Raw genomic sequence first — 72,089 nt, forward strand, 5'->3', positions numbered from 1 at the left:
TGACAAGAAAATTATGCAAATTTGCCCAAGAAATCAAGCTTGCTTTAAGACGGGTGTCCAACCTTGGTAACTAAGATGTGTGGACTTTAACTCCCATAATTCCCCAGTCAGACAAATTATTCTCCAAAGCACCAGAGGGCAGGGCAAGAAACTGACTAGAAACTAAGAGAAGCAACCTGAAACTAAGGAGAAACTTCTTAACAGTGAGGACAATTAACCAGTGGAACAGCTTGCCTTCAGAAAACGGGTGCTCCCATCACTGGAGGTTTTTAAGGAGAGACCAGTCACTTATCTGAAATGGTATCGGTTCTGCTTGAGCAGGGGGCTGGACTAAAAGACCTCCAAGGTCCCTTCCAGTTTTATTCTATTCTAAGGGTTATTCTAAGACAAAGGAAGCATCCCCCTTGCCTAAAGACCGGGGGCGGGGGGGGGAGATGAAATAAACCTTCAACTGCTGCTTGTAACTCATTTTCCTTCATGATTCAAAGTTTTTAAAACTTTTGTAAACTTTGAATTATAAAAGGGTGATAAAAGAGAGGCAGTTAACAGTGCCTAGGGATTTCTGCGCTCAACGTGCCTATTTCTTCCTACAACTCTGACCGATACACCTGCTTTACCCGCTAGTAACATGAAGAGGGAGGGCAGCAAAGCCAGAGGAATTGACCATTTAACTTGCACTTAATCAGGACGGCGTCATTGTCGGAGATAATGAAAAATAGAGAAAGAATGTGGACTGGCAAAAGGACTATAAATTTCATTGTCTCTTCCAACCTGAGGATTGGGTGGAGGGAATCTTGACCCAGTAAAGCAGGGGTGGGAAACTATGCACCTTTTATGACTTCTGGACTTCAATTCCCAGAATTCCTGAGCCAGCAATGCTGCTCAGGAATCCTGGGAGTTGAAGTCCACAAAGTAATAAGTCGTTCCCCCATCTCTGCAGTGCAAAGAAATCAAAGACACAACACGTTCTTACGCAGCGAGTTGAGACGGTTCAAGTTCTGATGCTAGCCAATAGTTGCAACCCGTGTCGGTTACGTGAACACATAATCATACTACTATGCTCTGCGGTGCAATTCCAGGAGTCGACTCGCTGTGGGACTGTATTGACTTTGCAGTTCCTCCGTTGTTAATTTTATAAACGTAACGAATGGTCTCACGGTCGGTACACAGAACGTATTTTTCCTGTAATGGTGCTCCCCGATCTCTGAGCCGTTTCTCCCTACACCAGGGCTAGGCAACCTTAGCTCTTTTATGACTCGTGGACTTCAACTCCCAGAATTCCTGAGCCAGCATGGCTGGCTCAGGAATTCTGGGAGTTGAAGTCCACGAGTCATAAAAGAGCCAAGGTTGCCTACCCCTGCCTTAGACCTTTCCAACCCCCCCCAAAAAAGAAAGGAAAGCGGAAGTTGGGCATAGAGTTTGTGACACTGCCCAGAGCGCCGCTTTTTTCGGGTTTCCACTTCCGGTTGGTGGTTATTCTACAAACGACGGAAGCTAGGAAGACGCGGCTGGAGAGGGGGGCTTCCAGGTAATCGTGTTACCCTTCTTTCCGTTGGATTCTGTCCTTTTTGTCTCCTAAAGTTTACAAAGAAAACACAGTTATTTCACCTTTTTACATTTTCATTATATAAAGGGTGGATTGGGATATTTGAAAAACAGCCCCGGCCCTTGAGGACTGCCTTGTATTCCCAAGACTTTCGGAACTACAACTCCCTTAAATCCCATCGCGAGTTGTAGTTCAGTGGAGGCAAAATGCCTATCATGCTTCTATCAATGTTTTATTTTTTTTTAATTTTAATTCCATTTATATCCCGCCCTTCTCCAAAGACTCAGGGCGGCTTACAAGCTTAGCAGTAGCCTTCATTCTATGTATATGCCTGCTTATTAGGGCTTTCACACACACCCCAAGCGGCATTATTACAAAGTCAGCTTATTGCCCCCAACAATCTGGGTCCTCATTTTGCCTACCTCGGAAGGATGGAAGGCTGAGTCAACCTTGAGCCTGGTGGGACTCGAACCTGCACTAATTGCAGGCAGCTGGTGTTACTTAAGGAGGCATCAGCCCACCAAGGCTCTTGTGTCTGTACTGGAAGATGTTATTTCAGATTAATACCTCTTCATGTGCTTAAAATTTTGGAAACCTGAAAGGTGGGAATGCTGAAATTGGCCCTTGAATCTTGATTGTCTGAATCCTCGTGGATTTAAATAAGGAGCTGATATATACCTTAACTTTGTCTTTGGCTGAAAAGTACTCTGAAAATAATAATGTAAACATCCATGAAAGTAAAGGCTAACATTTTATGATTTAAGCTAACTTCTGAAACTTTAAGATACTCCTAGAATTCCCCAGCCAGCATCTGTGATTTTGCTTTTAATTCATTTGAACACCTGTAGATATCAAAATCATAAATTGTAAGCTGATTTTGTTAGCAGAAATTAAGACTTTTTTGAGCAAATGAATTTGTTACTTAGGCTAGATTACTTACAGTAATACAGAATACCTATGTTAAATTGATGTGATAAATTGAAGTAGAATGTTTACATATAGATGGAAATTATATAAATAATTAAATGAGCATTCTTTCTCAGTATTCTGGAATGGCTTCCTTTGGATGGAAGAGAAAGATTGGTGAGAAAGTATCTAAGGTAACATCCCAGCAATTTGAAGCCCAAGCTGCTGATGAACAGGACCTGGTTGATAATAATGAAGTTGATTGGCTTCAAGATGCCAAAAGGAAAAAGGGGCTTCTTCTGGAAGACTGTGTAGCCCAAAGCAAACATCTGAAGGATGAAGGTGCAATTTTAGCTGAAAATGGAAGGTATGGATTTTTTTCTCTCTAGATCTTTATATCCTGTTCCATATTAGATAGTTGTTTATGTTAACCCTTTGTTTTATTTAAAACAGTTCCATTATAAAACACAGTTTATGTATCACAGTGATAGGGTTCAGGATTCATACAACTTACTAATTCACATGAGAGAAATTCTGTTATGGTTTAATGCAATTATGAAGATAGTCATTGTCTTCTAACACTAAGTTGTAGTTTTACCATTTTAATCACCAGTCATAGTTAGGAAACAATCATGTCTTTTCTTTTTCATTACTAACACTATACAGTTTCAGTAGTAACTTTGGTGAGTATTTTTAAGTTAAGTGAATAATTGTATTTGTTAAGTTAGTAACATGGTTGTTAAGCGAATCTGGCTTCCTCGTTGACTTTGCTTGTCAGAAGCAAAAGCTGACCACAGGACATTGCAAATTTCATAAAATTGAACCAGTTGCCAAGCATCTGAATTTTGATCATATGACCATAGGAATGCTGCAATGGTTGCAAGTGTGAAAAATGGTCATAAGTCACTTTTTTTCAATGCCGTTGTAACTTTGAACGGTCAACTGTTGTAAGTCATGGGCTACCTATATTGATGTATCGTTTTAATGATGGCCTCTTATAGAAATGGAAAAGCTCAGATTTTCCAGATACTGCTTTTTTTACTACTGGCTTGCCACACCATTGGCCTTGTTCAAGTGGTTGAACTTGTTTCACTCTGGATCAGGTGTATCCAACCTTCATGCAGCACTGGACAGTCCACCCCTACATTTGTAAAATTTTAACATTATGATTTATATACATTAATTATATATTTTATATGCAGCTCAAGAAAATTCTTCTTCACTCAGTGCAGCCCAGGCAACCAAAAAGTTTGAACATCCATGTTATAGATGTCCCTTTCTTTTATTATAATCAGAGGCTTTGTAAAATCTCTGTTTTGATTTGCTGTGCCAGTTACATTTAAACAAATAGATGAAAATATAATTAACTGAACTAATTTAGTTACCATATTAAATATAAAGTCAGAGTTGTTTTATGTATTACATGAGACACATTTGACTTTCCTTCTACCTCAAAGGAATCACGGTGAATCACAACTCTAATAATTGTTTGTGAGCCACTTAATACTCCATACTTTAATATTAAATATATACATTGGAAGCATCTCATAGGATTTAAATTAAGTGGCCTTCTATCAAAAATGGACTGTTCAAATCTGATCTCTGTGCAAGTGTATTTATTTGGTGGGCTTGATATAAAGTAAGGTAAATATTCTCTTAAATTTGACTGGATCTGATAATTATATATGTCTGCGTAATTTCTTTGTAAACATAGAAATGGTTCGCCAGTGGCTTTTTCTGGGATATTTTTTTAAAGTTTCCAGTTTCCAGCTGTCCTGGTGATCGCCTACCCAAGGTTGAATCGTAATGTGCAAATGCAGAATATTAACCCGGAATTTAGAGCCTTCCAAAGATTATAATGTAACTAGCCACTAGATGGCAGTAGCACCTACTTTCATGCAGCATTTTTAAGAAATAAGTTCCTTTTGTGAAGTGTGTACAATTTTATATTCATCATATTACTCCTGCCAAATGTTGTTCTACATTTTCTATAGAAAAATTCAATTTATTCTGTGCTTTGTGACCAAGCACTTCTTGATTCAAACATCACATAAGAGTTTGCTTCATTTCTTACCCCTCCCCCCCCAAAAAAGCGCAAATCATTATGCTATGTCAAGGGTGATGGGCTTCTTTTCAGGTCTTAAGAACTGAACTAACCACTCTAATTGCTGGCTTTTCAAAGAATGTTCTGGATCAGGAAAGCCAATTGGAAGGAGCTTCCTAAAAGGACATCCTCTAATTAGGAGGAGGGGCAGTCTAGTGGATCCCAAATGTTTCAGTAACCCCTCTTATCCCTACCATCATGCCCAAGGACACAGATTCTGGGAGTTGTAGCTTGAACCAACTAAGGGCACCATGTTTTCTCCAATTCTAAAATGTGCTGCATCCAAAATGCTATGGCATTTTTAAATGTCCCTTTTGAGGTGATGAATGCTTTGATTAAACCATTCTATGTAGAACAGCTGACCTGGCATATTTCAGAAGAATTGCCCCAATATTTAGATCAGTCATCACTGTGAAATGCTAAAAAGAAGGTTTTTTTTAGTAATCTTTAAAGCTCATTTCATATTTTGCTTGCCCCGTGAAATGTCTTTCAATTCTTACCTGTATAACTTTGGAAGCATAATTTTTTGACACAGTCCTCATTTAGGAAGGTATGTAAGCCTAGTTTTGAGGTTCTTTTTGTAGGATTTTTGTAATTTTCTATGTGGTTAAATGCTTTTCGTATCAGCGTATAAAATATGTTCTTATTTTAACAAAGTTAGAATTTTTCAAAGCCCATCTTATCAAACTTTGGAAATGTTTCCTGCAGGAGTTTGAGTATGCAACCTCTGTCAGATAGAGCAACTTCCATTTCAGTTTTGTGGTGTTGTGGATGAAAGCTGGACATTCAAGAATAAGACTGTCTGCCCCTGTAGCAAAATGAGGTGAGAATTACTGGATAGAATTGTGAAAGGGTTGAATATATTGAACCATCTAACATTGTAGCTGGAAGAATACCATTTTTGAATGCATCTCCATATTTAGAAGAAAATAGTACTTTACATATACAAAAATGAGCAACTGGTGAGACAGGTCATACATAGGTGAACACATTGCGTTTTGTATTGGTTCTCTAGTTGCAGGGAGTTGTCAGCAATATTCAGAAACAGTTTCATCTATTCTGTTACCTCATTATTTTAGTCAGTTTCTTGTATAAACCAGATCTTGGTTAATATCCCACTGAAAGATTAATTATAGCTATGTTTTGAAATAATAACCCAACACTGTAGAGTTTCTGGTTTATTGATGAGAAACATACTTACAGAAATGTACCATTATGCTTGAATTTGAGTTTGAAGCTGTACTAGTCTTGCACTGCAATGAATTAAACTGAGTTTGAAGCTGGTTTTCTCCTCTCTGATTCGTTAGAAGGAAAATAAATAGGATCTGGATTCAGACATAACAGGAGTTTCCCCCCCCCAATCCATTAGTTTCTACCTAGTTCTGTTACTTTTACTGGAAGAAAGAAATGGATGGATAAATCTTATATTAGCAAGTGCAGGTTTATTGTTGCTGAGCAATGGGCCAACATTCTCAAAAATCGGACTTGTTCAGTTGAATGAAATGTTTGAATTATGTCTAGACAGAGCAATGAAACTGAACTTATGAATCGCCTGCTAATGTTGAGTTGGGAATGGAGCAACTGAGGTTCGCATTCAGCTATGAAATCCAATAGATGAGCTTGTTTAACCATCATCTCTCAGTCAATATTGTATGGCAATAGGGGAAAAAATGAAGTGATCTTAAATACGGCCTTCAGTTCCTCGAGGAAATATGCATGTAGTAAAGTAAATATAAATGATGTATGAAGGTGTAAGTAAAGGTAAACTCTGCAGGGTTTTTTGCTAATGCAGGTAGTCCTCGACTTATGAGCACAATTGAGCCCAGAATTTATGTTGCCAAGTGAGAAGTTAAGTGAGTTTTGTCCCATTTAACGACTTTTCTTGCCACGTTTATAATAATATAATGATGATGATGATGATGATGATGATGACGACCTATAAAGCCCTAAATGGCTTGGGTCCGGGATATTTGAGGGAACACCTGCTGCCGGCATCAAGTTCCCTTTGTCCTGTGCGCTCCCACAGGGAGGGCCTTCTCAGGGTGCCGCCAGTAAAAGACTGCCGGCGGATAACACCCAGGGGGAGGGCCTTCTCTGTGGGTGCGCCTGGCCTTTGGAACCAGCTGCCCGTGGAGCTTAGGACTGCCCCTCACCTTTGCTCATTTCGTCGGGACCTGAAGACCTGGCTCTTCGAGCTTTCCGGCCCAGGCTGAGAGTTTTAATTGGGGTTTTTATTTCTATTTCAGGGACTGAGTTTAATCATTTTTAATTGTTTGTTTTAATTTTTGTATTGATGTTTTAAACACCTGTAAACCGCCCTGAGTCCTACGGGAAAAGGGCGGTATATAAATCAAATCAAATCAAATCAAATGATGGAAGTGACCTTGGAGGTCATCCAGTCCAACCCCCTACTCAGGTAGGAAACCCTATACCATATCACACAAATGGCTGTCCAGTCTCTTCTTAAAAACTTCCACTGTTGGAGCATCCACAGCTTCCGGAGGCATGTTGTTCCCCTGATTAATTGTTCTCACTGTCAAGGAAATTTCTCCTTAGTTCTAGGTTGCTTCTCTCTTTGGTTAATTTCCATCCGTTGCTTCTTGTCCTGCCTTGAGGTGCTTTGCCGAATAGCTTGACTCCCTCTTTTGGGGGGCAGCCCCTGAGATATTGGAACACTGCTATCATGTCACCCCTTGTCCTTCCCATCATTAAACTAGACATACTCAATTCCAGCAACCGTTCCTTATATATTCTTATTCTTATTTGTTAAGTGAATCACTGCAGTTGTTAAATTAGTCACATGGTTGTTAAGTGAATCTGGCTTCCCCATTGCCTTTGCTTGTCAGAAGGTTGCAAAAGATGGTCACATGACCCATGGAGACTGTAGCCGTCATAAATATGAACCAGTTGCCAAGCATCTGAATGTAAATCATGTAACCGTGGAGATGCTGCAATGGTTGTAAGTGTAAAAAAATGGTCTTGAGTCACATTTTTCAGTGCTGTTGTAACTTTGAATGGTCATTAAATGAACTGTTGTCAGTCGAGGACTACCTCTATATACTTTAGGTAAATAGCTTTATAAGCACACTGGACATTTTCCTCTTGCAATAAAAGAAGAAACCTTTTGCAGGCTCATTGGGTATTTTTCCTTCTTTGCTCTCATACTTTTAAAAATAATCTCTCCCCTCATTCTTGTCACTTGTTGGCACTTAAGCAGAGTTTAAGTTCTAGAATATTGATAGTTTTAAACGCCGTAATTACTTTGCTTCCTGCTTCTTTACTGCTTTTCTGATTTAAGAGGAAGTTATGATGAGGAAGAAGGCTCCTAGGATTGCTTAAATCAGCTGATGTCTGGCCCAGTGACAATATAAAGAAAATAATCACACTTTTTGCTGATAAGGGCATACAGTTATGCAAATTTGGAAATACACTTTCTAAAGCTTTATATGACTAACAAAATATAATACATTTTTAATCTCTGTATAAACTTGATAGAGTTGAATAGCACTGTATTGTTTCCAGGATTCTTCATTTTGAAATGTGGCAAATGTTGACAGAGGAGAAAGTTGCCAAGGGTTGCTTAATCAGTCAAGGACGTTGGCACTTGTTGTATCAATGCAATGTGAGGAAGTGATATTTTTAATGAACCTAATCTCAGGGGACATAAAATAGCTGTTTTATAGCATGTAATATTGCCGTGCATCAACATCAGAAATGATGAAGATATGGCATGGATCTTTAAGGATAAATATTTGCTCATGACGGCATTGCAGGGACTGAGATTTCTCTGGGTCAAACCAAACATCGATCAGCTTCTTCATATGCTGTAGCCACATTTAACTTTAGAAGAAACACCAACTGTTATTTAAGAAAGTCCTCTGCAATGTCTAGCCACACTGTCTCTTGGTTAATGGTCTCCTTTCTCTTTTGGAATGACTAAAGATCCCACGGAAACTTAGTACATATAGTCCTCGTCTTACAACAGTTCATTTAGTGACCCTTCAAAGTTACAACGGCACTGGAAAAAGTGACTTATGACCGTTTTTCACACTTACAACTGTTGCAGCATCTCCAGGGCCTTGTGGTCAAAATTCAGATGTTTCACAACTGACTCATATTTATGACGGATGCAGTGTCCCTTCTGACAAGTAAAGTCAATGGGGAAGCCAGATTAACTTAACAACTATGTCCCTAACTTAATGTCTGCAGTGATTCACTTAACAACTGTGGCAAAAAGGTCGTAAAATGGGGCAAAACTCACTTAACAAGTGTCACTCAGCAACAGAAATTTTGAGCTCAATTGTAGTCATAAGTCAAGGACTACCTGCATATGTGCTTTGGAAGGTTGTTCCTGAATCTTGCATTTCTGACAGTGAACAAAACAATGTAGGAAAGCAGAAGCAGGAAACGTATAACATCTGTTAGATTGCTGTATCCACATAATGCATACCATACAGTCATTAGTAGGAAGTCTCTGTTAAAACGTTGGTGTTAGATTGGCAGAGGCTGCAGTATACTATTTTTTTAGGAAAATCAGGGTTTGGGTTTTATGTGCATCATTATTGTTATGATTCATCTCAGTCAGCCAGATGTTCAGATTGGATTTGGCATTTTTGTCTGCTTATCGAGTCCTTCCCAAAAACCTGGACTAGGCAGATGTGGATGTTTGATGGTGTTACAGCTATTGTGGCAGGATGTAAGCTCTTCCAAATAAAGCTGCCTTTTGTAATTGACTAATGGTGACTATGTCAATTCCAATGGTGTTCAAGTGGTCCTCCTGCCTTTATTTTGTACAACTCAAAACAAAGAATATAATGCTGTTGCCTTCTAGTTTCCCAACCACAACAATTTTATGAAGTGGGTTGGGCTGAGTGATTGGCCTAAAGGCACTGAGCTGGCTTTCATGCATAAGGTAGTCCTATAACTCATGGTCTACTACTACAACAAATTTGCCTAAAAGTTTTTGAAATTAAGAACAGTTACCTCTCAGAAAACTTGATTGTTCAGTAAATCAGCCATAAGTGAACAGATCTTGGCTGTTTCAGTTCTAATTGTTCAAAGCTGAAGTTGTAATGAACTGATGTGGAAGATCCCCAAACCATTCCTCCAGTCACAGAATAATAAAAAGCACAAATGCAACCATTGTGTCAAAGAGGCAACAGAATTCTTTTGCAATGTTACTGGTTATATAGTGAGGGATGTACATAGTGAGGTAAGAGACAAATCTTTTCAGCATGATATGACAGTTTTGTATTACTGATCTTTGAAAAGTGTCCCCCAACACACTTTTTAAAACTCTTGAAAATCGGACTGAGCTCTCTTCAGATAAAATTAAAATGAGAACATCTTATTGCATAGTAGCCGCACATTGACCTGATTAGCAAAATGATACTCAACGATTCAGCCTGCAAGAAATGAGATATGTAAGAACTTGTTTGTGGCTGAGATAAAATTGAAAGAAATGCGTGTTGGTGCTTACGGCAACTGTAGGATTTTCTACAACTGCAGATAAACTCAGAGTAATTGTTAGTGTGTCTGCCAATATTGCAAATAAAGGTGTTCAGCCTTCTTTTTTTTAAATAAAAGTTTTATTAATTTTTAAGAGTTACAGTCTTTAGTGCTTAGCAAACAACATGTTTGGCTTCAAATATTTAACATTAACTTCTTTCACAGAAATCTGTTCAGTACTACACAATCCAGTATTTTTCCCCTGATCCAACTGTCTTCTCCATATTTTTTCCATTTTCCCCTCATTACAGAGTTACTATTTTTGGTACTGTTAATTAATTGATTGATTGATTGATTGATTGGACTTATATGCCGCCCTATCTCCCGAAGGACTCAGGGCAGCTAACAACAATAAAAACAACAATACAAAAGTTAAAAAAGAAGTAAACAGCCCCAAAATAAATTAGCTAAACAATTAAAAATTAAAACAATTTTAAAACCCGTCGTCAATCCAGGTCAGCTTGATGAAAAAGGAGTGTTTTGAGGCCGCGGCGGAAGGACCAGAGATCCAGGGCCATCTGGAGCTCAAGGGGGAGTTGGTTCCACAGGGCTGGCACTCCCACAGAGAAGGCCCTCCCCCTGGGGGTCGCCAGCCGACATTGTCTAGCCGACGGCACCCTGAGGAGGCCCTCTCTGTGTGAGCGCACCGGGCGATGGGAAGTCGTCCCCGGCAGCAGACGGTCCTGCAAATATCCCAGGCCTAAGCCATGTAGGGCTTTAAAGGTAAGTACCAGCACCTTAAATCTCACCCGGAAGACAACCGGTAACCAATGCAGCTCACGCAGGAGGGGTGTAGTATGGGAGTATCGGGATGCTCCCATCACTACCCGCACGGCCGCATTCTGCACCAGCTGGAGCCTCTGGGAGGTCTTCAAGGGCAGCCGCATGTAGAGAGCATTGCAGTAATCTATCCGAGAGGTAACGAGTGCCTGAGTGACCGTATGTAGGGCATCTCGGTCCATATAGGGGCGGAACTGACGCACCAGGCGAACCTGGGCAAATGCCCCCCTGGCCACGACTCCAGTATGATCTTCAAAACTGAGTTGTGAATCCAGGAGGACGCCTAAGTTGCGTGCCCTATCAACGGGAGGTAACACCTCTCCTCCCATAACCAAAGATGGATGTATATGTAATGTGTACAGAATTAAATATAAGCATCTTATTCATATTTTGCTAATATATTAATAACAATAATATCAATTCATAAATCAATAATGTCAATTTCTTGTTTTTTGTACTCTTGTTAAGGTTTGATTTCCCATCAGTATTTGAAATATCTTTGTCAGTTATGATTTTCTCAATATTACATTTATATAGCTAAAAGTTTTGTTCATATCAATACTCTTATCTTCATATTTCCCATGTCAAAAAATGCTTTCTTAGTTCTAAATCATATCTTTCATTATAAAAGTCTAATTATATCTATCATCCATTCTTTTAATCTTATTCAAACAAGTATTTAAACATATAATGCCCCCTCTAAAAGGTCAAATCCTCTGTTTTTTAAATCTGATTCTCGCTTTCTTTTTTTTGCCAAGTAGCTTTCCAAGCCAGGGCAATTAGATCGCCCAGGAATTTTCTTCCTATTTTTGTAAACGTTGCTTGGCATGAGGAAGACAATTTAGGTAGGGTATTTTTTTTTGGGGGGGGGTATTCCATCCATTTATATTCCTTGAACAACTCCCAGTTCCTTTCTCCCTCCATTTCTCTTTTAATTCCATTTCCCAAGTTGTGATACTTCCCCTAATAGCTCTATATTCCATTTTTAAAAATCATCTTCCTTGCCATCAGACATACTTTGCAGACCTAACAGGTAAAAGTTCTTTTGCATTTTCATTGTTATAGCTAAGTTTTACAGTATTTTGTTTGTATATAGTCGTTTATATTTCTCTTCTTTTATCTCTTCCATCTCTAAATCCATTTCCTCTGTTTCATCTTCTGATTTCTGGTTTATTTGTTCATACTTTGCAGTTATTATCTGGGAACTTTCTAGTTGTAAATTTAATTTGGAGATTTGCTCATTTATATTGCCTAAATTTTTTTTAGTGTCATTATGATTTCTTTTTATGTCCTTTTTGCATTCAACAATTGTTTGGTGAAATAGTTGTGGCATAGAATATTTTTCTTTCTGAAAGGTGTTTGTTTTTTCTTGAGGCATCATTCTTGGAGATCCTCTAGTATCACCAGTCTCAGTAAGAGTAGATCAAAGTTTCCTCTGGTTTTCTGGTCTATATGAAAGCAATATTTTATAGTGATCCTTTGTCTCAAGTATCCAAAAACTGTCAATTAATCAACGTTGTAATCCATAATGTTCAAAGTGTTCAAAATGTTCACTCTATCTGAAAACAGCTCAAAAGTTTCATCCAGGTGTAGTCCAAGGTGATTTGTTTCTTTCCCACTAGCTCTTGAAGTTAAAAGTCCAAGCTCAGTATTTATAATCCAAGAAGGTCGGGGTGATAAGTATGCCAAAATATTTTCCTTTATTGCCAGCTGTTCTGCCAAGCTAGGAATCATCAAGCAGCCAGGAAGCAAATTATAGTGCAATACACAAATCCACCACTAGATGTCATTCAAAGTCCATTTTCCACTCTTAAAACAAAGGATTGATTTCTTATATTTTGCCTCACTGTTTTTTTTTCAAAGAGAAAATCTTAACAGTTATCTCAGTTCTCAAATTTATCAAAACTGTAGTTTTATGTTACTTCTACTTCAATGTTATATGTTTCTATGCTCCATAAAATTAAAATGCCACTTCCATTTACATTTGGAGGTTTTTAGCTTCTTGGGAGTCTTTCCCAGGAAATTCAGTGGTAAAATAATAAAGAAAGGATCGATATTCTCACCCAGTTCCAAATATGCTGTTTACGATATATTAATTAGTGTTTTTTTCTTCTTTGGTTGTCAGAAGCTAGTGGCCAGCCACAGGAGTGTAGCTGGTCTTTCCCCTGCCAGTTTGGAGTGCTTTCCTTGGATCGAACGGAAAGACCACCATCTCTCCGTGATCAACAAGGCACCCTTCGTTTTTAAAAAAATTAGTTTTCCAATATTACAATAATATCTTTAAAAAGCAACGTGGTGTCTGGGTTACAATAGTTCCATTTCAGACAAATACATATTATTACAAATCTCCAAATTGTTGTAACCAATACTTCCTCTCTCTTTTTTCCTTTAATACATACTATCTCTTATCTAAATTAACATACTTCTCATTGCTATCCATCAGTCATTTAATAGTTTTCTTATATTTATCAATACTTTAGTATATTTTATATTTTAACATTCCATCTTTAAAACATCAAATACCTTATATATTTTTCTAGCTTTAATTTTACATTGATATTAAAATTAAATGTTTAAAATTTCTCATTTTCATATTGCTAAATAACCTCCTTTTCCTTTACACAATTTTCTCCAATACCTAGTAATGTAATACACTTCTTATTTATCTCATTTCCATATCAATATTAGTAGTACAATATTAGAATAGTAGTCATTAGAATACCAATTACAAGGAGGAGAAAGAGGAGGAGGACAATATAATATTCTTGTTTCTCATTTATAGTTTCCACATATTAAAAATTAACCAGAATTTCTTCCGTTTCAACATTTAATACATCCTCTCATGTCACTAAATACAAGTATACTAGTTACATTCTATCATTTTTAATATATATACATCTTAATCCATATCATTTAAGGAACTCAATATTTCAATGTTAGTATTCATACATCCGTGTTTTATTTTTATTTTTTTAATTAGTATTTTTATCTACTCATCAAAACAATCTCTCGTAATCCAAGCACAATCCTGTCTATTTTGGTATTATCTATTTCAGGCCTCTTAAGAATGTCCATATTTCTTCAATATTATTCTTGCTTTCTTCCTTTGCTATGTCATTTTTCGCTTCTGTGCCTCAGGATCATCAAAGCATTCTTGTGTTGTTGTTGAAGTGGCCCTCCAGTCTCCACTTTTGAAGGATTGAGGTGTCTGTTAATAGCACCAAATCTTCTCATTATTTTCACCTCTTAATATAATTGTCCTGGTCTGAATAGATTTTTTTCCACCTTTTTCCATTATAATCTTCAAAAGTCTGTGTTTGTTGAATATTTAATTCTTCGGCCAATGTATTTGATTGTTCAATTTCTTTTGTTAAGTTCTGTTCCAGTAAAATATTAGTTGTAGTCACAGTTTGAGTTTGTTTCTTCGAGATGCTTTCTAGTTCTTTTCCAAAAGCTCTTATTTCATTGCCAGATGAAGGAACTGATAAGTTTGGTAAGATATTTCCCAGATAGCATAGATTTGTTTTGGAAATTCTTCCATAGTGAAGTTTCACATCTGGTGTTCAAGGTTAATCTTATCTTGTTTTTCTTAAATATTTTCTTGATTTTTTTTTAAATAGAAAGTCAGATTGCAATTTCAGGTTTAACCACTGGGTGTCCCCCAAGTACTTTGAAAATTCTTTTCTTTTAGTCCGTTTCTTTTTTCAACTTTTTTTTAAAAAAATACCCTTGGGCTTGCTCACCGCTTATTTGAAGGGAGGGTTGAATTCCCCCCTCCCTCTCCACAGAGGGGAAGATACTTAGCAGCTTATTTAGGTGAAAAGAAGAAGATTAAAGTATAAGAGAAGAATATCTTCCACGCTGCTTTAATGTTGCCTGATGCTAAGTTTGACCGGCTGTCTGCAGCCTAGTAACTGGCCATATTACTATGGCCAGTCTTTCATCTGCCGGTACGAAGGGAATGCAGGCACTAATGGGGGGGGTTGCGGCTCCCCTGCGTTTCTGCAAAAGCCCCTTCTATCTGGTTGCCCCTCCAAGGTGACTCTTCGGCCCTTTTAGGACCCCTCAGCAGTTGCGAAACTGGACGTGGAAGATGAAAGCCGTCCTCCAGACGTCTAGGTCGGCTGACTTGGCAAACCATCTCTCTGTGATCAACAAGGCACCCCTCCTTTTCATCGCCTCTTCGGGGTGACTTTAGGGCCTCCAGCAGGGTGAAATCAGGTGTGGAAGGCAGAGCCCTGCCTTCCTACGTCCTGTCTTACTGCATCGCAAGGCTACTTTGTGTGCTCACACCTTAGTCCACCTTCTCCCATCTATTCCCCCTAGATAGGTTTCAAGTATTCCTAGGAAGCATTTTCTGCAAGATGGGGATGATGGGAGTTGTGGCTCAGTAGACTTCAAGAAACTGCCTTACTGGAGGGAAGATCAGTCAGGGCTCCACAAAACACTCTTTCATTCTTCCATTATTGTGTGGAAGGAATTAGGGCCAAGGAAGGACATTGCTACAGATTGCAGCTGGCTTTGAAACTACATCAGTATCTTTTCAAACTTGGCAACTTTAAGATGTATGAACACAGTGGAAATCTTTTGAAGTTGTTTTCTGAAATCCTGGGTCCCCCAGTAAGTTAGCCTGCTAATCCGATCATTCATACCAGCATCACTATGCCATATGGAGTATTTGGTGGTGTATTCTTAACAGGTTTAGATGCATTGTGAGAGGTTTTTCTTTTTAATCCCATTTATATCCCGCCCTTCTCCGAAGACTCAGGGCGGCTTACAATCTAAGAAGCACAAATCAATGTGCTTAGCAATAGCCTTCATTCTATGTATATGCCTGCTTATTAGGGCTTTTGCCGCCCTCCCACGGCATTTTTACAAAGTCACCTACCTCGGAAGGATGGAAGGCTGAGTCAACCTTGAGCCTGGTGGGACTCGATCCTGCACTAATTTCAGGCAGCTGGTGTTACTTAAGGAGGCATTAGCCCACTGCTTCACCAAGGCTAATGAGTGGTTTTATTTATTTTTTATTTCCAATAAAATGGCTTTAATGAAAAGCTCTTTTCCTGAAAGGAAACAATGACATGGGTTCCCCCCCCCTTAGAAATGAAAATGGAGAAAGGAAGAAGCCTGTTGTTTCTCAAATATCTAGTCTATTACTGGTGCAGTCTTGAGGGAAGGAGCTTTCAGGAGGTTGGGGGTGGTCTGTATGTCAGCTAAATGTTCTCTCTCTGATTTTATTTTTATAAGTATGTTGGAAAGGTTTTTTTAGAAGGCTTCATATATATATATATATATATATATATATATATATATATATATATATATATATATATATATATATATATATACTATTTTAATGTGTTCATGGCATTTTTACTGCACTGCTTTGTGAAATAGTGTGTCTGTGTGGCCTCTTCTTCTAAAGTGTTTGAAATGGCTGATTCTTTAAATGTGGGCTAAATAGGTCACTCACACATATTTATAATCTCATAAAATTCAGACATCCTAAATGCAATCTCTAAAGATACCTTTTTTTCTTCAGTTTACACAAGCATGTAAAAAAAAGAAAGATTAGGAATGCATATTTTAACTTAAGGAAAAATGTCACAAACATTCTGCAAACTTTATCTGAGAAAAAATACTCAGTTGCCTTGGAGCTATAAAAGAATACCCAAATATATACATTTTTGGGAAGTTTCTGCTTTTATAACTCAGGAAGATAATTTATGGCAGCTGAGAGACTGCTTCAAAATTTATTATGGAAGTGTTATGGAAATTTAAATATCCGTAGTAATGTAATTGGTCATCTGAGTTTTAAGTTTTATTCAAATATATATTTATTCATTCATTTGATTTGTATGCTACCTATCTCAGCAAGTGAGTCTGGGCAGTGACAATCTTAAAATGAATTAAAAACAATTCCCATTAGACATCTAAAAATGAAGACACACAGTAATGGCTGCTAGCACAACCAGGTGGTGGCACTCTTTATGCAGTCTGGGCCCCAGGCTGAGCCACACAACCAGGTTTTCAGGGCCTACACGAGACTAGCATCCTCATCTCCAGATAGAGAATGTTTCATAGGATAGATGCTAGAGCAGAAAAGGCACACTAATGAAACCCAGAACATGCCCTTCCTGCCAAACTAGATAACTGAGGAAAGTCAGTTCTTTGAATAACTGTTCTCAAACCATGAAGGATTTTAAAGGTGACAACCAACTTGAATTGTGCCCAGAAGTATCATGCAGCTCACAAAGTAGTTGTTATTACATGTGCTGAATAAGACGCATCCTTTACTACCTGTCCAGCTGTACTTGGCACCAGTTGAAACTTCAGAATACTCTTCAAGAACAGCCCTATGTAGAGTGCATTACAGTAGTTCAAATAATCTCCCCACTTATGCCAGGTAAGACAGAGCTGAAACAGCACCCAGGCATAAGCATAAGCCCCAATCCATCTTCCAACTGGGGTGTGGGGAAGGAAAAACTCTAAATTCCACTGTCAAAACCCTACTAAAAATCAACCTCCAGCCCAGACTGAACAGAAGATTACAGTCTGGAAATCCATTGCAAATTGCCTGAAAGGTCAGGAAGCGAGATCAAAACCCGCAGTGCCAGGGCAAAATGGCAAGCCAAGTGCCTCTTGCAACTGCTCTGGGATCCACTTAAGGGAGGTAAGATGTCTACTGCTGTCACCTGCCAGACATAAGGTTAAAGAAAGGCAAGATGGCTATGCTCCTCTAGGCATCTTGTCTAGGCTGTAGGATGCTGGTTGGTTCTCCCGCAGAACCACCAGCGTAGACTCCTACTGGGCCTTGATGGCAATACTCAAATACATCAGCCCTTCAGACATTGAACGCTGGCGAGAATTCAATCATATTCCTGAGATGGTGAAGAAGAAGCTTGCAATAAGCTGTTTGCCATTATCACCCCCAAAAGGGAGACCTCCTTTGGCTCCACCAACCTAATAGCTGAGTAGTGGCATTTGCAAAGATCTGATCACGAAATGCCCAGCTCAGCTAGACTCTCAGAGGACATTAATTGTACATAGAAATGTAAAATTCTGATTTAAAAGACTGAAATAGCCATTTTCTAAGCCTTGTAATTTTAGATAGAAATTTTAGATAGAAATGTAAAATTTTTGTGTAAAATTACATGGATTAGAAAATGGCCATTTGCAGTCTTTTAAATGGTGCCTGCGATTAAAGTTTTTATATGGGTGTGGATGTGTGTATGGAATGACTTAAATCAAGAACAAAGCACAGGGCACATATTCAGTATGAGCAAACAATAGATACAGGTTGCAAGAAGGCAGACAGATTAACGTGAAAGACAACCAGACCAGAACAATAAGAAAAAAAATTAAACCATTACTCTAATTGGCAGATAATATGGAAACAGCAAGTCCTATCTTTTTGGTGGAAGTAGCATAACTTTCTTCCTACTAATTTTGATCTTTGTTCACATCCAGTACTTCTTTATCCATTCAGATTTTTAATGAACACACTGTTCACATTTAAAGTTTTAAAATTAAACTGGCTTCTAAAGCCTTTTTAGACATCTAATTTTCTAGACTAGTTTGTTAGTAAAGGTGGTAATTGTATCTTATTCACAAGGAAATTTTATTCTTTTCTGCTCTTTTTTATGTAAGGAAAAAGCCAATTCATGTGCTTTCTATACCATGCTCATGTTGCTTTCTTACAAAACAAGTTGAAGCATTTAAGCCTCGCTTCCCTTGATGTTACCAGCAAAGCAGCAGTCTCAATCCAGTCCATATTTAAGATAAGCAGGCTATTTCCATAAATGGTAATGATTACATAGCTTCATAATGTCAACTCCTAACCACATAGGTAGACATTCTGTAGGAAGATTTGTTCTAATCTGGTCCTTGAAGTTCCATAAATGGTGGCTTTCGATTTAAAGGACGTGCTGTTCAGCTTGATGAGTAATAGAAAAGAGGACTATTTGCTTTGTAATAATTGTGACTAACACTTGGCTCAAATCACACAAGATAATCCAAGTGTCTAGCATCTGTTTTAAACTAAGTGCCCTACCTTAATGTACATCAGAGATCCTTCACCCATTTGGGTGCTTTGCTGGAGTGCATAAATGCAAAACACCCAGATGAAAAATGTACAGAAGGACTGAGAACAAACTACGATTTCCCAGCATTACACGCAGCAATACAGTATCAGCCGGAACTCCTACATGTTCTGGCAGCCTGAAGACCGTGTCTATGTGTCCACAACTTAGGCTGGGCTGCCTCAGTAAGGATCATGAGAACGGAGGAAGGAAATTAAAGAGGGTGCAAAAAGCGGGAAGCATTTTAGGCTTTCTCTTTGCACTGATTGAGCTTTGCTTCTGGATTTTTAAGGATCTAGATCAGTTTACCTCAGTTTGGCACCCTCCATATTTATGGGAGAACAGCACCCATGCTGGATAAGAATTCTGGCAATTTCCAGTTCCATCTCATTTGAGGATGACAACTGGGGAAAGCTGATGTTCTTCTGTTGGCGTCGCCCTCGGATCAACATGCAAAAGATACCATAATTCTTGCATGAATGTTTTCCCGCTGATAATTTTTAAAAATTGGCTCATCGCGCAATTCATATTTTGCACATGGAGAAATATGTTTTTCTCTCCAGGGAAGATGGTCCTACTTTCTTTGTTTTGCTGACAGTATAAACTCCAGAAAGTTTAACTGTTACTTTAACTCCAAAGAAATGTGTTGTTGCTTTTTCCAGCCATTGAGCTTTTAATACATCGCTTGCTTCTTCTTTTTTTTTGGCCCCTCAGATACTTTGAATGAAAGATGAAATATTATCTACACTGATTTATTTATTTATTTTAAAGTTTTTTTATTTTTATTTTTATTTTAATCCCATTTATATCCCGCCCTTCTCCGAAGACTCAGGGCGGCTTACAATCTAAGCACAAATCAAATGTGCTTAGCAATAGCCTTCATTCTATGTATATGCCTGCTTATTAGGGCTTTCGCCCCCCCCCCCCAAGCGGCATTATTACAAAGTCAGCTTATTGCCCCCAACAATCTGGGTCCTCATTTTACCTACCTCGGAAGGATGGAAGGCTGAGTCAACCTTGAAGTTAATGACTGTAGGATATTACAACAAATGCAGTACAATATTTCTCATGGGTAGTATGTATTTGTGTTTTTAAAAATGACAGATCACATTTATGCATTTAACAGATGTGAGATAAGCAGATAGTTAACAATATAAAAGTTATAGTGCTTATTAAAAATAAACTTTTTTAAAAAAAACAGGAAAGCCATTTTAAAAGACACTGATTATTATTATTAAAGTGTGTTATTAGCCATGTTTCTTTTAAAATAAATGATGTTCTCAGAATGTTAAGATGATACTATAAATTAATTTGATTGACACAATAGCTGCAGCCACATGTGAGGAATGCTTTCAAAATGTAAAGATATTACAGTATTACAGAAACATGCTGGTTGCCAAATTTTGAAGAATGCCAAGTCATCAAACAGTCTTCTGTTTAATGTTATGGCTTGAAGCTAGGGAATTTAGTTGAATTATTATTTTCTTGGACAACATATTTTCCCACGTGCAGATCCTACCAACCAGTTATTGTACCTTTTGGGTAGGGAATTCAGAGCTATTCATTGCTCAGGACTCTTCTCTTTATGACAGATATAATACAGGTGCACACATATAGTTCTGAACATGTAATGCTTAGGTTCAGATTAACTGCATGTTAAATGATTATTTCTTTGTGTGTGTTTTTTTTGCAAGTTAGGAAAAACTAAAGCTTTGGGATAAGCAAAAGTACAGCTCATAGAATGGCTGTACACATGCATGATATAGATCATACATCTAATATGCATCTAAGGCTTCAGATCCTCAGGCCATACTGCAAAAACATCTGATCATATTTCAGCACCAGAGCAAGCGTTGGTTTAGATTTTGTGATAAGTTTGGGAGTGGAGAAAGAACACCTATTAATGAATTTATGCAGCAAATGTGTAGTCTTTAGGACAGTGTTCCTCAACCTTAGTAACTTTAAGATGTCTGGACTTCAACTCCCAGAATTCTCTAGCCATCATGGCTGGCTGGAGAATTCTCAAAGTTGAAATCCAGGGATCTTAATGTTGCCAAGGTTGAAAAACAGTGTTTGAGGAGATCTCTGCACAAATATATCACAGTTAAAAACTCATTTGGCACAATGATCAAGGTGCCAACCTTTAAAATATACATTTATTAAGAATAAATTACTTCTTAACAATTTGCAGGTACCCGGAAGCTATTCACAAATGGGACGAAGCACTTCAGTTAACCCCTGAAGATGCCACTCTGTATGAGATGAAATCACAGGTAATACTTGGAACATTTCTTTGCAATAGTAGCAAATGCAACTTGGTGTCTTTTTTATCTTTTCCACTAAAATCAGTAATAATTCTAGTCTGAAACAAAAATATACTCTTACTATTTGATATTGTTCTGAAGTTTTCCACTCTTGTCTTTCTTCTAACCCATCTTCCAAGTGAATGTCCTAAACACATTCAGCAGAGACAAATTTAGATTTTCTGCTAACTATGCTTAAATGGCAAGCTGAAACTATTTACAGCTATGGATAGTTCACTCAAAATATATAGATACAGACTTAGAAGGTATTACCTTCACAGCTTTGTAAGGAAAAGCCTAGTTGTTGGATCACTAAATCCCAACCCTCTGTCTTTTAAATGTCTGGGACTTCATCTTACATAGCCATCTGCCCATATTATTTCCCACAATGAATGGGAAGTAGACCTATTGCTGCTATACTGGAAAACTCAGCCATAAAGTACCAACTGCGGAAGATCTAAACAATTGTTTATTAGTTCCAAAGCCAGCAGGTTACAACATGTCACCGGCCTCTTTGATCCATATGAGCCAAGAGCAAGAGCCACAAGGTTAAATTGATTTTATTTCAAATACTGATCAAAGACAGTACAAGCATGTGTATAGATTAGCAGAAGGCTCCAAGTATGGGAATAATTGCTTCCCAACCGATGGAGAAACAAGATAACAAGGGGGAACATGAGTATCCTTCATGGCTTGAAATTAGTAAAGGCAAAGTTCTGGAAAATACTACATAGTATAACCTGTAGAAAGTACCAAGTTGGAAGAAACTACTGCCAAAACATCTGGTCTTAGCTCAGTTCAGCCTTTTCTTCCTATCCATAGCATTGGATCTAGGTATGAATGAGCTGCATACTACTTCTAAAGGAAAACAGTGGGAAGGTGATTTGTTTTGAGGCATCTTCCAAAGACTTTTTCAAGAGGCAACTGGACTTTCTTTGTTTTTCTTTGAAGGTATTTCGCTTGTCATCCAAGAAGCTTCTGAAGAACTGAAGAAGCTTCTTGGATGAGAAGCTGAATGTCTTCAAGGAAAAGCAAAATCCAATTGTCTCCTGAAAAAGCACCTTTGGGACAACCATGACTAGATGACTGAGAATCCTCATAGACACTTTAAAGCATCTGTTCTCTGTAGTTCATGAAAATGTTCTTGATGGGACCCTTCAAAAGAGCTGATGTAGGAAGGAGAAACCAGCACCATACTGAATCACTGCTGCAATCCAGCCTCCCGAAAATGGAAAATATTCTTTTTTTCTGCAATACAGATAGTCTTTGATTTACGACCATTCATTCAGTAACCGTTGGAAGTTACAGTGGCTCTGACCAAAGTGACTTATGACCGGTTTTCACACAACCATAGCAGCATCCCAATGATCATGCAATCAAAATTTAGGCATGTGTCGACTGGCATAAATTTATGACAATTGCACTGTCCTCGGGGTCATGTGATTTGCGACCTTCCTAGCTGGCTTCGGACAAGCAGAGTCAACGAGGGAAGCCAGATTTATCTAACGATCGCACGATTCATTTAAAAGTGGTGGCAAAAAGTGGTGGTAAAATGGGTTGTGACTCACTTAACTGCCATGCCTAGCAGTGGAAACATTGGGCTCAGTTGTGATTTGAAAGTCAAGGACTATCTGTAAAGGACATGCCACTCATACAATTTGCAAAAGAACTTTTGAGAACGAGGAGGATATGCAAATATTTATATATCACCCTCTTTCCCGTTACTAGCCTTTTGAATGCGATATCGGAAGGTGATTTTGTGTTTGTTCCATATTGTTACTTTGGAACATCAAAAGCCAGTCTGCATTTAAATTATGATGTTATGGCTGCAGTCCAAAGAGGCTTGCTGTGCGTTCTACGTGACTGTTCTATCTTTCTAACCACACCATGCCTGATTTGTGTGATATTTTTGTAAAAATTAAAAAAGGCTCTTGGATTTTCCCTGCCTTGATAAGTGCTCTCTAAATGACTCATAGAAGCTCTAAGTTGGCCATAATGTTAGGGAGTTTTTAATAATACATGTATATATTTGCATATCTCTGAGATGACTCTTTTCTTCATCCTGGGCTATAATCTTAGTACAGCACTGCTTTAAAGTCAAATAGTGAACTAAGTGAGTTATTTGTCAGTGGGCAACCTTAAATCCACCAGCTGTTGTGTGAAAGATTAAATAAAACACTGTGTGTCAATAGTAGCATCTGTGTCATGGAGCAAGCAACCTGCAACAAAGGTGAAGGACCAGAAGAGGGTTTATTATTACAGATGCTGTTCGTAATTTCCATTGTGGGCACAATGCATAGGAGGGCAATTTGAATTTATTGTTCTGACCTGGATGATGTACAAACAAGGACTGGAAGGAGCTTCCCCCATTGTATTTTTACAACCAGCAGCAGCCTGTAATTGTTCCCATTTGTTCCCATTTCCCAATGTCACGTGAGAAGAATTAATACACATTAATGACTCAGGAGAGATTAGATCTGCCAAGCCACATGCTTTGCATGTGTCCAGATATTTCTACTTGGTTTTTGGATGAGATGAGAACAAACAGAACGAAGTTTATGTGCCAGAGACTATGCATCCGATTCTTCTTCCTTCTTCTTTCTTCTTCCTTTAAAAAAAAAATAGAACTAAAACATGCTGGCTGCTGGTGGATCAATATCCTTTTGAGTAAGTTGGAAATGGATCCAGCCAGGTGCTAACAGTCATAATTTGAAAGCTGAGCATATTATACAGTTCAAAGATTGATACACATTTAGAGTCATTTAGCTAAGCTTTGTTGGCTATTTTAATGAAACTAAAAAATGGTGTTTCTAGAGCCAGGTATGAAATGCCTAGAATAATAGTTGAATTGTTGTACTGTCTGTGATACTGTAACAAGTGACTGCACAATACTTATACATTTCTTGACTAAAAAAATACACAAATTCAGTTTTTAAATAGAAAGCAGTTAGTATAGTTTTGCTTCATACATTTTAAAGCAGGATTCAATAGAATTGCACTCTCCAACCTAGGCAGCATCTAGCTACATGGGTTTCTCAGCAATGACACTAAAGGCAGTTCTAGGATAATGAGGGCAGTTGGGACCAGAATGTCCATTGCTAAGCGATGCAGTCGTAAAGTATGATGTCACATGACTGCATTTTTAATGACAGCAGTCCTGGCACTTGTTGTTGCCACTATTAAGCAAGGATCATGAATTGTTAAGCAGGGACCTCCTTACAACTTCCTGCCAGCTTGCAATAAGCAAAATCTACGGGGAAGGCAGCAAGAAGTCACAAGGCCCAGGGCTCACAAGCAAATCAATGGGCAGATAAAAATAGCTGTTGCAGAGTGGAAGAAGGTATGTGAATGGCTGGCACAACACGAGCACAGCAGGGATGGGGGTGGCTGCTGCTGGGTGTGAGAGGCTGCGCAGGCAGCCACAGCAGATGGGTTTTGTGTGTAAAAAGCTATGGGCATGAAAGCAATTGATCAGATCAATTTGTGACCTTTCCTGTTGGCTTCTCCCTGAACTTTGCTTGTGCGAAGCCGGCAAAGAAGGTCACAAATGGCAATCATGCGACTAAGGGATGTTGCAACTATTATAAGTGCAAGCCAGTTGCCCAGTGCCCGGTTTGCAATCAGCTGACTGTTGGGCACTGGGACAAATGGAACGTTGAGGGCCAGTTCTAAGTATCACATGTTGAGCATTGTCATAACTTCAGTCAATGTAGTCAATTTTAGTGTCAGGAAAATGGGGCTGCTTCATTAGCTTAGGTCAGGGGTAGGCAACCTTGTCTCTTTTATGACTCATGGACTTCAACTCCCAGAATTCTTGCTGACTCAGGAATTCTGGGAGTTGAAGTCCATGAGTCATAAAAGAGACAAGGTTGCCTACCCCTGGCTTAGGAGTTACAGAGGCAAAAAAGGTGAAGCATCAGGAGCCATGGTGGTGTAGTGGTTAGAATGTAGTATTGCAGGCTAACTCTGCCCATAGCTTGGAGTTCCATCCTGACTGCCTCATGGTTGACTCAGCCTTCCATCCTTCTGAGGTTGGTAAAATGAGGATCCAGATTGTTGGGGCCAATACATTGACATTGTAAACTGCTCAGAGAGTGCTATAAAGCAGGGCTTTTCAACCTTTTCACCCATTGTACCACTTTTAGGATATGGCAACATACGAGTACCACCAGTCGCCTAGCAAGATGTCAAAAACTTGACCAAAAAAAAAAGAAGGAAAAAGTGATGAAGTACAGGTAGTCCTTGACTTACAACAGTTTGCTTAGTGACTGTTTGAAGTTACAATGGCACTGAAAAAAGTGCCCCCCAAGCCACAGCTGAGCAAGACCCCTGCCTGCCCGCCCGGTGGCGGTCTTCCTCCTGTCCGAGGTTTTCATTATTGTGAGCATTCCTGTGGAGGATTGGCAGTGGGGGTGGGGTGGGGGTATGTTTGGTTTTATTCCCCCCGTCTGCTGGGTGGTTGCAGTAGGTTTTGGTCACTTCACATGACCCTGGGACACTGTGATCGTCATAAATAATGAATCAGTTGCCAAGCATCTGAATGTAAATCACAAGACCCTGGAGATGCTGCAACATTCCAGCTGATTGGCGCTTCTTCTGGGCTCAGAAGCACCAGGATCAGTGCGGAGCTCCAGCTGGAGCCTGGCGCTGATCCTGGCACTTCCGCTGAGCCCTGACACCCCGAAGAAGCGCTGATCCTGGTGCTTCCGCTGAGCCACGACAGCCCTGCAGCTCCAGCCATCTTTCGCTCAGGCTTGTGTGGTGCTGCCACCAGTTCAGTTCATTCCCCTCCCCCACTACCACTTTTCTAGGATGGTCGCGTACCACCTGCCAGGTGCCAATGTACCACAGGTGGTACCCATACCACTGGTTGAAAAGCCCTGATATAAAGCACTATGGCACACTATATAAGTCTAAGTGTTATTGCTATTACATATATTTTAAAATTCAGATTTAAATTGACAGTTTTTAATTTTATTAATCTTAAAATATTCTCAGGGTCTCCTCTAATTTTTCTCGCTGTCTCTTAACTTTTTAATTTTCGGTCATTCTGTTATTAATCTCTCCAGTGTTATACAGAATATATTCTTCTGGTTGGCCATTTTCTTCTTCATATGTTTCCCCCATTTTTTTATTTGTAACTTATCCAAAATTGTTGTGCAGTCCTTAAACTGGAATAAATAAAAGAAGAAAAACAATGTCTGAAGCTGGTTTAAGTCTTTCTCTTTCCCCCCACTCTTTCTATTTAGGTTCTGATGTCTCTGCATGAAATGTTTCCTGCAGTGCAGACAGCAGAGATGGCTGTCCAGAGAGATCCCCATTCTTGGGAAGCATGGCAAACGCTGGGGCGGGCCCAGCTTGGATTAGGAGAAATCACATTGGTAAGGTTGAACAGAGAATTCGGTAGTACTTCTGACAGCCATTACACACATGTGCAAAAACCATTGCTTCAGGAAGTTACACAACTTGCTGTAAAGAATAAGGGGTAATTAATTATTTCATAGGCACAATGACAGTCATGGGTTTGTTCCAGGTCATTGTGGACCTGACTTACATAAGATACAACAGGTCTGGTTTTTATCTTCAACCAGGTGAAATGTGTTCTGGAAGTAGGTATATTGCCAGCAGTTTAATATCTGGAGCTTTCTATGCCACTGCTTTCTACAGAGAGGAAAGACTGATGCTCACTCCTCTCCAGGTACCTGATATGACCAGCTAGTTTTCATAGTGCATTTATGATTTTCCCAATTGACTGGGAAGTAGCTTGGTTGAGTACCTAGTTGAATTTTGGAATGCAGGAACAAACAGAACACATAATAAGATTTCTCCTGCATAGTCTCCTGCTCCAGTGTGGTTTAGAGTTTCTATTCCTGGTTAGGGAATGAGTTTCTAATCCTGGAAGAGTGGTGGTTGGTCATTGTGATCAATTTGCAAATAATTAATTGTAGAATAAAATCACTGATATTCAGTCTGAGCTTGAAGCTATAGTTGGATACAGTTGGTAGAGGTGCTGAGGTGAAATCGTGCAATGTTATTTGGGATCTGCTTTTGTTGACCTTGAGAAGTGGGACTGATTGAATACTGAATTCTAGAGCTGTCGTAAGTTCCAACAATTGCTAAATCAAGCATTTGTTGAACAAGATCTACCTATAGCTTCCACCTACTGGAAAATTATTTTATATACAGGTAATCCTCAACTTACAACAGTTCATTTAGTGATTATTTGAAGCAGCACTGAAAAAAGTGACATATGACCGTTTTTCACACTTACGGCTGTTGCAGCATCCCCATGGTCATGTGATCAAATTTCAGACACTTGGCAACTTAGGGTTGTAGTGTCCTGGGGTCATATGATCACCTTTTGCAATCTTCTAACTAGCAAAGTCAATGGGGAAGCCAAATTCACTTAATACCTGATGTTACTAACTTAACAACTGCAGTGATTCCCTTAACAACTGTGGCACGAAAGCTCATTAAATGGGGCAAAACTCACTTAACAACTGTCTCACTTAGCAACAGAAATTTTGGGCTCAGTTGTGGTCATAAGTTGAGAACTACCTGTACTTTCTACTGGTTATACTACTATGCTTCTTTTCTAGGACTTTGCCTTTATTAATTTCATACCATGAAGGATACTCATGTTCGCCCTTGTTATCTTGTTTGTTCATCAGTTGAGAAGCAATTCATCAAATACAATTCTTCAAATACAATGAACCTATGGAAGCTACAGTTAGCTGTTCCCTTTTGCATCTATAATGTGTATTTAAGGGACTAGATAAATGTTTGTGATAGGTAAAACACCCATTTAGTTAGTCTGAGATATCTCACTTTAATTTTCATGTCTTGTAGGATTTCCTAGAACATTTTTTTTTATCTAGCTTGATTGTGAAAGAGATTGTGCAAGGAGAATTCCAGATGGACTGTGACCCAATTATATTAGGAATTTGGTTGTAATCGTGGAATTTATTAACTTTGAATCCATCCCAAATGGTTGCTATTTTTTAAAAATTTAACATTACGATTTTCAAACTTCCTGCCTTCCAGAAGTTGCTTCTACATCAACTTAATTTTTAGACTACCCAAAGCATCCATTCTGGAAGACCTGACTGTTGCAAAGGATTCTGCTTCATGATCCAGTTGTACAAGGAAACACATAAGACATTATTATTTTTTACTGACAATACAAGTATACACCCTCTCACTCATGGCAAACATTCCTGCGAGAAATGCAAAGGCAGATTTCTCACATTCATTTCTTCCATTTTCTTTTCATTTCTTTCATGACAGTTTTTCTATTTGACTACCTGATGTGGAGAAATGATCAGGTATTTCACAAATGTATCACCGAGTTACCAATGCTTTCTGCTTTCTGCATTTAAATATTAATTTTGACCAGAACTGGGAGGAAATTATAAACAAACATGTTTTGGTTAAGCGTTTCAGTGCAAACTTTGAACAATTCAAAATTCAGTTAATTATAAAAGAAGATTTCTTACATCTATTCTTAATTACTTATATCCTGAATCACCCTGACAGTTTAATAACCATATATTGAATTACTTTAGTAGTATCCTTCACATGGTATCTCCTCCCCCCCCTCTCTTTTTGTAATTTCTTTACACTGGTTTCCTCTGAATATTTTCTTCTGGTATCCTTTTTTTTCTTTTAAGAAAAGTCTCATTGCAACTTTTGTAAAAGTTTCGTTCTGGTTTTGCTTGGAAAACATGCCTTTTTCTCCTGAAGCCTTAAAATAAAGATATTTTTTTATATGAAATGAAGCAATGGAGTATTTCTGTCACTCCCATGCTTTCAAGTAGGAATACTGGAGTCTTCATATATAATCAGACATGTAATCTCTGGATACGAGAACCAGCAGTGTGAGTTCAGAGTCCCTTGAGTCTGTTAGTGTGTTTTTAAGAAGTTATTTGAATTTTTGGTAATGTGAATAGTGTATTTGCATTCCAATATGAAGAAATAGGTTGAGGGTTTTTTCATTAATGAAAATTGCTGTCTTATTGGCTGTAACTAGTGTTGCTGCATTAATAAATCTACACTGTATTTGTATTTGGCAAGGAACTTTAGATATTGATGTGACCTTTGAAAGACAGGATTTTTGATAATGGTAGTGAATTGAGGAAATGTGTTCAACAACTATAGTAGTTTTTGCATTCTAGAGTTTAAAAGCTACACCGGGGTGAGAGGTTTCACAATCTGTTCAGCAGGGTATCTCTGGCACAAGAGAAATGTGTATAAAGTACCTCAGCCTAGATTGCATTCATTTATCTGTTCACTCATTCATTTAATCTGTATGGCCACCCATTTGAAACAAGTGAGTCTGGGCAGCAAATAGTCACAAAATGAATTAAAAACCAATTTACAACAACAAAATTATGTATGTATATATGTACATCAAGAAATATTATAATTCATAGATATTAACCAGGAAACAGGATTCACTGACTTGGGACCCCAGACCTTGCACATAACCAGGTTTTCAAGGCCTTTCAAAAAGTCTGCATCCTAATCTCTGAAAGAATGTTCCAGAGGGCAGGCACTATCCCAGAAAAGGCACAGCTCCTGGTCCCCACCAGCTGACATTTCTTGGCTGATGGCATGCCCATCCTGCCAGCCTGGATTGCAGGGGCAGAAATGACTGGGAGAAGGTAACTGAACTCAACCTAGGAAGGATTTTAAAGGTGACTACTAGTACCTTGAATTGCATCTAGCCATGAATGCAGCTCATGAAGCAGCGGTGTTACACGTCTTGAGTAACCAACACCATTTACTACCCTTGAAGTTGCATTCTGCACCTTCTGAAGCTTCTGAATGCTCTTCAAGGGCAGCCCATTACAGTAATCCAGACAGGAGGATTTACGATCCCTTCAGCAGAAGGCCTATAAGAGCCAGAACCATGTTAGGCTGTTTCTTATATCCAGGATATTTTTCATAGAATCTGTTTGTCTAGTAGCAATCCTTAGGCTCAACTGCTGTTTCCTTAATCTTCTTCACCTCTGACCCTCTACCAGGACTTCACTAGCCCAATCAGGCCTACCTCCAGCCTAGAATGTCCCTTCTCAACCATCCATCTAGGTCAGAGAGATAGATCACAGCAGGCAGTCCAAAGTTCCAGTAATATTGGAAGAACTACAGGCTTGCTTTGTTGTGCTGTATTATCATTATAAAGGTAAAGGTTCCCCTGCACATGCATGCTAGTCATTTTCTGACTCTAGGGGCCGGTGCTCATCTCCGTTTCAAAGCCGAAGAGCCAGCGCTTGTCCGAGGACGTCTCTGTGGTCATGTGGCCGGCATGACTAGACGCTAAAGGCACACGGAACACTGTTACCTTCCCACCATAGTGGTCCCTATTTTTCTACTTGCATTTTTACGTACTTTCGAACTGCTAGGTTGGCAGAAGCTGGGACGAGTAACAGGCGCTCACTCTGTTACGCGGCACTCGGGATTCGACCCACCAAACTGCCGACCTTCTGTTCGACAAGCTCAGCGTCCTAACCCACTGAGCCACAGCGTCCCTTTATCATTATCATTATACTATAATAAATATAGGAACATCAGCAAAATCAACATTATATTTAGCAGTGAGTTCACAAAAGTTTAGAAGCATGTCCTGAAACCTGAGTTACACCGTATTAAGTTCATAAGCACCTAGTTAAGCAACTTCTGTTATGGTTTCAAATAGAATGTGTTGTTTAGACTATCTTATATGTTCATGGGTCCATTGCTAATAGCAGCATCAACTAAGTCACATTTATTGCATCATATTAGGCAGATGTTAATTCCTATGCAAAATGTGATTTGTTAAGGAAGAGTGGGGGATTTTGTCGGTCAGAAAGATTTTGATAAATAACATCCCTTGCAGTCAGCCTTTGTTAGCCAGACTTTCTTTTGCTAAACAAGCTTTAAAAACTGGTGGTATCTGAGGAGCAGAAATCTGGTGATCAGATACCCCTGATATTAGGGAACTATGAGAACTGCCAAATTGCTGAAAGAGAGAAAAATCAATAAAAACATAATGATGAAAATGCAAGCTAGCAGGAATAGGCAAAATGCAACTCTATTTCCAATACCTGGATTAAAAGCTACCTTGTCATTTCTGCTTCATTTTCAGTTGAAATTAAGAAATAGTTGTTGATAATGTTCAGTCATTGTTTAGCCAAAAATGTATTCTATAATTCTGTGGGTTTTTTTATGATATTGAACAAGAAACTCTTGCTGACATTAATGTTTTCATATTAGATTGTGAAAGGCTTGAAGATTTCTCAAATGTTTTGATGAATAATATGAAGTCAAGCATACTTAAAATTCCAAAAATTAATAACGAGTGAGACTAAGATAAAGATTTTTCATAAACACATGGGTTTCAGCAAACAGCTGAGGGTATTTTTGATAATTACCTAGATGGTAAAGAGGACATAATGTTATGTATCTGAAAATATTTGTTACATTTTCTTCTGGAAGGAGAAATGTTCAAAATCCTTCCTTTCCGTATTGTAAAGAAAATCACAATAAGAATTACATTTATAAAAAAAGAAAATATTGCACCAAGTTCTCAAAATACACTAAATTAGAAAAAAAAGGACTTTGGTAACCCATGAGTCAATACATGAACCAAGCTTGAAAACCATTCTTCCCATTGTACTATGGGATATCCCCAGTTACTTGAGTATATTTCATAAGTGTACTTTCTCATAAGCCATAGCTTTGCTCATGAAAACCCATCAGAAACATGGAGACCAAGCTGATAGCATTTTGGGCTGTAATTGACAGTGTATATGAGAGTCAGAGGCAAACTGTGCATAGGAGCTTTATTCAGCTTTTATTTTCTTCTCCCTAGTAAGCAGATTTATTTTATTTATTTTTTATTTTAATCCCATTTATATCCCGCCCTTCTCTGAAGACTCAGGGCAGCTTACAATTTAAGCACAAACCAATGTGCTTAGCAATAGCCTTCATTCTATGTATATGCCTGCTTATTAGGGCTTTCGTCCCCCCCCCCCTCCCAGCGGCATTATTACAAAGTCAGCTTATTGCCCCCAACAATCTGGGTCCTCATGACTGCCAGTTTACATGGAAACCTATTTTCTGCATGTCCTGTATGTATAATGGGCTGGAACTGTTTATTAGGCCTCTCCCATTTATGGTGATAATGATTCCTGAAACTGAAAATAAAAACATCCAAAGTTCTGTTCAATCATTTCTGGAAAAGCTAGAAATAGTTTTCCATTTCTGCAGCTACCATTAATTCAGCAGTTCTAAAGAATGGCCTTCTCTAAATCTGGTTAACTGAACTTCCACAATTTTGACCCTGGTCAAAATGATGTGCATCAAATTGGAGAAAGTTCTCTTCCAGATTAGCACCTCATTTCATTTCTAGTAATTCTGATCAGTTTTTCCCAAAGATATAGACTACAAGGCTGTCCATGACTGCGTGGAATCCTCCTAACCATTTTTGTGCTCTCAGAGCTGTTTCTGACTCTAGTTGTCAAAAACGAATGGTACTTTCCTGCCAGTGTGAAACCGGAGATATAATTATGTTACATATATCTAACATAAGCCCTAAAATAGTTGAGCATATTTTTTCTGCAAAACAACCACCACACAAGCTCTTCCCGAAAAGATTAAGAAAACGTAAACCTTATCTCTGCCCACATGTATTGTTGGCCCTTATCCACTTTAATCTTCTACCTAATATATATTGTCAAGCGCAGTGATACGCATTTTTCTCCAGCTCATTGGGGAAGCATTCCAAAAAGTGTTGGTTGAGGCAAAACTGTAATTTGAGTTCCTTTCTGTTTGCACTTAAATTCAGTGTAATTAATGGATTTCTTTGTCCCATCGTATATATGTATTATTTTTAATGTGATTGTAGGAAAAAATAACTTTCAAAAATCTCTGGGGACTAGATTTTTGGTGACAGTTGTAGTCCTAGAGTTTTGGGTTGGGTGTGTGTGCCACAGTGTATGAAAATCAGAATTTCTGTTCAATGCTTCTTAATGGTCAGCATTCTCTCAAAACCCTGAAATGAGATGGTTCTTCATTCTGAAATATGAAATCTGGAAGCTTTCCTGACTTGTTGGATTTAGAATTAAGTGACTTCAGTTACTATGGTTTAATTACATATGTCAGGATTTAATTATATATTTCATGATAGCTTGAAGACTGTGTTTAACCTATCAAATTACCTTTTTATCCAAAGCAACTAATAATCCATATATACTATTAGAACAAAGGGGCTTAGTAATTCAGATTTATAAAGGTAACTAGTATTCAGCTGTCACAATTACACAATGATAAATCTATACTTTGGGGGCCTCATTAAAAAAAGAAAATCAAAATAGTCCTTTTGTATTTTGTAACTGAATTATTTTCATATTTCTTCACAATCTAATAAGTCTATTGATGCTAACAGCTATTGATGGGTGCTGGACCCCAAAGAATTTGAGCGGAATTATTTCAAATGCTTGCTAAGGTCTGCTTGTACATTTATGCAGGCAACAAACAAGATATACAGTTTAATCTGTAGTTCAATGCTCTGGGGCAGAGGTTGCAATAATCAAGACATCACTCAATGATGAGGCTATAAATGTCTTAGCTCATTTTTTCCTCTGGATCAGAAGAAACAATATTTTTATAAATACCGTATATACTTGAGTATAAGCCGAATTTTTCAGCCCACTTTTTGGGCTGAAAAATTCCACTTCGGCTTATACTCCAGTCAACAAAAAAACTTACCGAGGACTTGTGCGCGGCCGAGGCTTTGGTGCTTCCGGGATCGTGCGCACCTCTCCCAAGCCACCGCCGTCCGCAGACCTGCCGAAGTTTGGGGAGGTTTGGGGAGGTGCGCGCGCACCTCCCCAAACGTCGGCAAGTCTCCGGACCTCCGTGCCCTGCCTGCCTGCTTCTTTCCGCTGCGGAAAGAAGCAGGCAAGCAGGGCGCGGAGGTCTGCTTCTTTCCGCAGCGGAAAGAAGCAGGCAAGCAGGGCACGGAGGTCTGCTTCTTTCCGCAGCGGAGGTCTGCTTCTTTCCGCAGCGGAAAGAAGCAGGCAAGCAGGGCGCGGAGGTCTTCTTTCCGCAGCGGCTTGGGAGAGGTGCGCGCGATCCTGGAAGCACCGAAGCAAGTCCTCGGTAAGCTCCGGGCGGTCACTTGCTTCGCGTCTCCTGAGGGAAGGGGGGGCGACTGGAGCGGGTGTGTTTCCTCGCCTGCTGGGCGCCGTGATTTGCCCGGGGAACGTGCGGGCCCCGAATGGCAGCGTGGAGCGAGGAAGCGGACAGCCAGGGCTTCCCCGAGAGCCGCGGCCACACAGGGTATTCCTGTGTATTCAGGCTTGCAAAATGGTGGATCGAGCCTCTGCTGGCGGCAGAGGCTTGCAGAGCACGGATCCGGCGGCGGAGGCTTGCAGAACGGCGGATCGGCTTATACTCGAGTCAACAACTTTTTCCAGTTTTTGGGGGTGAAATTGGGGGTCTCGGCTTATACTCGAGTTGGCTTATACTCAAGTATATACGGTACTTCTGTTTTTTTGAATAGCCCTTTTAAAATAAAATGACTGTCATGTTTAGACATTTGACATTTGATGTATCAGAGTGTTTCCAGGTTGCACAAAACATTTAAAGAAATATCAAAGTCTAAAATAAATCCAGATCCGATTGTACACTGCCATAGAAGTAAATAAATAATCCTAGAAACAATATAGCACATGTTACATTGTAAAGACATTTTTTTAAACTAGTAATTGTCTTCCGAAACCGAAAAGAATGGTTGTGCATAGTTGGGTTCACATATTACTATAATCCATATTAGCAAACTCTATGAATTCAGGGACTGAATCTTGTTTCTTGTGGCTGATGTATTAGTATATTATGTCAGTTCAGCAAATTTATTTTGGCCTGTAAACCATGGTTAAACAAGCCATGGGTTAACGTGATACATATATGTGGGTATGACGGAATTTCTTTTGTAAAGAAAAGCTTTACAATTAAACATAATAGTTGCTTCTTTGCTCAGTTTTTTTTACTGAATACAGCTGAGTATTATTTCTCATCCTGTCTTACCAGTAGTTCCTCACAAACACAGTGTGACATTATTTTAATATGTTAAACAGTGTTTTAACAATATTTTAAACAGTGTTTTAACAGGGGAAATAATGGATTTCTAATTACTGCACATATGGTATTACAGGTAGTCCTCTACTTACAACAGTTCGCTCAGTGACTGTTGGAAGTTACAGTGGCACTAAATAAAGTGATGTACGACTGTTTTCACAGTTAAGACCATTGCAGCATCCCACCATGATCATATGATCAGAATTCAGACGCTTGAGAGCTGATTCATACTTGTGCTGGTTGCAGCGTCTCAGAGTTCTGTGATCCCCTTTTGTGACCTTCTGACAAGCGAAGTCAATGGGGAAGTTAGATTCACTTAACAAGCGCATTACTAACTTAAGTGCAGTGATTCATTGAATAACTGTGGCAAGAAAGATCATAAAATGGGGCAAAATTCACTTAACAAATGTCTTGTTTAGCAACAGAAATTTTGAGCTCAGTTGTGGTTGTAAATCAAGGACTACCTGTACAGAGATGACTTACTAGTTAATATTGAGTACCATCTTCAGCACATAATCATTTTTGTAAGAAGTACGTAATTTAAACAACAAAATTAATAAAGACTAAATATCTGGTCCCGGTGACCGACCCAGTTTGGAGCTTGCAAAATGAATAAATGTAATTTTTTAAAAAAGTTTCTTTGGATATTCTATTTCTTCCTAACCTTTCCTCCGGGAGCTCAAGATAGCATTCGGTGCTCGCCTTGGATATGTTGAATTGAATTTTAATAAACCCAGTTCAAATCCAATACTTGAACCACTTACCAAAGCCGCCAATGAATTACGTTGTGTGTGTTTCAAACGAGATCAAACTAGATCCGCACATTAAACAGATCAGGTTTTGTATTATAAGTAGAATCTATATAATCCCACTAGATCTCAACACAAGTTCCATAATAGGTCTCTTAACTCTTTCAAGGCAGGAAAGTACTGATGGATTGGCAGATGCTAATGGCTGTGTTTCCGTGCTTGTTTTTTTTACAGGCTATTCGAAGTTTCCAGATTGCCTTGCATATCTATCCACTCAACTCTGAATTGTGGAACGAAGATCTTTCCTGGGCAAAAAAATTACAACAACAGAAAAAAGCAACCAAAACCGAGACAGGAACACAAGGGGCTGAGAACGAAACTTTGGAGGAGCCAATTCCAGATTATGATTTTGAAAGTGATGAGATCTTGGCTGTGTGTGCTGCCATTGCTGAAAAAGAAAAAAACACTTCGGCCTCTAAAACTGTAGTGATTGTATCAGCTTCGGGGACTGTTGAGACTGTAACCGAACAAGAGGAGTCTGCAACGCTCCCTGATGGTGCTGTGTTTATCAAAGCACGATAATCCACATGGTCCCTTCCTGTAACAGCCATAAATCTGAGGAGTGGCTGTTGCTGTTGTTGTTCTACTTCCTTTCCCTTCTTGAGTCACTGAGCAGTGGAGGTCCCCATTCCATCACATTAAACGGGGACAATGTGTCATGTAGGGCCAGAGGAGGCAGAATTTGGAAAACTGAACATCTGTAATTTCATGGCTGTTTTCTCTTTCCCTGACTAAATGCTATTTTTAACAACACCTTTGCAAATTTGGCGCCTTCCTAGTGCCACAGCTTACAAGTCCCACAATCCACAGATAGCCTGGTTCATGGGGATGATGGGTGAGTTTCATGGAAGGTGAAGTATAATCCTCCTCCCAAAAGGCATCTCCATTGTAGAAACCTGGTCTTCAATATAGAAAACAACAACAACATAGCATGTCTGGAAATAGTGGCTTTGGAAATAGGAACTGGAAGTGTTGGGTCTGTATATATTTATACTGCCAAAAAATACAAGAATGGCTTTGTAAGCTTGCTAGCAATTCACTAACATCTGTTCTTAACTGTGATAAAGCAAAGCAGGGGATGAGGCAAAAACTTCACATGCTTATACAGTTGTGGTACAGAATGTGCCGAACGTGTTTCAGTCTATATAGTCTTTTGAGTCAAGGTCATTCTGTTATCTTAATGTAGAGACACTCAGATGTAGTTCTCAGATGCTGCTTTGAACAAAAGATACTCTTCTTGTTTTTCCAAATCCAATTATAAAATACTGTATGTTCATGCACTCGAATCAAGGTGGCCTTTATGCTTCCCACTATGAACTTTTAAACAGGGATTATTTTAATGAAGTTTGAGATACAGGTATTCCTTATTTAGTGATGGTAATTGGGATCAGGAGCTCCCATCACTAAGCTACACAGTCATGAAGTGCAATATCATGTGACCACGCCAACTTAAGGTGGCAGTTTTGGCTATTCCAGTTGCTGCTGTCAGGTGCAGTCTCAGCATCTTGTGTCATGTCACCATTTGCAACCTCCTGCCAGCTTCATTGACTTTGCTTGTTGCAAACAAGCAGTAAAGGTCATAAATGGTGATTGTGTGACTTAGGGATCCTGTCATGTCATAATTGCAAACTGGTCATTAAGTGCCTGAATTACAATTACATGCCGGGAAGGGTGTGTGTGTGTGTGTGTGTGTGTGCCTGCAACAGCTGCAACCCCTTGTAAGTGTCCCTCATTTAGCATTGTCATAACTGCAAACAGTGAACAAGGATATTAAATGGAGTCTATCTGTATCTTGTTGAGAAAAATCTGTGTATTTCCAGGGCATAATCCCCCTGCTTCAAAACAAATTAAAAAAATAAGCCCATACTGATTTTAATCTTTAATCAAAGAAAGAAAGATGAACTGCAGTGGAAGCAATTTCTAACAGCAATTTAAAATAATATAATTGAAATTGTGCATATTTAAACATGCCTATTTGCAGGAGGATAATGTTGCAATCAGATTTTAGAAATTCCTTTTAAAGGATTATTTCAGTCCTAGAATAAAACATAACATGCTGTAAAGAAATAATCACAGAGCTTTTAGTATTTCGCCTGTGTAATGGATATTCAACCTAAAATCCTGTGAATGGGCAGTATGAAAATGCTGTAGATAAATTAATAAGTCTAAGCCATCACTCAAGATGAGAAATGCAAAGAGGGGGGAACCACAAAAACATTCTTTTTAGGGACAGTTTGTTCTGCTTCTTTAGAGTCTTGTTTAATCCATGTTTGATGCCTTTCTGGAATATTCAGTGGGGAGAAAAGTATGTGTATAATTACACTTCTTATGGTAAATCTGGCAATTCCTGTCTAGTTCTTACAAATATGTTCTATGCACAGCATTTCCTAGGTTTAATCCAGAGGCTTTGTTGGTGGCCTCAATAAATTTCTTAAAGCAGAGGAAGTATTAGTCCAGCAGGAACAATTGGTACATTTTACACAGTTGGTTATAATCATTTGAAGCAGTGTTTGACGATCGTGAGTTTTTCTGTCTTACCCTCATCATCATCCAGATTCATATGAAAAACTTCATAAATTTTCATAAATTGCCACACAAATCAAACCTTAGACATAGACCATTTAAGTCTTTCTCATGGAAGAAATTTGTCTGCCATTTATTCAAGACTGTTTTTGCCACCTGTATATATACATAATTCCAGTATTTCCATTTACTTTAAATAATCGTATCCAACTATACATAGTACAGGTAGTCCTCAACTTACAACAGTTTGTTTAGTGACCATTTGAAGTTACAACAGCAGTGAAAAAAGTGGCTTATGACCGTTTTTCACACCTATGACTTGCAGTATCCCCCATAGTCACTTGATCAAAATTTAGAGGCTTGGCCAACCAACTTATATTTATGCCGATTGTGATGTTCTGGGCTTGCCTTTCACGACCTGACTAGCAAAGTCAATGGGGAAGCCAGATTCGCTTTACAGCCATGTTACTAACTTTACAACTGTAGTGATTCACTTATCAGCTATGGCAAGAAAGGCCATAAAACAGCAAAATTCACTTAGCTGTTTTGCTTAACAGCAGAAATTTTGGGCTCAATTATGGTTGCAAGTTGAGATCTACCTGTACTGCATCCTACAAAAAAAGCTAGAAAATGAAATCACTGCCTCAGCATTTACAAAAGACAGCCATAGCTCTGACCTGATTCAAGGAAGGCATTTTTGGAACAGGTGGGTGAGGAGATTGGTGTGCAGTTCTAGAACCTTTTTATAGCTCTTTAAAAGGTCTGTATCTTTCCTCAGGATTGTGTGTCTTGGCAGCTGAGCCCCATTTCTGGAAAAGGATGCTTCTTTAAATAGCAGACTGGGGACTTTTACGCAATGGCATGGTCTGAAGCACTTTGTGGAATTGGAATCCAGGTTGAATGTAAATAGCATAGAGTAAGCTCTTCTGAGCATATGAAGGCTTTTTCTGTCCATCTTGAATGCTGTTTTGTCCAGTAATAAAAATGGCTCAGTAGAATGAAACCCCATGTCAAGACTATTTTTCCCCAATATGTAGCTTTACTGAACTCAAACTTATTGGTTTATTTTTTGTTATGTCTTAATTTCCAATGCTGGTTATGTTTGGCATGCCTAAAGTGTCGGTGACAATTCCTGTGTTGTAATCCAACTTTTTCCTGTGTGAACAAAATTTGTGTGTAAATCTATGAAATCTAGAATGGATGTATTCAGTGAGCTTGATTGATATAACTCAAGAAGAATCAATTCTGTACACAATTCTGGACATAAGGATTTATGGGGTGAAAAACAGAAGTCTCATTGAATGCTACCATATCTTTAGGGCTGAGCATTCTATATTTTCCGCCTCTAAATTACTATTTAGAAATTGTCTGTGTTGGGTTTATGAATATGTGAGGACCTTCCCATGAAGTTATGTTAAGGATGAGTAAGCAGGCACAGATTCACACTGACTTCTTTACTCAGTAGGCATGTCTGCATTTAATTATGATTTCCAAGAGGTTTGTGCCAGGACAGCCAGTTTCATAAGCCATCTCTGAAATTCAGGCTCAAAATTCTGATTCCAATGGAAAGCAATTTACATGAAAAAACACAATAAACAACATAAGATGCTTTTTTCTTGACAAAAACCAGACCTTGAACATCAATACAGGATAATACTGGAACACAAAATCTAATCCTTTGAACATGGCATACAAAAACATAAATTTCCAGTGGCTTTAGAGCTTTTTTTTAATGGAGAAAAACTTTATGGCTAACGTTTTTCTAATCTTGATGTGTCATTGTTTTTAATAAATAGACAACATCATAGTAATTGCTTTTTCTTTTCAGTTCTAGTCCCCAAATCACTTAAATTGGTTTTTAAAACATAGTATTTCTTTATTCCAAAAGCTTTAGTGCAAACTACAATATTTGCTGTAACAAATGTTAGAAATAACTGAAAGGACACAAAAACAATGGTGTAGTTTTTCACGCTCCAAATTCATTACAACTGAAAATGGATAATTGCAACATAACATTCCGAATCACAAAAAACCAACAACCATCTCTACAATACCTTGCACATCGGTGTGCATAATAAACATGTTTGGGGTTTCCTGCATTTTTCCATTTTCTTCTGTAGCAGTCCCACCTCCCAATGCTTGGATATACGACCCCCAGAATTCTCAGCCAACAAAGCTGGTGGTTTGCAAATCTTGATCAGTTTAATACAGGCTGGGGAAGACCGATGTAAATTATAACCATAGCAAGGATAAATGGAAAAAATATTGCTCACGTAAGCATTTGGCAACAATATCTTCATATAAGTAGAGCGGACTGAACAGAAGATAAGAAAAACCTTTCAACAGGATGTTTACAAGAATGGTAATGCCATGTACAGCTGCCAGTTGCTATATGGACATTGATAATGCAAAGCCTGATGTGTGCTGCTCATTTGTATATGTGTTAACATTCGTAATAGACTTAGGAGTTGCCGTAAGTACACAAAGAGCAGTGGCTGTACAGTTGGCTACGTAAGGTAGCCCTAAGATTAAGGTCTTTTAAGGTGCTTTCTTCCACTAAATTCTGAAATATCTCTGAGCAAACACATTTTGAATTCAGTAAAGAGGATGTTGACTGTTGATGCATGTTTTGGACTTTGATTTTGCACACACGTGAAAAGTGCCTAAATCAGCAGGAATTGTTAATTGTGAGATGTACTTCTGACTAATGTCTCACTGGGGCATCCATACATAGCAGATGTTAGCAGAACTGCATTATTAGCTTAGCTAGGAACCACTGCATTTCGAAGAGAAATTCACAGCACATTTTTAAATTTCTTTTTAAGGATGTGCAGCTCCATAGCTCTGTCCATGAAGTCACCAAGAGTCAAGCTTGACTCAAAAGAAGACTTAAGAAAATATGAGAAACATTTTAAAAACATAAAGCTTTTATTATTCCTATAGTGGCATCAAAACGTGTTCCCATGCAATTCCAGATTCCTCGGCTCTGGTCTCATCAATCAGCTCTCGTCTGGCCTGTTGAGTCTGCAAATTTGAAAAAAATCTAATACAAAATTTAATGACTTACATTAAGAAGAAAGGAGGGGCTGACCATATTATTTTTTTCTATACTTTGTATTAATAATTAACCTTCTCACAGAGAAGAATATACATTCCTTAAATAGAGTCAGTCACAATATTTCAGCCAACAAAATTCACATTTTTTTCACACCATAGAGAGATTATCAATTCCATATCCACTGGACCAGTTCATTAGCAACTATCTTGTAATTAATCTCTCTGAACTATGAAGCCAGGAGGGAAGGATGGAGTGGAATAAGTATGCTTCAGTCATGTACAGATGGAGAAGATTGGTGACTTTTTCCAACACAAACTGTGAAAACAATCCTATCTCCCAGGGCAAGTTAAGGCAACAAGCAGCAGTCTATGCTTCAGACACCATTACATTCCTTTGTTACTTTGGCAGGGTTTGATGGCAGAGGATGATTCTCTAGGGCAATACATCTTTGCAGAAACCTGTACTTATCACATAACAGGAACGATCCGGCAGCCGCATCTTGGAACCAACGTTGAGGGAGACATAACTGCTGCAAATCAAGATGCTTAACTCTGATGGTGGCTAGTTCAATGTCTCACATGGATTCCTGCCTGATGCACATTTCCAAGTCCATCTTGCCCTAAATGGCTATTTTGTCCCTAAGCTTAGGATAGGGAAATCCAGATAAGCTTCAGGTATATGCCTTAGCTAGGTCAACAGAATGGATGGCAAAGATGGCAAAGATGGGCATTTGGTTTGTTCTGTTGTATCAGTTCCTCCCTGCTTGGCTTAAGGACCAATCGTCTCTTACTTCTTTCTACTGCTTATATACACTTCTCTGACATGTCCAGAGTTTCACTGGGAAAAGTGACTTGAAGGGAGCTCCCTTTAGGAGTGCTACTACCGCTAGGCTTTAGTTCACTCACCAAAAAGGTATTCTCACACTCTTGCCCCTTTGAGGAGTCTGAGGTGTTTGAACTCCTTAAGGTCCTTATAGATGTAGTATCTGACTGAGCAAGACAGCTGCTGGTTCCTGGTAACAGCATTCGGTCACCGACCGTCCTTTCAGTTGGCTCCAGCGGGTATAGCAGAGTCTGTGAAGTGCTACTGATCTCCCTCAACTCTCGGGAGATGAAGGAGGGTGAATGGCTGGCTGTGACAGAGGAGGTCCGGCGGCCATCGGCCCAGTTGCAGTTGTTGCCTGAGCGCTGCCGGCGAGCCCCACCTATGCGGCAGAAAAGACACTTGACCTTCTCAATAGCTTTGCTCAAGACCGTCTTGCGCAGCAGAATGTAGACCCATGGATCCAGGATGGGGTTCACCGAAGCTATACGGATAGCTTGCAAATCTGGGTTCTGCTGGATGTCTTTTACTATATCTGGACGGTACAGTTGATTCACAAAGACACGTACCTGGAGAAGGAATGAATACATGTGTAAATAAACTTTATTCATATTTTGATGACTGAAGGCCAGGCTGACTTTTCAAGGCCAAGAGTTGGCCTACCATCTGACTGTTATAACAGGAAGGGAGATGGGAGAATGGGTAAAGTACATGGTATTCTGCAATGTCAGATGGGAGCTATTTTCAGAATGGGAAAAAATTTCCAGCCACTTGATTTCAAATAGAGATAAAAGACCTTTCTCCTTTTCCAGTTTATCTAAGTTACCAGAACACTCAAAGGTCAATTAATCTTTTGTGAATTATTTTCTGAATAACTGCTGTCCCTACTGAATCCTGAATTTAGAGCTCAGACGTTTTTCAGAGTTTTCATTTTCATGTAATAACGAATTCTTTTGTTCCTTCTATAACTAAATCTGCTATTAAATGTGTTGGATGTGCAAGGAACCACAAAATGTGCCTGTAAGGCATTCTGGGAGATCCAGCCAATCATTAAAAGCTCTAATCCCACTACCCCTTGCCAGCCTACCCCCGTAAATACATGTTTGGAAATAAAATTATAGCTATTTTTCTACCTCACAGGCAAATTTTCTTTCAAGGATGGGCCTAGAACTTTGGATTCTTTGAGGTTAGAACACAGCTTTTGCTGGAAGACTTGGAACATTCAAGAAAAAGTTGTTGCTTTTTTAATATCTTCCAAAGTTTTCCTGTAGTAGCTTGTTAAAAGTTATTTTCTTGACAGACAGCTTCCCTGGAATGAACTTCTTTTTTCCAAATAAAGAACATGATGATGCACAGTACTCAATTATGCTCTTGACAGTCTTTGCTGCCACTTTGGCAAGTCCTGCTAAAATACATTACAAAAATGCTGGCTGTAATCCCATGAATAGTTTTAACAAATGCATGGGATAGCAGTCCATAGAAAGTGAAGCCCATGTAACCGTTTCCATAGGTGGCTTGTTGATTGGTTTATTTATTTTATTTATATTCTGTCTTTATTAATTTTATAAACAATAAGAGCTAACATCTAACACTCTTCCCTTCTTGGTTATGATCTTTAAGTCCTTACATGGCATGGGTCCGGGTTACCTCGGGGACCACCTGCTGCCGGCGTCAACTCCCCTCCGCCTTGTGCGTTCCCACAGAGAGGGCCTCCTCAGGGTGCCTCCAGTCAGGGAATGCCGGCTGGTGGCCCCCAGGGGGAGAGCCTTCTCTGTGGGCGCCCCGGCATTATGGAACCAACTGCCGGTGGAGCTCCGGATGGCATCAGACCTCCGAACCTTCCGTCGCGGTCTGAAGACCCATTTATTTGAATTAGCTGGTCTGGCCTGATGGGGGATTATGGGTTTTAACTGTTGTTTTAGAATGGTATTATTGTTTTAATTGGGCATTGGTTTAATCTTTTTTAACTTTTGTATTGTTATTTATATATGCCCTGTGAACCGCCCTGAGTCCCCAGGGAGAAGGGCGGTATATAAATTAAATAAAACCTTAAAACCTTAAACCTTAAACCTTCTCCTATTTCCCTCACAACAACAACCCTGTGAGATGAGTTGGACTGAGAGAGGATGATTTGTCTAAGCCTAAGGAGGACTTCAAGTAATGGTCTCTCTCTGTTTTTAGCCTGTGCCTTAACGAATGGACCAAACTGGTTCTTGTTTCAGCAAAAAGTTTTAAATTTTAGATGTGTATGGAGATTCTCAGTCACCCAGGTCATGGTTGTCCCAAAGGTGCTCTCCCCCCCCCCAAAAAAAAGGCAACTGAGATTTTGCTTCTCATCCAAGAAGCTTCCTCAGAACTGAAGAAGCTTTTTGGATGAAAAGCAAGATGTATTCAAGTAAAAACAAAGTCCAGTTGCTTTTTTGGGGGAAAAAAAAGACACCTTTTAAAATTTAGATGCTTTTGTGTAGAGACTGAACATTCAACCTGGAGGCTCAAAATAGCCCCAAACTCTTTCTTGTGATCCTCAATGCTTTCCACTCAAGTTCAACAGCAATTTGCCAAATATCAGAAACACTATTTCCTGCTGAATTTAGTTGCATGAACAAAGAAATTAGATACTACCCACAACTTAAATTAATGATTTGTATTCATGCTGTGTGTTGCAAAGCAGCTCTTTCAAATCCTTTGCCCAGTCCTAATTTGTGAGCCTGCTAACTGAAATAAGATTTCCAGACTCCTCTATAATTTTTAAAAATTAGCAGGTGCTTGTTAACACAACACAACTTGAAAGTATTGATCACTGTACTGCATACTGCTAAGTTTGTAAGCCGCCCTGAGTCTTTGGAGAAGGGCGGGATATAAATGGAATTAAAATAAATAAATAAATAAAATATGAAGTGGAGGCTGCACATGTCAAAAAATGCTTGAAATTTTGCATTTCCTACAAGCCCAGAACTCCTGCAGAAGTCCTTAAAAAGTTGGGTGACTTTAATGAATGGCAGAGAGGTCCTGTGTGGAAGATTCAAAGGACTTCTGAATCATATTCCAAGTGTGCGTATTTGGGAAATAATCTGGATTTTAGCAACTAAGTTGTGAAGGGCGCATAAGGGCTGTGAGATATGCCATTTCCATCTCCCAGGCTGGAAGAAAATTGCTGATTGCAGAGGAGAGAATCCGGTAGGGGATTTCTCCATATCTTGTCTACAAGATTCAGAGATTGGCTTCTTCGGCAATGGGAAATTCCAAGATCAAAAATACCAGAAGTGGGAGAGTCTACCTAACTGCCCTTCCTTTTATTTATTTATTTTTCCAAAAACAGGAACACTTTTAATCTGTAATTCACAAAATTGAATAATGATGGAGTTTTCAGGACTGCCCAGTGCTTTGCAGCAGTGGAGAAAACAAGCGCTTGCTCAAAAACACCAGCCTCTGATCCAGTATGACTGCTGCGTAAACTGCAGATTAAGCTCTGTTTCGAATCTAAACTCTTGCTAGGTGAAGTTATGCAAACAGTCATATCTACCACAGCTGCCTATAAGTACAACATGTAAAAATGCTCATCTTTCTGCTCCCATTCACAGCCTTTTGTACTTCGCCATGTTGGAAATAAAATACTCCCCCCCCACCCCAAATATACTATATTTACTTTAAATTATTCCTGGATGTACTGCATGTAAAACAGCATGCAAAGGTTATTTATATTCCTCTCCCTGCAACCAGGCATTCTGCCTCTCAAGCTTGAGAGTTGGAGTTGCTTGAGTTGAGACTTGAAAGTTGAGTTTAGTTGAGTTGAGACTTGAAAATAAAAGCAGACTTCCACTCTGCTGGTTGTGACATTGGAGTTAGACTAGCAATCCTGCCACCATCCATATGCACCTTCCTTACAGGACAAAGCAATAACATTTGTGAATCTTTTACGTATTAGAAAACTAGAAAATATGGAGTACATTTAACTAAGGCTGTAAGTTTTCATACTAAATCATAGATGCCTATGCTAATCAAAAGAACTGGAATTTATATTCCTATAGGGATATGTGGATACTGGCACCTGACCATAGCAAGGAATGAGAAAGAAAATTTCTTCTAATAATCAATAGTTTTTATTAAATTGTAAATTATTGTAATTTCAATTAATATTATGAACATATGTATCCAAGCACATTTGTATTTAAAGAACAATCCTTCCAGCATGCTTATTCATTTTCACGTTTGCAACTTTCAGGATAAGCAAATATTGCTGAGTGCTATTTCAGCACTTTGAATTTTAATAATTGGCTGATGCCACCTGAAATGTACATTTATTAATCTTTATGTACTAAAAGATTTCTTGTTCTTTAAATACGACTCTTAGATCTTGTACGTGAGTTGATTGAGTCCAGTTATATTTTTGCTAATCAACTGACCAGAAATTTAATTGGCTGAATATAAATGATCAGATTTATAACCACTAGATGGCACAATAACTACGTTTCCAGTAGTTTCTTCTCTTTCCTGCTATCTGATTTGAGAAAGCATGAAAAAGAAGAAAGACATTTGATTACTATAAAATCTTGTTCTGAATCGTGGGATCAAACCGACGTTTGGTTTTATATAGGATAAAAGTGGTGACAAAAATAAATAAAAATAATTTAATTGAACAGATTAGAATATGCAAATTGAATGTACAGATCTTTCATCTAATTCAGAGTACCAACTGAAGTAGTAATTAACTTTTATTAATTTATCTACATATTTGTCTATTTATTACTATAGCTTAGGTTAGACAATCCACAATAGTGTTCTGGGAATCTCTACATTCTTTTCAATGAGACCAGTTAATGGTGAGACAATTTTTAAAAAAGTTTTCCATCATTTGTGATAGAATATGGCCCTTTCAGCCCTCACAGAAATTTCAAAGCAAAAGCTCAATTCTTCTTCAGTAGACCAGTTGCTACAAGAAATGTTCCATAGAGGTAGACATCTCAAAAACAATGACCTGGGGAAGTAATTCTTCGCCTACGCTTCTTTGCAATTCTTTGCAATTAACATTTTCAGTGGGGAAAATGAAGGAACTATTAAGAGGCTTGCCAAAGACTACATACCTGCAATTCCCAAGAAATAGGAATTGAAGATACACACCCAATTCTGAAAATCAGTCCAATCCAATGGAGTATTTGCACTGTCTAGTTCCACATTGATAAAAGAAATTAAAATGAAGATTAACCAAATTCCTCCCTCTCTCCCTACAAAAGCTGCATTTTATCTTAAAGTTATATGGTTCCTGGGCTATTCTTTCTTTCTTGGAGTTTCATCAAAGATGGAGCTTCAATGTTTGGGAAAATCTAACATTACTACATGGAAAACTAATTTGATCAAGGCTAAAGGTCATATGGGAAGAACCAGTAAAAATTCCTCCTTTTTACCTTATGGCAAATTCCCCCTATCTTGAGGGAGGTTGTGTAGCTGTCATGGTTCAAGCCAGCTGAAAATTATGGCTATACTAGGTAGGAATCATGGAAGGTGAAACTAACCCAATTTGGGAATTATGAAATGTTCTGCAGTTGTCTTATGTAAGCCTACAAGCTGTATTCTTCAGAGTGATTATCAACCTGCCTCACCTTTAATAGATAGGTTAATAATTTGATAATTAACAGGGTATGTGTAAATGTCATGTGAAAAAGTCATTTCCTTGAGTTAAATAGACAAATAATAATCCCTTGGCATATAACATTTCATAATCATACTTAAATGAATGATAAATACTGTAAAAAAGTAAAGGCAAAGGTTTCCCCGCACATGCGTGCTAGTCGTTTCCAACTCTAGGGGCTGGTGCTCATCTCCATTTCAAAGCCAAAGAGCCAGCGCTTGTCCGAGGACGTCTCCGTGGTCATGTGGCTGGCATGACTAGACGCCAAAGGCGCACGGAACGCTGTTACCTTCCAACCGTAGTGGTTCCTATTTTTCTACTTGCATTTTTACGTGCTTTAGAACTGCTAGGTTGGCAGAAGCTGGGACGAGTAACAGGTGCTCACTCTGTTACGCGGCACTCGGTATTTGACCTGCCAAACTGCCGACCTTCTGATCGACAAGCTCAGCATCCTAACCCACTGAGCCACCGCGTCCCTGTACTGTACTGTCTAATAAATAACGGACAAGTCTCAAGATAAAATAATATGGAGAAAGCAAGACTGCCAGCACAAAAGATCCCAAACAAAGGATTCTGGAGCTTTCTTTACATTTATACAGGGCCAAATGTAAGATAGTGTCCTTGGTTTCTTTCAGATCCATGCTTAAGCAACTGTCACTAATTCTGAAGATGATACTGTGGCCAGAAGAGCTGATCAGAATTTCTTATGTTACAGGTAGCTTCCTCTTCATCTTTCTACACTAAATGTCTGATACAGTGATTTCTGCTTCATTTCACAAGGCCATTCCAGAGAAATTGATTCATGGTTTAAATTCCACTTGTACACAAACAATAAGTACATTACATTTAAAAGCCTTCTGATGTATAAGTGTTCAAGCAATGTGGATCTGCTGTTCACTGAATACCCATTTCTCAACTTTGGCAACATTAAGCTGTGTGGACATCAATTCCCAAAATTCTCCAGTCAGCATGGTTGGCTAGGGAATTCTGGGAGTTGTGGTCCTCACATCTTAAAAGTTGCCAAGTTTAAAAACTACTGGTTTAATGGATCACAATAGAAAACAGTTAGAGAGAAATTCTAGCCACTGGGATGCCTAACTCAAATGTTTCTCTTTGTATCAGAAAGCTGAGCCAGTATCAAGCAAAACTATCTTTCCCAACAAGATATAGTATTTCAGGTTGGGAAATGGTTCAGAGAAACAAATCTACACGTCAGAAAGCAAAGTTCTACTCAATTCCCTTCTTACCATCAGATTCGGTTGATCTAATTGCAACTTAATCAGTACAAATGGTAAAGTTGAGGGCAATAGGATCCATCCACTCACCCAGAAGAACAGGCTTAAACAGCAGCCTAAAGCAAGAAAATGAGATTGGTAGCAGGAGCAAAATCTGACAGACATTGCAACATAGCTTCCTTCAAACCAAGCTCAATGCTTGGTGACTTCATCAATGCCTCCAAGTATTTTTCTTGGCAATAATACAGGAACGAATCGTCATAGACTTTTTTCAGAAAGTCCCCCCCAAAAAACTAAGTGAGATCAGATCTGATTAGTATTTTAATTGGGAGAGACCCAAGAAATTCTAGGACAAGATAAGAAGTCAAAGAAACGAAGAAGAAGAAAAAATACAACTATTTATCTACTTCCTGGCAACAATATGATGAGTAGGAGTCAAACTGTATTTGAGAAGGGTCTTTACTTTAATCAAAAGTAATACTAGTTGCAGCCGTGGGTAGGCTAGATATAATTCCTATGATGAATTTTAAAAACAGGCATCATTTCTGAAATAATTCCACAGTTCAGAAGTATTACTAGAATGCTAGATCTTGAAATAGATTTCTGGGCTTCATCCATGTTGGAATTGCCACACTTTTTACAGTTTACCCCTAAAAGCTACTATTGTTTATTCCTCCAAAATTCAAAGAAAAGTGTTACCAAAGAAAGAACATGTTATTTAGTCTTCTCACACTGATATTTGGATCTTACACTTTATGTTAACATATATTAATGTAAGTATTTCACGCTGAATCCACAGGTAGTTCTCAACTTACGACCATTCATTTAGCAACTGCTTGAAGTTACAATGGTGCTGAAATAAGGGACTTACGACCAGTACTTACAGTTAGAATTGCCAGGCATTCCTAGCAGTTCCATGATCAGAATTTAGGTGCTTGGCAACTGGCAGGCATTTACAACAGTTGCAGCATTGGGGTGGGTAGGTGGGTGACATGATCGCCACTTGAGACCTTTCCAGCCAGCCTCCGACAAGCAAAGTCAATGGGGAATCTGAATTCACTTAATGGCCATAGTGATTCACTTACCCGTGGTGAAAAAGGTTGTAAAATCACTTAACAACTGCCTCACTGAGTGACAGAAGTGCCAGTTCCAATTGTGGTCATCAGAGAAGGATTACCTGTATTATGTCTTCCTTAGCTAAGCTTCTCTACCTTTCATAATCCTTCACATTTGATGCAATAAATTGAAGTATTAATAGTAGTAGTTTGGATAGTCACGGGTTTAAAAACTTCTCCTTTATCCTCTTAAAACGTACATGTGCAGTTATTGTGGGCCCAGTTAACTTTGGCATAGATTCTGCTTTTGCCAGAGGCGATCTGAATAGAAGCTTTATGTGAGTGTTTTGCAAGCTACACCTAATTCAGTTCAGAAGCCCTGAGCCTTTCAATGCTGTTATCCTGAAAACAAGTGAGCTGGAATAAAGACATGGGCAAACTAGGTCAGAACCCAAATTTGAGGTTAATTCAATAAAAATACGTTAAGTACAATTCATATCTCGTGGACTTCAACTCCCAGAATTCCTGAGCCAGCATGGCTGGCTTAGAAATTCTGGGAGTTGAAGTCCAGAGTCATAAAAGAGCCAAGGTTGCCTATCCCTGGTCTAGTCTAAGAAAGACAGAACTATCCTTTATTGTAAAGTTACCTGCTGCCTGCTTTCAACAATCAGGATCTAATCCCAAACATGACAGCTTAACCACCAGCTTCTAAATACATGCAAAATCAATTCTTCTCAGAAGAAGAGTGTCAGTGCTGGATGAACTTGATTCCTGGGTATGTTTGTATTCAGGAGTCAGTTTCTGATTACTCAGTAAATAGGACAGCAACTTTTTATTATTATTATTGAAATGCAGCCTGGGAGAGGGTGACCCTATTCTCAAATATCATTTTTCCCCATTTGAATTGCCTGAGCTCCCAAACGGGGTATGAAATAGGTCTTGAGATTCCTTCCAAACATGATGGCGGTCTTCCATATGTCTGCACAACCCAGAATGCACCAAGAACAAACTCTGCACTGACTGCAAGCCCACAGGTCACACTCTCCCATATCTAGGTCCCAAAACATATTTTGAAGTCTTAGTAATAGTACTATGAAACAGGCCACATTATGAGTCAACCCCCAACCGTGGATGAGCTGATATCCAGGAAAAAGTATTTTTCCCTCCTAAGTGCACGCCTAAAGCATGTCTTACCATAAAATGTTTTTTTTAAAAAAAGTAGTTGCCTTCTACAGCAAACAAAGGAGGAGCTATCCACAAAATCTTTACATACCCTCATAAAATTCTCTCTATCGCATTCCGATATACAACTTTATATAGCCAGCTGGTTAATATTAAGCAGGAAGACAATTTACAAAGTAACCTTTGCCCAGAAGATCTTGGTGCCTATTTAGTACAGGTAGTCCTCAACTTACGACCACAGTTGGGACCAGAATTTCCATATGCTAAGCAAGGCAGTTAAGAGAGTCACGCCCGATTTTATGACTTATTTTGCTGGTTTTTGCCGTTTTCTGCTGTTAAGCAAATCACTGCAGTTGTTAAATGAATCAAGACTTTCCCTGTTGACTTTGCTTACGGGAAACTGGCTGGGAAGGTTGCAAATGGCAATCACATGAACCTGGCAAGTTGCAACTGTTGTAAATACATGCCAGTTGCCAAGCACCTGAATGCTGATCATGTGACCGTGGGCATGCTGCAATGGTGGTACATGCGAGGATGGTTGTACATCACTTTTTTCAGTGCCATCGTCGCAAAAACAAATGGTTGTAAATTGAGGACTTCTCGTAAACTATCACAAACTTGGCTTCCTCCAGATGTCCTGTGATTCAGGCAATGGCTCTTCTGACCACAACTTCTGCTGACCACACATGAACCTCTCTATGCAGATTTCTGGGCAATGATAAAAGCAGCTTTTTTCAGAACTGTTTCTTTTCTCTACTTTTTAAACTTGTTCCTAGATCTAACTGACAAATTTCCCAGCTAAACTGTACAGCTCCATGTGCTTTTGAAATATGCATTGGCTCTGCATACAAACCAGCTAAAAGGGGTACACCTTGTGGATGATCCATGCCCTGAAAGGTCAGCTAGGAACTATTTTATTTTACTCATTTTACCACATTTCTTGTTTTCATGCACAGTGGATATAGCAGGCTCTTCTATCACACCTTTGTCCCCAATCCATTACCATTTGTCACGGACATTAAAGACTCTAATCTACCTAACATTAAAGAGAACTTTTACTACTACGGCTTTGCCATCTTAAACTAAGATGCAAACAACAGATTTTTTTATAGGAGGAAAAGTTTCTGTACATTTAAAAACCTATCTTGGGAAGGAGAAAATAGTCCTATACTCTGATGACAGAGCAATCTATTTTAATTTTATACAAAAATCAAGAAGGCACCATGTTATGTATGCAGGCATCTGCATAGCAACAGCCATCAGGGGGCGTTGGCCTGGACAGTTTCGGCGGGAAACCTAGGGCCAACCCCATTGGCTGTTAGCTTACCTGGCCAGGTATATAAGGAGGCCAGGTAGCCCTCATTCCTCAGTTCACTTCCCCTTCCAATAAAGAGCTGAACTCACACACCGGCTGGCGTCTCTCTTGCGTCGGACCCACTACACAATACACCACAAAGTCCCCGCTCTTTTAATGGGCCTGAGACATAAAGGGGGCTGGGCTTCAATCATGTCTCCAATGTTATCATTTTGAACACACTCACACCTGCCTTCTGTAAATGTTGATGTTGCTCAAATAATAACAATAAGACTCTCCAGGTTAATGTACCCCAATCCCAGTCATTTGAAATTGGTGATACTCATTGGAGGTAATTGTTTAAAGCATGAAAGAAGGGAGAAAGGGGTAGGAATTAAATTAAATATAAGAAAAAAATTAAAATTGGTGGTATAGAAGTGTTTTTAAAGAAGTATGTATACAAAGCTTTCCTATTTAAAATGAAGAAATTATGAAGACCCTGTTCACTTCTGTTCCTGCACCAATTTCTATAATTTTCACTGTAATGAAATATTGGATCTTTCCACAAATAACTACAGGCAACACTGAATTTTATTTGAAAATAAGGGTAAAATGTCTTTCATAATTGCATCGATTCTCAGCCTGTCTCACTACAGAAGGTACTGTACTTGGGAAACTCCACTGGAATTTCAAAGATGCATATGCACTGTATTCTAAGTGTTAAAAATGAACAGAACATGAAATTTAGATTAACAAAATATACTATGTTTAAATAAATAAACTAATAGTTCTTTAACATAACTGGCTTACATAACATTTTAAGACACTGGCTGGGTGCATGACATGTTGAATCACAAACTCTCCAATTTATTTTAGTTTAGCCTAGTTCACTGAGTCAGCCCAGTGTATGAGTAGCTGGCAGGTGGTTGGGTCTGCTATACTTAAAATCCCATAGAGCAGCACTGCAGTTCTCCAGTGTGTTATACCAAAATAAAATGTGTGTACTGATATAATCTGGGTTCAAATTCCTGTTCAGCAAGATAATTCATTGAGTCAACCTCAATAGTTACTGTGAGCATAAAGCATGGGGAAAATGACCTATATATAGCTCTGAAATCTGCTGGATTCATACAAGGACCCTGACAATGAGTCAATGACAGTTTTAATTCACAAATAGAAACAACCCATTTTATTTTTCTATGTGTTTTCCCATCCTTTCACTTTCTTCAAGTTTCCCAGCAGAGTTTGTTTCTATATGATTCTTTCATTGCTGAGATTATTAGGAAATGAAAGGGTACCAGATTCCAAAATGAGAGTTTTACTAATTAAGTTTACTTACCATTTTACTATTTTCATAGTCAACTCACCCTCTCTAATAGCAAGACACTGAGCATGATAACATTCATTGTTCTCCATTCCTCGTTTTTATTTTAAAAAAAATAAATTGAAAAAAATTGTTTACTGAACCATTTTTGTCAGGTGTTTGAAGGCAACATCTTTCCTTCAATATAAAACTTCTGCAAAAATTTCATTTGCCCGCCAGAGTCCTGCTCTGTATTATCAGAACCAGCCTACATGTATCAACATAGATATAAAAAAGATAACTACCCACAGACAATACTGAATTTGGACTAGTCAGAGGTACGTTGAGATACCCATTTATTCATTTAACAGACAGGTGGGGATCAAATCATATTCTTTCAGTCTAAGCTTCTTCACAGGGTCACTGCAAAGATAATGCATGTAGACCCATGTTGTTTGATACATAAATATTATACTGTATACAACACTTTTAATCCAAAATAAATAATCAGCAGTAAATTGATTCTCATGTTATCAAGTCGGCACCTCTAAGCATTTTTTTTTATTTTAATCCTATTTATATCCCGCCCTTCTCCGAAGACTCAGGGCGACTTACAATTTAAGCAAAACCAATGTGCTTAGCAATAGCCTTCATTCTATGTATATGCCTGCTTATTAGGGCTTTCGGCCCCCGCCAAGCGGCATTATTACAAAGTCAGCTTATTGCCCCCAACAATCTGGGTCCTCATTTTACCTACCTCGGAAGGATGGAAGGCTGAGTCAACCTTGAGCCTGGTGGGACTCGAACCTGCACTAATTGCAGGCAGCTGGTGTTACTTAAGGAGGCATTAGCCCACTGCTCCACCAAGGCATATATATTGAAAAATCAGCTTAGCTGTACTCAGTGGGATGCAAGCACATAAGTGGACTATTTGTCTCAACTTGGCATCCAACTACTGTTTCCAACAGACAGTTTGGACAATAATTTCTTATGTTCTATTTCAGTTTGGATTTCAGCTGGATTTAATAAGATTCCCCACTGGAACAAATAAAAAAAATCCATCCAATACAGCTTTCTGTTCCCATAGCATTTACTGCATTTAATTTAAAGTTTTATGAAATGTTTTTAATTTCCTTCACTATGAAACACCCCTAATATACAAGTGTTTTCTTATCCATTATCATCTTCTTTAGGCAGAGAGATTTGTACTTTACTTGTATCAAGACACTTGGCCACCAATTCCTGCCCTTGGGTCTTAATCACAACATTTTGAAAGTTAGAGGTGTCACAAATGTAGCTTTGCCTTACACATTTGTGGTCATCTCCAAACTTTCTTTCCCTCATTCTATGAAATGCTGAGAAGGTTTGTGAGAAATGATTCTCCTTCTTCTATTGATGAATATATGAAAGGCATGACACAGAAACCATCTCTCTTATCAGAAGAAAATATTACTCTTTTCTACATTGAAAAATGTAGAGGAATGAATCCAGTCTTCTAGAGGTATCTATTATGGGAAGCAGAAGCCACAGGCACATGCCCCATGCAAACTAGCAAATGGGTTTATGATAATGCTTTAAGGATTACTTAGCCACAATCTGAAAAGAACCCACACCAGGGGTGTGTCACAGCAGGAAGTAGCAGCACCTTCACTCAACTTGTAAAAATATAAGCAGATATAGATCTAATCAGTAACTGGATGAAAGACCACCAGGGCTGCAGACTAGCTTAGAAAATAAAAGTCCCTGAAGCAAGGAATCACAAGCCGTAATTGTGAGGATGTGTTGGGCAGCCATATAAATTATGAAAGAAAAAGAAAGAACAAAAATTGCATGAATATATCCATGTAGTCACCCAACGTTGAACACAACTCAAGGGATATCTTATTTTTAACCTTTCTGAGGAATAAGTAGACTTGAGCACTTTGCACTGTAAATAAATGTGACAATGCTGTATAACTGTTTCTTCATGTTTATAAGTACTGAAAATTTACTTTACTTTCATAAAGTAAACAAACAGTTGAAAGAGAAACGAGTAGTGTAGCTCAGTCCTAACTTTACTATATTCAGAAAGCTTTTATAGGCAGTTTATCCAAAAATAGCTATCATGTCAAAATGAGTGGGAGGTTCCACTATTGCCCATTCACTGTCATTTAGCTTTTGCAAGCAGGAACTGATATTTAGAATATATAGATGGAAGAAACAGGTAACTCAATATTGCAACAATATCAAAATGACCCGAGTTATTATTACATTATTAGAACCAAAAACGCTTGTGTGAAAGGAGGAAGTGAGCTCAATTTTATCTACAGTATTTCCCCACCAGAAGCACACAATTCATTAAGCACAATTTCCTCTTGTCGTTACCAGGCTGCACATGAACTCTCATTTTGCAAGATGATTCTGAATTGTAGGGGTCTGTTTTTCATACCCCCCCCCATCTGGGCTATTTCCATGTGAAAAGATAACAAACACTGCAAGAAAACAATTATCCTTAATTTGCTACCAGATCTTTTGTAAGGAAATTACCGACCACCCTTTAAGTTTACTTTCACCACTTAAAACAGGACTCCTTGTGTTATTAAGTCAAAGATCCTGGAGCAAAATGTAGTCTCAGTAAGAAACACCAATAGAAAAGTGTCCAGTTACACACTGAAGAATATGACCTGGACTACTTTTAAAATGCACTGGTATCCCAGACCAGGTATGCATAGCTGGATTATTTTAGTTATGTAGCAAAACTGGCCTAACTAGTAAAATTATAGCATTTAGTTGAATAACTTAAGCTTGTGGTTTGCCCAGTCTCTCTTGGTCATGGGTTTCTCTGCTTTTACTAGGAAGCAATTTTAGATTATCTCTTGCCTACAAGAAGCCCCCCTGTACCATGCCCAGCTGTATTCTCCATGCTCCTCTCCAAAGTACCACTTAGCTTACAGAATAAAAGAGAGAGATAATAGCAAGTATGCCCTGTCAGTTGTTTTATATCCCTGCCAAGAAAAAGGAGCTTGATGCATTTTATTAGAAAGTTTACAAGAGGGGGCAAATCTTAGCTAATCCCGCAACTGCTGTTACTCCTTCTCTCTTCCTTAGAGTCAACAGGAAGAAAAGTCAATGCCTACAACCAAGCACAAAACAGTTATCAAAGTTGTCCATGCAACAATAAATAACTGCATGAAACTGTCATAGCCCTATCACCATCACAGGAAAAATCTTGCTTTACTTGATATAGAACACTATTAATTTTATTTCTCTTTAAAGTTCCAGAAAAAAGAAATTTGGGAACCAGTCTTTATTAAACTGTGAAATCTTTTAGCCTGATATGCATCTCTCTCTCTAATCATTAAAGATACTTTTAACATTTCTTTGCTTAAGTGTATCTGGGGACCTTATGCTAATGCTATGAACACTGAACTGCAAGTAATTCCATAACAGTCCATTTTGGCAGAAATGTTCTGCAATTTCAGTATGCTGTACATTAAGCCACACTTTAATTTGTACTTCTACAACATCCCATGAAAGCTACTTATATTTTTAATCGCAGTCTATCCAATAACCTAATGAAGTAGAAAAAATTGAATATAAAGCTGAAAAAGCTATGCTTCTGGAAAATAACTCTTTGAAAACACCACGGTACTTTTGAAGAAAGTAAAGGTGTACTATTTTAACATCAATTAATATGCCACAATTATTCTGTGTGTCGACTGCTTACATATTGCAAGAGCTCCTGACATTTTAGGGAACTTAAAACTGTTTTCCTGCATGAGGCTAAAATTGACCATAATGAATTTCTTTAAAAGATTGGCAATAATGAAGCTGAGTTTGGATCTTCTCAGCTCTATGAGCAGGTAAATAGCTAAAGGGCAGGTCAAAAATATTTGTTAGTATTTTTGTGTTCAACATTAGTATCGAGTCAAAGAAAAAAAACTGAAGTAGATTCAGCAACTTGCCTTTTCTGGGTTAAAAAAGTTTTAGATTACATGCGTGACAACTACAAAGGAGGAAACTTTATGTTGCAGCCACAATGTTCCCCTAAAGGAAATTAATGATGATATTGGAAAGAAAAGGATAAGCAGATTACTCACCACTAGAGGAATGGAACAAATCACTACGACCAAAGAAGTGGCAATGAGCAAGATGACCATCTGGATTTCTGCACCAGCCATGCGCCGGAAGCTCCTGCGCCGGCGAAAGTCTGACAGGCGGCTAGTGGCATTGTCTGTCCCCAGGGAAGTGCGCCGCATAAACTGCCTGTGCATGCGGATCAGGGCCATGCACACCAAGATGTTGGAGACCACCGTGACCATGATGAGGAAGGAGCTGAAGCCAGCATACATGTAGGAGAAAGCAGCATGGCTGGAGGTGTTTGTCTGCCAGTCTATGAAGCACCAGGTGTACGGGTACTGGAGCTTTGTCTTCCCCAAACCCATGCTTGGCATGGCACAGAAGAGGATGTTGGAAACGTAGATTGCAAACAGAGTAAGCGCTGCCAGTTTCTTATCCACATAATGGTTGTAGAAGTAGGCATGGTTGATGGCCAAGTACCTTTCTATGGACATGGCGCAAATGATGCTGAGTCCAGACAGGCCAAAGAAGAGGAGGATGAAGCTGCTGTATTCACACAGGGGTTGGCCACCAGGCCATTCATGTTTCAGGTAGGTAGCAATAGTCACTGGGCTGACCAGGCAAGTCCCCAAGAGGTCGGTGACAGCCAATCCACAGACCAGGGTGTAGAAGGTGGTCTCTTTCTGCTCCTTCCGGGACTTGCAAAGGACCACAATGGCTATGAGGTTCCCCACGACTCCGAAAATGAACATGACCATGGGGATGGTCAGGGGTTTGCTGCTCTCAGCCAGTCCACTTGTCCCATTAGAGGAGCTGTTGGTAGTGGGGAGCATGGCGGGGTTCAACGCCATGGCAAACCCTGAGAAGACCCAGCAGAGAAGGGTGGAGGAGAAGTGAATAAGCCACAAGGGTTAAGGGTGCTAAAGTTCAGTTCTGAGAGGAAGGGAAACAAGAAGACAGCAAACATAAGGGGACAAAAAACAAACAAACAAACCCTGCCTTTCAGCGAGAGAAGAGAAGTGAGAGTGGAAACGAGTTGGAGAGTTATTCTTAGTTCAGAAAGATGGGGAGACAGTAGCCCCAACTCCTCAAAATAATTCTGCAAGTCAGGAAGGTAGAGAGACTTGTGGGTGGGTTTCCTGCCTGATTCTTGGACTTGTTTGACCTTCTATTCTTCAGTTTAAAAACCGGTCCTGTTTTTGTCACAGTTAGGGCTTCCCGCGCTTCTTCGGGGGGGAAAAACTAGCTGTTTTTCTTCGTTTTTTTTTCAGATTCCCGAGCGAAGACGTCTATCTCCGAGCAGACAGACCAACGTCAAATGAGATTTCTTCCCCGGGCTTCGCGCAGCCACCCCGATGGGAAAGTTCCGTGGACCCGATGGCCCGCGGCTTTCGAAAACCGTTTCTCCCGGTTCCTCTCTGGTTCGCTGGAGGAGGCAGCAGCGGCGGAGACTCCGCGGCTATCTTATCCGTCCTCTCCGGCGGGGCTCCGATCACAGCGCGGTGGCTTTGGCAGCGGAAGCCAGAGCGATACATCTCAGTCGAGGCTCCCCATGGGAGAGGAGCTGGGGGATCGGGGGAGCCAGCGATCGCCCGGGGATGCGGAGGATGCCGCGCGGAGAGCGGCTGCTCCAACTCAGCCACTCTTGCCGCGCCAATCATGTGCCTCTCCGAGCGCGGCGCTTACTCAGCCTTCGGAGCGTTTGCAACTTCGCTCCTACCAATTTCTCGGCCAGGGAGCCGCGCTCGGCGCCGCCCACCTCGCTCCTCATTGGTCCACCGGCTGGCGAGCGAGAGAGGCGCGGTCCGGAGGGAGCCGCTTTGCGCAGAAAAGGGCTTTCCAGCCAGCGGGCCGCGAGTTGCGCGGGTCGGTCACTTCGGGAAAAAGGGGTGCGGCTGGGGCTGGAGGGGTCCTGGCTGCGCCGTGACGTTTCGCTCCGCTTTCTCCAACCGGGCTCTCTCGCAACGACCCCACAGTCAGCAAATCGTAGGCGGGTATTTAACCCAGCGCTCCGAAAGGCGCGTATACAAAAAGAAAAAAAAAGAAAAAAGCGGGGCTTAACTTTTGGGGACAAAGGGGTTTTCTCCCTGCTTTGCAGCCGCGGCTGAGATAAGAACTTGAGTGGTGGATTCACTGGAAGTCCGTAGTTTCCCAGGAGGCTGGAGCTTCAAGCCTGGGAGTGCGGAAGTAGAGGAGAGATCGCTCCGTACTTCGCTTTTTTTGTTGTTGTTGTTGTGGTTAGTTGCGAAGTCGTGTCCGACCCATCGCGACCCTATGGACAATGTTCCTCCAGGCCTTCCTGTCCTCTACCATCTTCTGGAGTCCTTTTAAGCTCACGCCTACTGCTTCAGTGACTCCATCCAGCCACCTCATTCTCTGACGTCCCCTTCTTCTATTGCCCCCAATCTTTCCCAGCATGAGGCTCTTCTCCAGTGAGTCCTTCCTTCTCATCAGGTGGCCAAAGTATTTGAGTTTCAACTTCAGGATCTGGCCTTCTAAAGGGCAGTCAGGGTTGATCTCCTCTAGGACTGACCGGTTTGATCACCTTGCAGTCCAAGGGAGTCACAGGAGTCTTCTCCAGCACTATAGTTCAAAGGCTTCAATTATTTGGCGCTCAGCCTTTCTTGTGGTCCAGCTTTCACAGCCGTACATTGCAACTGGGAAGACCATAGCCTTGACTATACGCACTTTTGTTGACAGGGTGATGTCTCTGCTTTTTAGTGTGCTGTCTAGATTTGCCATGGCTTTCCTCCCCAGGAGCAAGCGTCTTTTAATTTCTTGGCTACAGTCCCCATCTGCAGTGATCTTGGAGCCCAGGAAAATAAAATCTGTCACTACCTCCATTTCTTCCCCATCTATTTGCCAGGAATTGAGAGGGCCAGATGCCATGATCTTGGTTTTCTTAATGTTTAGTTTCAACCCAAGTTTTGCACTCTCCTTCTTCACTCGCAACAAGAGGCTCTTTAGTTCCTCTTCACTTTCTGCCATTAGAGTGGTATCATCTGCATATCTTAGGTTGTTGATGTTTCTTCCGGCAATCTTAATTCCAACTTTTGATTCATCTAGCCCTGCCTTTCTCATGATGTGCTCTGCATATAAGTTAAATAGGCAAGGCGACAGTATACAGCCTTGCCGGACTCCTTTCCCAATTTTGAACCAATCAGTGGTTCCATGTCCAGTTCTCACTGTTGCTTCTTGGCCCGCATACAGGTTTCTCAAGAGAAAAATAAGATGGTCTGGTATGCCCATCTCTTTAAGGACTTGCCAGAGTTTGTTATGTTCCACACAATCAAAGGCTTTAGCATAGTCAATGAAGCAGAAGTAGATGTTTTTCTGGAACTCTCTAGCTTTCTCCATGATCCAGTGTATGTTAGCAATTTGATTTCTAGTTCCTCTGCCTCTTCAAAATCCTGCCTGTACTTCTGGTAGTTCTCGATCCACATACTGCTGGAGTCTAGCTTGTAGAATTTTAAGCATAACTACTAGCATGAGAAATGAGTGCAATGGTGCGATAGTTTGAACATTCTTTGGCACTGCCTTTCTTTGGAATTGGAATGTAAACTGATCTTTTCCAATCCTGTGGCCACTGTTGAGTTTTCCAAATTTGCTGGCAAATTGAGTGTAGCACTTTTACTGTATCATCTTTTAAGATTTTGAATAGCTCAGCTGGAATACTGTCATCTCCACTAGCTTTGTTGTTGCTCAGCTTTTCTAAGGCCCACTTCACTTCACATTCTAGGATGTCTGGCTCAAGGTCAGTGACCACCTCATTGTGATTATCAGGGACGTTAAGCTCATTCTTGTATAGTTCTTCTGTGTAATTTTGCCACCTGTTCTTAATCTCTTCTGCCTCTGTTTGGTCCCTGCCATTTTGGTCCTTTATCATGCCCATTTTTGCATGAAACGTTCCCTTCATCTTTCCAATTTTCTTGAAAAGATCTCTGGTCCTCCCTATTCTATTGTTTTCTTCTATTTCTTTGCATTGTTCATTTAAGAAGGCATTCTTATCTCTTCTAGCTATTCTTTGGAATTCTGCATTTAATTGGGCATATCTTTCTTTTTCTCCCTTGCCTTTCGCTTCCCTCCTTTCCTCAGCTATTTGTAAAGCTTCCTTAGACAGCCATTTTGCTTTCTTGCATTTCTTTTTCTTTGGGATGGTTTTGGTTGCTACCTGTTGTACAATGTTGCGAACCTCTGTCCATAGTTCTTCAGGCACTCTGTCTATCAGATCTAATTCCTTAAATCTATTTGTCACCTCTACTGTATATTCAACAGGGATATGATTTAATTCATACCTGACTGGCCTAGCGCTTTTCCCTACTTTCTTTAATTTAAGCCTAAACTTTGCAACAAGAAGCTCATGGTCTGAGCCACAGTCAGCTCCTGGTCTTGTTTTTACTGACTGTATAGAGCAGGGGTGTCCAAACTTTTTTCAAAGAGGGCCAGATTGGATGAAGTGAACATGCTGGAGGCATTTTTCCGAACATTCTTTGAACAATTACAATTAAATGCAAATGAATTATTTTCTGCCAAGTTAATTGCAAATGGCATACTTTTCATTTTATAACATAAGATCAACTGACAGCTGAGTTTTCACAATATATTTTAAATAAATTTTAAAAAAAACTTACTGTGTGAGCTGTTACCAGAGAGTCTGACCTTGTCAAACTTACTTTGACAAGGTCAGACTCTCTGGTAACAGCTCACACACTTCCACCACTTCACAAATTCTGCTAGGCCAGGGCCCTACCTACCCCTGTCCAGCTCCCCACATCCCAGCCCATAAAATGGCTGTGAAACACAGAATGTGCGCACGTGCACACACACACACACACACACACACACACACACACAGACACACCCGCCCTTCCCTGGACGTCGCCTTCGCCCAGGGGAGCCAGAGGGCTTCGAAGCCAGGGCAGCTCCGGCGGCAAAGAAGGAGCGCCCTCGCTGCACCGGCACAGACGCCGCGCCAAGCCCGCGGCAGGGGGAGCAGCGTGGCAGTTCGGCCAGACAGGAAAAGGTGTGGGAAGCGGCCGCCGCCTGGTAACGGTGCCCGGGCTTACAACGTGGAGGCGGCGAGCAAGCACGCGCTCAGGGCGAGGCGGCCGCGGTCCGGTGAGGGAAGACCGCCAAGGGAGTGGCTGGCCAGGCTGCACTGCTGCCGAGCAAAGCTCGGCCGGGGTGCCTGCTCTGCTCTGCCTGGCTCCAGCTCAGAGACTCCGCCCGTCAGGCCCTTCTCCCGCTCAGCCAGGCCAGGCGCGCACCGTCAGCCTCGCTGCACCGGCAGAGACGCTGCGCCAAGCCCGGGGCAGGGGGGGGAGGAGCGCGGCAGTTCGGCCAGGCAGGAAAAGGTGCGGGAAGCGACCGCCGCCTGGTAACGGCTCCCGGGCTCACAACGTGGAGGCGGTGTAGCGAGGCTGACAGTGCGCGCCTGGCCTGGCTGAGCGGGAGAAGGGCCTGGTGGGCGGAGTCTCTGAGCTGGCGCCAGGCAGAGCAGAGCGGGCGCCCCGGCCGAGCTTTGCTTGGCAGCAGCGCAGCCCGGCCGGCCACTCCCTCGGCGCTCTTCCCTCACTGGACCGCGGCCACCTCGCCCTGAGCGTGCGCTTGCTCGCCGCCTCCACGTTGTGAGCCCGGGCGCCGTTACCAGGCGGCGGCCGCTTCCTGCACCTTTTCCTGCCTGGCCGAACCGCCACGCGCTCAGCCAGGCCAGGCGTGCACCGTCAGCCTCACTGCACCGGCACAGACACCGCGCCAAGCCCGGGGCGAGGGGAAGGAGCGCGGCGGTTCGGCCAGGCAGCCGGCCCTTCAACCCACCGGAGGAGCGGCAGATCGGCGCGGCCGGAGTTGGGAAAGCCACTAGAAGGGGGAGGGGAGTCACCTCTCCCCGCCGGGGGGTCGCCCAGCCCGTCCCGGGAGGCTGACATTTCTGCAGCCGAAAAAGTCGTCTCGGATTCCATGGCGGAAGGTCACCCCCGGGATTCCAGCGCCAGGCAGGGCTGAGAGGGGGAGGGGGGGAGAAAGGGAGGGAAGGAGACAGGGAGGAGAAAGGACGAATGGGGGGAGGGAGGGAAGGAGAAAGAGAGAAGGAAGGAAGGAAGGAAGGAAGGAAGGAAGGAAGGAAGGAAGGAAGGAAGGAAGGAAGAAGAGAGAATGGAGGCAGGAGAGAGGAAGAAGAAAGAGAAAAGAGAGAGAGAGAGAGAGAGAGAGAAAGAAAGAAAGAAAGAAAGAAAGAAAGAAAGAAAAAGAAAGAAAGAAAGAAAGAAAGAAAGAAAGAGAAAAGAAAGAAAGAAATCGGAGGCTTGGACAGACCCCTCTCCAGGCTCCGGGGCCGCCGCCATGGAATGCCCAGCCTTGGGGGGGAGTCTTCTGCAGGTGCACCCTGGCCCCCTCCCTCCCTCCCGCGGCCCGTCCCCAAGGCGGCGCCCGCGGGTCCCTGGACTCACAGCACGCAGAGGGCGAAGGCGCCGTCCACGCTCTCGCTGTCGTGCACCAGGAAGCTGCCGGCCCGCCTGGCCCACACCAGCAGCTCCTCAGCCGCCGCCCGGCTCAGGTCCTTGTGGTACCAGAGCGGCCAGCCTGGCACCGCCAGAGCCCCCACGCCCGGGAGCCAGCGCCGCCGGAGCCGGAGCCGCCGCCATGGGCAGCCGCGGCACGCAGGAAAGGTGCTCAGCGGGACAGCCGGGCAGGCCGAGACCCCCGCCAGCCACCCCCGCCTCGCCCACAGCGCCGTATGGCCCGACCGGAGACCCCCGGCCGCTCAGGGCATGCCCGGCCCAGCGGCTCCTCCTCTGGGCTACGCTCCGGCCAGGATGAGGGCGCGATCCGCTTTCCGCACGCTTCCCCTGCGCACTGGAGCCGCCCCGGGCCCCGAGCAGGCCTGGTGGAAGAGGAGGAGGAGGCGGAGGAAGCCGCGTGGAGCCCCGGAGCCTGGCTGGCGGGGTGGGGGCGGCAGCTGGGCTGGCCTGCGCTTCCTGGGGCGGCCCCTCGGCGGGGGAGGCGGGAGCAGCTCCCGAAGGGGCGGCCCTCAATCAGAAGGGAGGGCCGTGGGAGGGCCGCATTTACATACAGCAGGGAGGGCTGTTGAGGGCCGTATTAAACCGCCCCGCGGGCCGCAAATGGCCCGCGGGCCGGACTTTGGACATGCCTGGTATAGAGCTTCTCCATCTTTGGCTGCAGAGCACATAGTCAATCTGATTTCTGTGTTGACCGTCTGGTGATGTCCATGTGTAAAGCCGTCTCTTGGGTTGTTGGAAAAGAGTGTTTGCTATCACCATTGTATTCTCTTGACAAAATTCTATCAGCCTGTGCCCTGCTTCATTTTGTACTCCAAGGCCAAACTTGCCTGTTATTCCGCTTATCTTTTGGCTTCCTACTTTAGCATTCCAATCCCCCATGATGATAAGGACATCATTTTTGGGTGTTAGTTCTATAAGGTGCTGTAGGGCTTCATAGAACCGGTCAATTTCATCCTCTTCAGTACTGGTGGTTGGGGCATAGACTTGGACTACTGTGATATTGAATGGTTTGCCTTGGATTCAAATTGAGATCATTCTGTCATTTTGAGGATTGTATCCCAGTATTGCTTTTCCTACTTTTTTATTGACTATGAAGGCTACTCCATTTCTTCTGAGGGATTCTTGCCCGCAGTAGTATACCTGATGGTCATCTGAATTAAATTCACCCATTCCTGTCCATTTTAGTTTGCTGATACCTAAGATGTCGATGTTTAGTCTTGTCATCTCTTGTTTGACCACGTCCAGTTTTCCTTGATTCATGGATCTTACATTCCAGGTTCCTATGGAGAAAAAATCTTTGCAGCATCGGACTTTCCTTTCACCACCAGACACATCCACAGCTGAGCGTCCTTTCGGCTTTGGCCCAGTCGCTTCATTCTTTCTGGCGCTACTAGTACTAGCCCTCTGCTCTTCCCCAGTAGCATATTGGACGCCTTCCGACCTGAGGGGCTCATCTTCCAGCTTTTTAAAGTTACCATAATTCGGGGGTCTTCAAACTTGGCCCTTTTATGACTTGTGGACTCCAACTCCCAGAATTCCTCAGCCAGCATGCCTGGCTGAGGAATTCTGGGAGCTGAAGTCCACAAATCATAAAAGAGCCAAGTTTGAAGACCCCTGCCGTAACTCCTTTCTGGGTCAAAATGCCTAGCGGCGGTGTGTGCATTAAACTTTTGGCAACTTCAAGAGGTGTGGACTTCCAACTTCCAGAATTCTCCAGCTGGCATGGGGTTGAAGTCCACACCTCTTGAAGTTGTCAAGGTCTAGAGAAACTGCATTAAAGTACAGGTAGTCCTCGACTTATGACCATAATTGAGGCCAACATTTCTGAGGCTAAGGGAGTTTTGCTCCGTTTTACAGCCTTTCTTGCCACAGTTGTTAAGTGAACCACTGCAGTTGTTAAGTTAGTGACACTGTTGTTAAGTGAATCTGGCCTCCCCATTGGCTTTGCTTGAGACGGTCACATGACCCTGGGACACTGCAACTGTCATAAATATGAATCAGTTACCAAGGATCTGAATTTTGATCACGCAAGCACGGGGATGCTGTAATGGTCCTAAGTGTGAAAAATAGCCATAAGTCACTTTTTTTCAGTACCGTTGTAACTTTGCACCATCACTAAATGAACTGTTGTAGGTCGAGGACTACCACATATAAAGAATGTGTGACTGATTATGTGCTATCAAGTCGGTGTCCACTGTTAGCAACTATATTTTCTTCCTAACCTGTTTTTTCACATCTCCTGACTACGCCCATTGCCACTTCAACTGAGTCCATTCACCTTGCTGCTAGTTGTCTTCTCTTTCCTTCCACCTTTCCCAACATTAAAGCCTTCTCCAGAGAGCTAGGTCTTCGTATAATGTGTCTAAAGTAGAATAATTTGTGCCCTCTGTGAAAACCCTGGGCTGATCTGTTCAATAATCTATTGATTTGTTTTCTTGGCTGTCCACAGTATTCTCGGAAGAGAGGTTTTCTTCACCACCAGAGTTCAAAAGTGTCAATGCTGTTCTTGTTCTGCTTTTTTAAAATTTAGAATTCACTTTCATAAAGAGCCGTAGAGAATATTGCGGCTGGCATTATTCTGTAGATAAGAGAAATATCATCCCATTCGTGGCTGCTCTACCAAATGCTAGTCTGTGGCATGTTTCTTGGCAGCTTGTTCTGCTGTTGATGGTTGATCCTAAAAGGGGAAGCTATTCACCACTTCAATAACTTCACTGTCAGTTCTAAGCAGTGCTTTTTTTGTATAAGAAAAAGGTGCCGGAACTCACACATGTCATACAACCCGCCTTGCCTATCCTACAAGGTTCCATCCAAAAAAGGTGCCGGAACTCCGTTCTGAGCGTTCTATGAGAAAAAAAGCCCTGGTTCTAAGACTTATTATTATCCCTGTTGTTGTCATTAGTTAGATCTTTGTTAACCTTAGTCTCATTTTGAACTCCTTGATGTTCACTACTAGATTTTGCAGATCCTTTGCATCTTCAAAGGAGTGGGCAGTTGATAGCTCAACAAGCAGCAAGCACCTATGATTTGCCTATTAAGCTATAGTATGGTTGCTTAGTGGTGATGTGTTGTTAAACCTACATTTAATATTTAGCATGTTGGGTGAACCCAGGCAAAGCTTCATCCAGTTGTTCATCATGGGATGGGGTGGGGATCAGGTCCAAGGCCAGTAGTGCCTTTATAGAATTTTAGACCTTAAACTCAGAAGAGTGATTGCATTGGGACTAGAATTGGGGAATAAGCCCCATTTGTTGTAGGAAATGCAGAAAGAAACCAACAAATAAAACAAGCATCCATGCCTACTGCTTTTAGAAAACTAGTATATTAAAATGTGTCTTTTCAGAAATAGTCTATTCCAGTCATTCTCAACATTTTCTTCATTGAGGACCTCCTTTAAATACCTGTTGTGGATCACAAGGTCTTAACTCAAAATTTATGTCATAAAATTTCTTTAAATCTTTGCGGATCCCCTGTGTGCACATTGTGTGCACCTCCCCCCTCCAAGGTCTACAGACCACAGGTTGAGAATTACTGGCCTATTCCATCATTTATAACATGGTGGTCAACTGGAGGTACAGACTGAGCTTCTCTTAAAGACAAACATGAAGCTGAAGACAAAGGGAGTCCAGCATGGAAGTAGAGCAGACAGATGAGTTAAGGAAGGTGATTGTTGAGTAAGAGCTTTGATATCTGGAGAATAGATCTAGAGTGGTTTCAGACAGAGAATTCCCAACCCTGTCAGTCAAAGGACATAGTGCAGCTCTGCTGCCTTTCCATCCTTTCTTATTATGGTAAGAAGAGAAAAAAAGCAAATGGAATGATGGGAAAACACAGGAGGATTACAGATGGGAGACTACAACAACTTGACCTTCCCATAAAATTCTTTGAGTGGGACTGGACAATTGCACAGTAAAACTCTTGTCAGGACGTATGCCCTAAACTGTTCTAAGAACATAGACTGAACGCCTACAGATACTTCTCCCTTGTTACTCATTAATTAAAAGTCATACTTGCTTTTATGGCCAAACAGAAGAGATTCTTTATCCATCATCCTATGCCTACTATTTCATTTCAACCTGTGTGCTGTTTTCTCATGCATCAATGTTTTTTTTTTCTGGGAGCAACATTAAAATAATTTGTAGCAATAATATAGACACTCTCATATGAACTTGATAGTCATTTCCGTCATGCACCGATTACAGAAAGCAGTGAACTGCAGCCAGCTTTATCCTGTCTGTGTCTACATGAAAGCAACACCCAGATTATAAAGGAGATGCAACAGGATAAAATGGTAATATTAAAATCTACTCTGCTCTGTTTCAGGCTACAGAAAAAGCAGCTAATTTAGTGTTCCTTAATGAAGAAACTTCAAATATAAGCTGGATTTTTCCGCCCTGCATGAAGATTTATTTTATTATTTAATTTATATCCTACCTTTACTTTGCACAGAATAATGTAGTATAAATAATGTTCCTGCATCCTATTTTCTCTACATTAACCAGGTGAAGTAAGGTGAGTTGAGAGATAATGACCGCCCCCAAACCACCCTAGAATTTATGGTTTCCTAGTTTCTAATCCTGCATCTTAACACATACGCCAAACTAGCTCTTGATTGGGAAATATTAGCTGTCCCTGATGTAATGGAGTTGGGCAACTCTAAATGCAATTCATTAAGTATCATTACCTTTCCAGAGAAGCATTCAAATGTCCTATATGCTACAGCTCTTTAACAACAGTAATTGGGACTGGGAATTTCTCTCCCTATGCAATGCAGTCATAAACATAATATCATGTGGCTGCATCACTTAGTGATGGCAGTCCTAGCAGTCCTCATTGCTGTTAACCAAGGATTGCGGGCCGTTAACTCCACCACAGTGTTTCTTTAATGGTGCAGAATGGAGGAGAGATCACCTGGTATCCTACTTTCCATCTCTATTCTGCTACCATTATATACATGAAAGGATTAAAGCTGGAATAACCAAAGGGCCCTCTCTTGGGACTGCCTATGCTAATTGTCCACATTATTGTTTTCAGTGGCTCTGGAAAGTTCGTTTATATAGAGATAATGCAGATCAGGAGTTGACTTTTTTTTTTCCAGATCATGGAACTTATTATTTTTTTAAAATTCCCAGAACTCCTGATCAAGAGTGGCAAAGCACCAATGTTGGAAAATTAGTAATGAAACCAAAAAAAATGCTATTCATTGCTCACCCAAAAATTAATATTTCATATGTACGAAAACAAGACTTGCATTTCACAATTATTTGGGAAGTTAATGCTTTAGCCAAACAAATCAATGTTGAATGACTGGGTGTAATTACTTTTTCTGAGATCGTTGTTCAGTATTTGGAACAATTGATGCTACTTGTCAACATAGATCATCGTTCTTGTATATGTTTGCTTTTTAACTTCCGTAAGGCTCTGTCACAAAGATAGGTTGTTGCAAACAACAAGGTATAGGTAGTCCTCAACTTACAACCATTCATTTAGTGGTCATTTGAAATTACGATGACACTGAAAAAAGGGACTTAGAACTGGTTTTCACACTTACAACCATTGGCAACTGGCATGTATTTATGACAGTTGTACCATCCCGAGGTCATCGATTACCTTTTCTAACCTTCCCAGCTGGCTTTTGACAAACAAAGTAAATTGGGGAAGCCAGGTTCCATTTAATGACTGCATGATTCACTTAAAAGAAATGTGGCAAGAAAGATCATCAAATGGGGCAAAACTCACTTAACAACTGTCTTGCTTAGCATCGGAATTTGGGGGCTCAATTGTGGTCTTAAATCAAAGAATGCCTGTATTGACTGTCAATTTCAAGGTATTCCTTTAAAAACTCTACCCAGAAATTCATAGGAGATAATGTTACTTGCAAGGTGAAATTAGTTGAAAACTCTTCTGCCGTTCCTTAGCCTTTAAAGACAATTCAGAGGCAACTCAATGGGACTTAGGCCTAAGTAGGTGTGAATTGGATGCCACCTTGATGACTAAGCAGACTTCCTGGGGACACACAGATGCATGTACACAAATCTAGTCTGCAACCTGAAATATGGAGAGGGAGGCAGTTCCTGGAATTGCTCTCGTGCTACTAAGCAAGTCAGAAACTTGTACCGATTTCTAACCGCCTCTGCTTTTAGCTCCCTCTGCTATCATGTCCTGCTTAATGCCTAGAGCAGGGGTAGGCAACCTTGGCTCTTTTATGACTTATGGACTTCAATTCCCAGAATTCCTGAGCCAGGAATTCTGGGAGTTGAAGTCCATGAATCATAAAAGAGCCAAGGTTGCCTACCCATGGCCTAGAGCAGACATGTCAAACACAAGGCCCGGGGGCCAGATCCGGCCCGCGAAGTGGTTTCATGTGGTCCCTGAAGCCATCCTGGAAACAGTGAGGGAACGGCCCCCACTGCCTTGGCCCTGGCCCAGAGACCCTCCTTCTGCCAGAGACCCTCAGATCTGTCCCACTCCTGCCCAGGCCCCCATAGGCACCCTTGATGCCAATGATGTAGAGCTAGCCATGCCCACCCAGTAGGCCATATGCACTCCAGCTGCGCCCACCCAGTAGGCCGCGCCCACCCTGGCCATACCCACCCAGCCCCCTGAGGGTAACTACAGTGCTGATGTGGCCCTCAATGAAATTGAGTTTGACACCCCTGGCCTAGAGAAATGTTTATCTGAGTTTGGGGGCAGGCAGAAATTTGGCTTGTGTACTTGTGCCTGTGGGGAAACTCAAGAAACAGGCAGCTTGTGAATACGGGTGATAACAAATGCTGGTGACATCCTGTCGGGGATAGAGGAAGAACTGCATCAGACTAAGAATTGTGGTGTTTTTTTTCCTCCCTTGTAGGATCCAGTGAAGTTCTCCGCAGGTTTCCCCAGAATTCTCTTTGAAGAATCCCAGTGTAAATAGTTGTTTTTAAGTTTACTTTAGGGACCATCTATCTCTCATAGTATCTTCCTAGCTAATTCAGTCCTGCTCTGGGCTCCTTTAATTAAGCAATGGGACTCTGTTGTTCAGAAAAGCCAAGGACATGGTTCTTCACCCTGCCTTTGGTGTAAGGAGAAGGAAATACATTGCTTCATCACTCTCACCATCCTTATTTTTTAATATAAGAGACTCTATGTAGCACAGGGTTCAACTGTGGAGTATTTGTGCACTTGATTGTTTGTTTGCAGACATTTTATTACCTCTCAGGTTGCACTAAGTATACTGAAGATGTTACCTGGTTAGGATAATGAAATGTCTTCAGAAG

The 72,089-nt window shown here is 40.6% G+C and overlaps 2 protein-coding genes across 2 annotated transcripts; one reads left to right on the forward strand and one right to left on the reverse strand.

Annotated features, from left to right (window-relative positions):
* The first annotated feature begins 1,407 nt into the window (after window positions 1-1,407).
* On the forward strand, window positions 1,408-39,684 carry TTC33 (tetratricopeptide repeat domain 33). The gene is made up of 5 exons (XM_083356550.1): window positions 1,408-1,528; window positions 2,590-2,819; window positions 21,117-21,198; window positions 26,478-26,609; window positions 36,333-39,684. Exons 2-5 carry the CDS (start codon window positions 2,599-2,601, stop codon window positions 36,678-36,680), a joined length of 783 nt encoding a protein of 260 aa, XP_083212676.1. The 5' UTR covers window positions 1,408-1,528; window positions 2,590-2,598; the 3' UTR covers window positions 36,681-39,684.
* A 2,787-nt stretch (window positions 39,685-42,471) lies between these two features.
* On the reverse strand, window positions 42,472-59,166 carry PTGER4 (prostaglandin E receptor 4; the record flags this gene model as incomplete). Its single annotated transcript, XM_083356619.1, has 2 exons — window positions 42,472-43,130; window positions 58,336-59,166. 2 exons carry the CDS (start codon window positions 59,164-59,166, stop codon window positions 42,543-42,545), a joined length of 1,419 nt encoding a protein of 472 aa, XP_083212745.1. The 3' UTR covers window positions 42,472-42,542.
* Between the last annotated feature and the right edge of the window lie 12,923 nt (window positions 59,167-72,089).

The sequence above is a fragment of the Vipera ursinii genome, assembly GCF_947247035.1.
Source record: "Vipera ursinii genome assembly, chromosome: 2".
NCBI classification, from domain to species: domain Eukaryota; kingdom Metazoa; phylum Chordata; class Lepidosauria; order Squamata; family Viperidae; genus Vipera; species Vipera ursinii.

Bases quoted from the DNA above. Each gene is read 5' to 3' on its own strand.
- TTC33 (XM_083356550.1), top strand. From the start codon at position 2,599: ATGGCTTCCTTTGGATGGAAGAGAAAGATTGGTGAGAAAGTATCTAAG. The intron at 2,820-21,116 runs GTATGGATTTTT...AACAATTTGCAG, and splicing joins ATTTTAGCTGAAAATGGAAG to GTACCCGGAAGCTATTCACA. The intron at 26,610-36,332 runs GTAAGGTTGAAC...TTTTTTTTACAG, and splicing joins GATTAGGAGAAATCACATTG to GCTATTCGAAGTTTCCAGAT.